At 42.2% G+C, this 72,089-nt stretch overlaps 1 protein-coding gene, 1 long non-coding RNA gene and 3 other non-coding genes across 7 annotated transcripts; 1 reads left to right on the plus strand and 4 right to left on the minus strand.

Moving 5' to 3' along the window:
* Positions 1 to 306: 306 nt before the first annotated feature.
* Znf322 (zinc finger protein 322) lies at positions 307 to 32,216 on the minus strand. 3 transcript variants are annotated; one of them, XM_013363649.4, is made up of 5 exons: positions 31,936 to 32,216; positions 31,012 to 31,181; positions 30,828 to 30,913; positions 20,626 to 20,699; positions 307 to 4,620 (listed from the first exon to the last, which is right to left on the minus strand). In XM_013363649.4, the coding sequence occupies exon 5, from the start codon at positions 4,436 to 4,438 to the stop codon at positions 3,239 to 3,241; it is 1,200 nt and encodes a 399-aa protein (XP_013219103.2). In that variant the 5' UTR covers positions 4,439 to 4,620; positions 20,626 to 20,699; positions 30,828 to 30,913; positions 31,012 to 31,181; positions 31,936 to 32,216; the 3' UTR covers positions 307 to 3,238. The 3 variants fall into 3 exon arrangements, with proteins under 3 accessions (XP_013219103.2, XP_005337128.2, XP_021590086.2); XM_005337071.5 differs by lacking the exon at positions 31,936 to 32,216 and adding an exon at positions 31,543 to 31,929; XM_021734411.3 differs by lacking the exons at positions 30,828 to 30,913; positions 31,012 to 31,181; positions 31,936 to 32,216 and adding an exon at positions 31,543 to 31,929.
* A 17-nt stretch (positions 32,217 to 32,233) lies between these two features.
* LOC120889229 (uncharacterized) lies at positions 32,234 to 36,470 on the plus strand. The gene is made up of 2 exons (XR_005733133.2): positions 32,234 to 33,339; positions 34,688 to 36,470. It is a non-coding gene; the product is annotated as an uncharacterized LOC120889229 (long non-coding RNA).
* An 8,858-nt stretch (positions 36,471 to 45,328) lies between these two features.
* On the minus strand, positions 45,329 to 45,401 carry Trnaa-agc (transfer RNA alanine (anticodon AGC)). Its single transcript has one exon. It is a non-coding gene; the product is annotated as a tRNA-Ala (tRNA).
* A 3,054-nt stretch (positions 45,402 to 48,455) lies between these two features.
* Trnaa-agc (transfer RNA alanine (anticodon AGC)) lies at positions 48,456 to 48,528 on the minus strand. Its single transcript has one exon. It is a non-coding gene; the product is annotated as a tRNA-Ala (tRNA).
* Positions 48,529 to 59,560: 11,032 nt separating this feature from the next.
* On the minus strand, positions 59,561 to 59,633 carry Trnaa-agc (transfer RNA alanine (anticodon AGC)). The gene has a single exon. It is a non-coding gene; the product is annotated as a tRNA-Ala (tRNA).
* Positions 59,634 to 72,089: the final 12,456 nt, after the last annotated feature.

Raw genomic sequence — 72,089 nt, forward strand, 5'->3', positions numbered from 1 at the left:
TTGTTGCTACTCTATTTTAGCAGAACCCCAAATATGGTCAGTTCAAGTTATTGCTCCTCCCTGTGCTGTTTTCATGACACAGTGGGGGAGCTGCTAGAAGGATCCAATGCACAAAAGCAGAGCACACAGGATAGCTCTTCCAGGGTCCACTCCTCTGTCTCAGGCTCAAACACTCCTGAAATCCCTGAGGCTGCCCAGTGGCTATCACCACCACCAGGCCCAAGTACCACTGAATATCTGCCTTACTCCAATGCAAGTGTAGGGTAAATGCTAATTTCTTATAGTATAGTGAAGACAAAAATGGAGTTTCTCACAACAAATGTTTATTTAAGAATTAAGGGGAAACAAAAACAGTAAGCATAGGAATACATTGACTGAACACAATTTATCTCATTTGGTCTGAAATCTTGAAAAAGTCACTCTAACTACTTACCTGAGGTAGATTTAGGTTGGCACTGCTTCAAGGGAACCTCCATCCATCCCAAAAGTGACCTTCTGGTTTTGGTTACAGGCTCCCAAGTGGTCCTCTCCAACCTCAGGTTTTGCTCTATGAATAACACCAATGCCTTTCCCCCGTGGCTAAACCCTCAGACCTGTTCCACACCCCAAATTCTCCACTGGAAGGATGGCCCATGGTTCATTTAAGGACTAGAGAAATTACCAGTAAGATTAGTTGAGAGAAGGGGCAAGGTACTGCCCTGCTAATGCCACCAACTCTGTCCCTTCTCCCAGGTCTAATAATTAATAAGCAGTCATAAGGACGCATTTTTTTCACTGCCATGCCATACACCCCATACTACCAAGTATTACAATTGTCATACTAGTGACAGGCATGACTCTCATCAAAGAGAAAGAAAAAAATACATCTTGTATGTTTATCACACTGGGCAACTTTTCATGACATAAGAGCTACTGGTAAACATTGTTGAAACATGTAAAAACAAATAAAACTTACAGGATGTTTTCTAAAAGACAAAAATCCTAGAATCAGATTCTTTGTTACCATTAGGAGTTAGAGCCACCGACCCTACAACTATGGTGATCATTGGCCCGCCATCAGGAGCAAGGCTTACAGTTGCATACAAGGCAGTCGCGGGCCTACTCCACGAATCCTATGCCAATACCCTCTGGAGTTCAGGGGTCCGCTAAGAAAACCAAAAACAAAGGACTCTAACCACCTACCTGCCTGCAGAGTCCCAAATACTGTAGGAATTTGAAAGTATCTGTCTTAAATGTTTTCTTTAATCTGATGGAAGGAAAAAAGCTGAGAAGTGACCATTTTTAGATCCTCAGATAATAGTATTTCTACAGAATGTTAAAGATAACTATTACCCTGTTAAATGGGAAACGGTATTTATTCTTAAACTTCCCATGGATCCAACAACTACTTATTCCCTTATAGCATTTAGAATCCTGCATTCCAAGCTTATATATGTGTGTGTGTGTGTGTGTGTGTGTGTGTGTGTGTGTGTGTGTGTGTGTGTGTGTGTGTATATACACACACACACCTTATATTGTGATGACTGCAATCCTTTCCCTGGGATTAAAATGTATTTTTCTCTTCCCTTGGAAGAACTGAAATAAATGAAAAGATGTATCATTATGAGGCCTGATTTGCTATAAACAGCAGGACAGTGGAGAGAAAAGAAAACCAGCTGTGGAGTCAGGATACTCCAAGTGAAAACAGTCTTGGTCCTCCACTGACAAATATCACTAGGAGTCTTTTACTCTGTGCTCGCTCAGATGTCACCTTCCTTTCAGCCTTCCCCTGGCCATTCAGCCAGGAACCGAATGACAGGATCTATGCTCTATCAGTGAAAGGAACAATAAGTCAGGCCAAAAAATATGGACACTGACCACATCACAACCATTATTTTGGAATCTACATTTTAAGTTGCAAAGAAATGAATTTCTAAATTTGAAAATTTAAATACTAATGATAACCCAGAAGACATTTTAGGGAAAAGAGAAATTCGGAAGGTGTGCCTCAATATACACCACAGCTGAGTACGCTGCTTTTTTATGAGGTTGATCCTGCAAAGGGGAAACTATTGGGAGTCTTTTAATTTAGGATAACTACTTCCTAGCTTCTTGGAGCTTCTCACAGCCAGTTAAGGGTTCCTATGTCACTATCAAAACACTAGTCCCATTCTAGCCAACGATGAAAAAAAAAGGAGTAAAAAAAAAAAAAAAAATCAATATTTTCCTTTCCCCCAAGAGTAACACATGCCACATCTTCTATTACAAGGTTACAGTCCTTTCCTTTATTGAATTTCTGAATTTTAAAAAGTGAAAATAAAGCGATCATTAAGTGGTTCAGATAAAAGAAAAAGCATCTTTTCCTGAGTTACCCAACAGGTCTACTCTGACCCGCCCCAGCTTTCCCCAGAACAAGCTTCTGGGTATTTAAAAAAATGATTTCCTTACTGACTCCACTTAAAGTTCTACCCCATGGGTCAACTAAATTTAAGACCAGTTCTTACATGTACTATATATACACAGATTCTCACCCACAATTCACAATCAGACCTCTCAATGAGGCAAGCTTCTCTGCAAAATGGGTTCTTTGGGCCCAATAAAATAGGAGCTCCTAGCAAGGCTTTTCCAGACTCAAGGTATTTATGTGAGCGCCCTGATATACCACAAGAGCTGATCACTGACAAGCTTTTTCTCATTCAGACACTTATCTTTCCTCAGATTTTTTTCTCTTTTTTTTGCCATACTCAAGACAACTATACAATTTTTCACCAGTATGCCTTCTCTGATGGGTAAGAAAGTCAGAGTTCTGTTAGAAGCCTTTCCACACTTGCTGGGGCTTCTCCCCAGGTGGATTTTCTGGTGTCCAACGAGATGTACATACTGTCTGAAGCTCTGCTGACACTGAAGGCATTTATTAAGAAGCTGTTCTCTGGTGTGAATTCCCTTGCAATGAGGAGGGCTGGGTACTGCAAGAAAGCTTGTATATGCAGTGCATGTTTCCTACCTGTGCAAATCCTGTAGGTGATCAAGCTCAGACTAAGGGTTTTCCTAAACTCAGGGCACCTGTGGAGTTTCTCACTGGAGTGGCTGTTAGGGCAGCTCTACGGGGTGAAGTATTCCTCATGCTTCCTACAACTGCAGGCTCTCTGGTCCCCACTGAAGTTTGCGCTCTGGGCCAAGTCTGAGATTCACCTAGATTCATCCTAATGAGCTCTGATCTGTAATTAAATTTTTCATGGTATCATAACTTCTTCCCTGGTCAGGACATTTGTGAGGCTTCTGATGCATGAGCGGGGCTGAGCTCAAGAGCTTTGTCACCCACATTACAGATATATGGTTTTTCACCAATATGATGTTGGAGAAGGGCTGAGCTCTGGTGAAAGCTTTTATCACACACACTGTACTTATAATGTAGCTCCTCCGTCTGAGTTCTCATTTTCTGTTGGGCAACAAAGTCCATACCTAACAGGAAGCCACTCTCACATGTAGACCACTGATGTGGTTTCTCTTCCACATGAATTCTCTGATGCACAATAAGGTCTGAGCTACAGCTGAAGCCTTTCTCATACTCAAGACATTTAAAAGTATGAGTGTGAGTTGCCTGGTGTCTAATGAGGTTGGCACTGCGAGTAAAACTCCTCATGCATTCCAAGCATTTATAGGGCTTCTCACCTGTGTGGACTCTCTGGTGCACAATAAGGTCTGATTTCTGGCCAAAGCATTTCTCACAGGCACCACACTTATAGGGCTTCTCCCCAGTGTGAACTCTTTTATGTACAATGAAGGCTGAACGGTGTCGGTAACTCTTCTCACACTTGTTACACTTGTAGGGCCTTTCACCAGTATGTGTTCTCTGGTGGCTAATAAGGTCTGATTTCCCACTGAAGGCTTTTTCACACTCCAGACACTTAAATGGCTTCTCACCTGTGTGGGTTCTTCGGTGCCTTATTAGGTTGGTACTTCGACTAAAGCACTTATCACACTCACTACAAAGATACGGTTTCTCGCCTGTATGACTTCGCTGGTGAACAAGCAGATCAGAGCTCTGACCAAAATTCTTGCCACAGATGTCACATGTATAGAATTTTTTACCTGCATGTGTTCTCTGGTGTCCTGAAAGTGCCAAGTGGTGCCAAAAGCTCTTCTCACATTTGCTGCATTTATAAGGTTTCTCATAATTGTGGATCCTCTGGTGGGAAATAAGATCTGAGCTCTGGATGAAGGTTTTCTCACACATATCACATCTGTAAGGTTTCTCCCCAGTATGGGTTCTCTCACACATAATAAGAGCTAAGTTTTCACAGAAGTCTCGTTCACGTTCAAGGCACTCGTATATTTGATTATCTACTGGAGTAATCTGATGCACATGAATAAAAATCTTTTTACCCTTTTGAGGGTATACATGATATACTTTCCTTTTCTGAGTTCTCTGATCCCATCTTTCTTCTGAAGTGTACATTTTCTATGGCTCTCTCCTAGGGAGTCTTCCACTGGTCTTCTTGACCCATCATTGTCTTCTTAGTCATTCTGTTTTTAAGAACTTGGAAGGTTCATCTATGTTAAGCCTTTCAGTCATGAGCAATTTGCCTTTCCAAGTTTCCAGAATCATATACATGAATTTCTTACTTGGTATTTCTAAACCTGTAAGACAAGGTAGAAATAACATTTAAATTCCTACATTAAGAATCCTTAAAATTAAAATCACTACAGAAGTGATCGAAATCCTGCATCAGAATCTCTAAGTCTTTTATGTTTTGCATGGACTGAGTATCCTTTATCCAAAATGCTTGGAAACAGAGTGTTTTAGATTTTGGATATTTTCAGAATTTGGAATATCTACATGCATATAATGAGAAGTCTTGAGGGTGGCACCAAAGTCTTAACACAAAACTCATTTGTTTGGTATATATTTTATACATGTAGTCTTGAAGGCAATTTTATACAATATTTTAAATAATTTTGTACATGGAACACAAAGTTTCACTGTGTGGAATTTTCATGGCATCATACTGGCACCCAACAAGTTTCAGATTCTGGAGCATTTCAGATTTAGGAGCTTCTGATTAGGAATGCTCAATCTGTACTTGGTTTTCCTCTCTGCTAATGTAAAAATGAGACATACATATGAGAAACCACCAATAAAAGCTCTTTATATGAACCTGGGTGATCTCAAAACCAGGGTTTTTCTTTTCATTGCTTCAGAGGAAAGATTAAGATGACTCTAATAACATTAATAGGCATGTTCAGTAGAGGAAGAAAGCAAAGCAGAGGGGAGAATCTTCTGTGTCCTTCCTATTTACTCCCTCATGACCTCTGATGTCTGACCCCCGCTGTACACACTGGCAAGGCCGTCCTTCATCTAAGCAGTGTAAGCTGAAGATTTTGGTTTTACTAAGAAAGCGGAAGCAAAATGAAAACAGTGAGACACATACACACACATAAACACAGAGGCAGACAACTTTGCAGGCTCCCAACACTTCAGCCAGCCTGTCACCTGTCAAGCACCCCACCATCCCTTAGCCACACAATCCACGGTCAACCTTGCCCCTGGTGCTGGACTCCCCGCGCTTTTCCACAAGGATGTTGCTCTACCCTCCTTCTGCATTCTCATTTTCTTTCTCTCTACTGGATCATTCTAATTAGCAAACTGGCAGTTATCTCTCTTCTGAACAACAAAAGCACAACCAACAAGACAACTTCTTTCAACCCCCTCACCCTCAAGCTATTGTCCCATTTCTCTGTTACTCTTTACATAAAACTCCTCAAAAGAAATCAATCTGTTGTCTCCATTTCTTGTCTTCCAAGGCTTCTGGAACATACCCTAACCAGACATCTTCACCACTCCCCTAGAACTGCCCATTAGAAACCTACAAGCCCCAGAGAAGTCTGCCTCCAGGTCACCACTGTGACTGGGTTCTCTGCTCTTCAGATACTCTGAGTCGGATCCTCTCTAGTTTCAGGGTCTGCGTACTTGCCGTCCCTCCCTGGGTGAAGGGCTCTCCCTCCGGGTCTCATCAATGTTTTCTCTCTAACCTCCTTCCCATCTTTGCACAACTGTCACATTCTCAGGCGGCCATTTCTGACCATTCTATTTTAAATTATAACACATCTCCACTGCAGCTGACCCATACGAACAACACCCCTTCTCTCCTGTTTTGCTCTTCTCCACAGAAGGTTAAGTAAGCTTCTAAGGGACAGGAATTTGTTTTGATGTCTGTTTTGTGCACTGCAGTTTTCCTGGCACCTATGACAGTGCCTGGCACATACAGATAGATATTCCAGCTTGGAATGGAAGCTCTTATTTGGCATCCATGGAGGGTCTTAGATAACCCATAAAACCTTTAACTGATGTGTAACAAAATGCTGTTCAGAATCTGTCCATTATTCTGGGGAGAGAGTCCTCAGTTCATCAGAAAGGGCCCTTAACTACAAAACTGATATTGGACTGGAGCTTAAACATTCATAGAAGATAGTCAGTCATAGGACCTAGAATCCTCGCACATTGTGTTACCTCTTGGTAATGTGATGATGGGTGGCTTTGTCCTTCACCAATTTGCTTACCTACTGTATTGTAATCTTCACTCAGCAACCTGTATGTTTTCCTCATGCAAAGCACAGAGACTACTCTTGCAATAAGAAAAGTTATTTATAGATATAAAAAGACATATCCAGCCTTCAAATGCCAATTCAGAATGTTCTAAAATTTAGTTATAGAGGATAGAAGTAAGAACCGAACGGGTTGAGAGTAGTGCAATTTCTTCATTTAAGACATACAGATTCATAAGAAATACAGAACTGTGACCAAAGAGGGACAGAGAGAAAAGTGTCTAGAAGGCTAACAAGAATCAGGAAGTCCAACAGCTGAGAAAGAAAGTAGGTAAGCTGAACAATATAGCCATGCTAGTGCTAAACACAGTGGCTACATCTCACATTTCAAGTATTTAACATGTCTCTATACACTGCTGCACCGTACCATATATACCTTTTTTGGTCCAAATTATATCATTCAGGGATCTTCATGGTATTATAGAAGAACCCCTTAAACTACAAAACCATTTGTAGTACTCCACTCTCTCCTCATTTGGTAATGGATATCCTAGGAAATCCATGTATACAACTTGACCCATCACATGAACCCATGAGCTTATAAAATATCATTAAAATTAGCATGTTTCTGCCCCTATCAGACAATGAATACTTTTCTGTGCATTTATTATCAAGATGATGAGTCAGTTTGCCGTGTTTCATGCGCATGGGTCTGAGTCTCAGGGATTACCTATAATGGCAGGTATCTATGAAAAACACTGCATTGTTCATCTATGCACCAAGGACCTTAGTTTATGGTTAGTAGGAAAATTGCTAACAACAGTATACAAAGTATTAAGCCCCAGAGCATACTTTGTCCCTGCCACAGTAAATCCTCAAAGTCAAAAGTATCAGAACATTATTCATTATTCCTATTATTAAATTAAGTTTACAGAGCTAAATGCCTAGAATCTATTCATGCCTTACACAGCCTGTTTTGGTTTGAATATATGGTGTTCCCCAAAAGCTCACGATTGGGTGGTAACTGCTGGCATGTAGGGTGTAGCTGGAGGAGGGAGGGAGGGAGGTTGGTCACTGTGGGTGCACCTGGTGTCTCATATTTTGTCCATGCACAGAGCTCTTTGCTTCCTTGGGAAGCCATGTCCCAAGGTGCTTTCCTTGGCCATGCTCTTCTCCTAGGATCTGCCTCACCCTGGACTCAGAGCTATAGAGTTGGCTGTCTACACACTGAGACCTCTGAAACTGTGAGAAAAATAAACTTTTCCTCCTCTAATTATTCTTGCAGGTCTTTGGGTCACAGCAACAAAAAAGCTGACTGAAACAAGTCAAAGGAAGCCATTAAAGGACCTACACTGATACTAAGGTCAACTCCAACCATCACCTGTCTCATTTCAGTTCATAGAAAATCCATCCTTTATTTTCTCAAGTCAAAATCTTGAAGTCGGGCTGGGGATGTGGCTCAAGCGGTAGCGCGCCCGACTGGCATGCGTGTGGCCCGGGTTCGATCCTCAGCACCACATACAAACAAAGATGTTGTGTCCGCTGAGAACTAAATAAATATTAAAAAAAAAAAATCTCTCTCTTTCTCTCTCTCTCCTCTCTCTTTAAAAAAAAAAAAAAAAGAAAAAAAATCTTGAAGTCATCTTGCATTCTTTTCCTTCACACCCTATAATCAAGTCATCAACAAATCTGGTGGCTCCATTTCAAAACACATGAATCTAGGAATTCAGTCACTCCTCATCACTTTTGCTACTATTATCCTGGCCCCAACCACTCTCATTTCTCACACGGACTATCACAGTAACCTCCTAACTGGTTCTCATTTATTATGGCTGAACTGTGTGTTGCCTCTCAAATTCACATATTGAAGATTTAACCCCTACTATTTTAGAAAGTAACTATGTTTAAAGACAGGGTCTTCAGAGGGGTCTTAAAATGAGGACATCGGGTGGCCCTAGTCCAATGTGACTAGTGTCCTTGTAAGAAGAGTTTAGGATACACAGCTACCAAGGATACACACCCAGAGAGTGCAGACAACACGAGGACACAGTGAGACATGGCCCTCAGTGGGTCAAGGAGAGAGATGGAGGAGCCTCAAGAGGAAGAAGGTGGTGTTAGAGGAAGGATGCACTTGCCAGCAGTTCCTCAGAGCCAGACTTACTCAGGGAGGCGAGTAACTAAGGCCACATGGAGAAACTTTAACCACAGAGCTCAGAAAGTCAGAGCAATATAAAAAAAATGTGAACTATGTGCCCCCTGCCTGCAGAGGTACTGTGCCACTGAGGGGAGGGGAAAGAACAAGGCAGAAAAAAAAAAAAAAAAGGATGGGGAAACCTGTGGATCACAGAGGGAGGCTCATCTTTATGGACACAGCTGGTGGGGGAAGTGGCTCAGTGAAAAGCTACACAAAACAGCACGGCCCACAGTTTAGAGGGAATCAAGATCACTGGCCTGGAAACGACCTCAGGCGTGGCCTGGGAGCTATCTATAAATGCTGTACCACTGTAAGCAGGGTCAGAAGTTTGGTAACAGGGATTCGCCTTTTGGGTCCCCTTCTTCCTGGTGTGGGAGGTGGGGGTGTCTTTTCTGCTATCCTTTAATAAAGTTTTCCACTTTCCTCTTAAAAAGAAGACTGGGAACAAAGGAAGTTGCCATGACCTCCAAAGCGTGCCTGAGCCAGAGTGACTGAAACAGGCACAAAGAAAACCGCCTCACACAGGCTCCCCACACCAGATCAGACAGTGTCTTGGTTGCTGGTGCACTGTAGGAGCTACTGGGAAGACACTGACAGTGGCCACACAGGAGCTCTGCACTCCAGGGCCAATTCCTAGTAATTCACTTCCACAGTGGTGAACTGGAAACCTGTGAGATTCTACCAGAGGCCCTAGAGATCCAGAGGCCCAGCAGAGATAGCACATCCCCAGTAACAGGGGGCCTGGATCACATCTCCAATACAGATTTCCAAAGGTCAGCCAAGACTAAAACCCCAACTACTGGGACTTCCAATCAGAACTCAGCACCATCCCTGCTACAGCAGCCCATGGTCGCCAGCACTCCCCAGGCTACCCACCCCTGCTGGACACAGGGAGCCACTACATTGTCTGGCAGTTAGGTGAGGAACACACAGACATTAGACGTGACCCCAGCCCTTGACCCAAAGGTTGCTGAGACAAAAATGAGAACACAACGAACAGAAGTCCATCTCTGTTGACAGTTCTAACCACCAGAGCAGAAAACAAGCCTTTTATTTCTAATTACATGTTTTCTTTTTCCTTATTTATTTTTCCTCCATATTCCATTTATTGTATTTATTTAAAAAATTTTTAACCTTCTAAAATTTTTTCAAACATCATACGATTTTTTACTTTTTTCCACTATGCAAGACTGTGTGCATGTCATGTTGTGTTCTGTGTGGATATGTTCAGAAAATATATATCTGTATAATTTAACTTTCAAATTAGTTGTTTTCTTCTGCACCTATTTGCCGATCGGTTCATACCTTGGTTCTTGTCCCTCTTACTGCCCCTTCTTCACTAACAGACACATTTTCCTGTTCCTTCCACTTCTTGTTTCTTCAGTTGATTTTTCATTCCTTCTTCCTTAGAGTATACATCTGCAAACTATTTCCTTCCTCTCCTTTGTTCACTTTTGAAATATTTCAAATTTTCTTTTGCCTTCCTACCCTATTTTGTAATCCCACTAAATAATAGAATTATATAGTTTATATAATTCCTATCCTATTCACATTGCTGGATTATTAATTCAGTGGACAATGTAGTAGACACCTGCTGTGGAACGCCTGATATAGTTCTGAGTTTTATTGTTGGTAACACTGACCCCACCATTCCAATATAGGGGGTAATTAGTGTTACAGATGTCAAAGTAGACACCAGACATTTATCTCAAGGTTATGCATTTGGTGCTGATGTTAGTGCTATTCCTGGCTCCCTCTTTCTTGTGGGGCAATTCAAGTTCACACAGAAGAGAGTCAAGCAAAGTGATTCTCACCCCACACATAATCTAGCCCCACCTGGGCCTCAACATTACTTCAACTCATAGACGTGGAGAGAGAAAAAAGGCAAACCAACAACCAGGCCCCAAGGAAGAATCACCAGGCATCAATTCATGTACCCAAAACAAAGAGAAGTCCCAGAACAAAAGAGATAACTACACACAAAGGACATGTGTGTAAAAGAAAAAGAGAACACATTCTGAATTGATGTGCAAGTCCAGGACCTCTGACACACCAGGAAACAGGCAAACTAATCTCTCCCAATTTCCCAACAAAAGATCCCACAGACATGGAAGTGGATGAAATTCTAGGAGGATTATAAGAATCTGATTTTTAAAATGTGCAATGAGTTAAAAGAAGATCTAAGGAATAAACTGAGAGCAAATATAAGGGATGAAAGACCATTTCCATAGAGAAATAGAAATATTAAAAGGAAACCAATCAGAACTCCTGGAAATTAAAGACCCACTAAATCATTAAAAATTCACTTGTACATGAACTTGAGGACTCAGTATGCAAAAAAGGGAGAAAGGAAAGAATATGATCAAAATATACAAGAATTCTGGGACGTAATCAAGATGCCAAACCTGAGAGTCATTGAGATAGAAGAGATCTTAGAGACAGAGGCTATGGACATTAAGAACATTTTCAATGAGATAATAACAGAAAATTGTCCCTATATAAAAAATGAGATAGACATCTAAACACAAGAGGCATATGGAACCCCAAACATACCAGATCAAAATGCAAGCTCTCCAAGACACATCAATAAACAAAACTCCTAATGTAGAAAACAAGGAAAGAATATTAAAGCTGCAATACTGAAACATTCAGAAGCAAACAAATAAGGCTCACTTCTTTTTTTTAGTTTTAGGTGGACACAGTATCTTTATATTATTTTTATGTGGTGCTGAGGACTGAACCCAGTGCCTCATACATGCTAGGTGAGCACTCCACCCTGAGCCACAATCCCAGCCCCAATAAGGCTCACTTCTGACTTCTCAACTCAGACCCTGAAGTCAGAGAGGGCTGAGGGCCTTGAATAAGACATTCCAAGCTCTGGGGGGAAAAATTACTAACTATGATTGATACACCCAGCAAAGCTATCTTTCAAAATCGATGGGAAAATAAAAACTTTCCACGACCAGAATAAACTAAAAGAATTACCACCAATCCAGCACTATAAAGAATACTCAAAAGATATACTGCACACTGAGGAACCCACAAACAAATCCTGAAACTCCCAAACAGATGAAGATCAACAGAAGAATAACAACCTGAATGAGAATCTGCTGAGGGCCATTGCCAAGTAGGATTGACGCATGGAAATCCTTGCCCCATGTTAAATGGACTTGCCTTGGAAATTTGCTGTGACCTTGCATGTGTGTTTGAGAAAGGTGACCCTGCTCAATGACCAGAGTGGATCCAGGATTAGGGTGTATCCTGCAGGTTTGAGGAAGTATCCCCGTCCTTGGGTTTAGGGTGTGCACGGTTTAAGACAATAGGAGTTTAGGGAAGTTGGAGGTTGAAGATTATTGCTGCTGGGAGTAGGGCGTGCCTGCTGCCTGAGTTCCTGCTGGAGAGAAAGTATTTAGGACATGAATTGTGCGGGAGATTGGGATTTCCCCAGAACATGTTTGTGTAGAGGCTGGAGTGAGTTCAGGAATAAAGAATTGCTGTTTGAACCTACAAAGCTGCGTGGTGGCTCGTGATCTTGTGCCAAGCCGAGACATTGGCATTTGGCAAGAATCAAGACAGAATTAAATACAGCAAACAAAACAAAATGGCAGGAAACCGTCAACACACATCTATAAACAACACTGAATGTAAATGGTCTCAATACCCCAATTCAAAGAGTTAGGGTAGATTAATGGATCAAAACAACACTCAACTATGTGCGGTTTAAAAGACTCATTTCATAGGCAAAGACACTTCTCACAGGCTGCAGGTAAGGAACAGAAAAACATTCCACACAAAGTCCTGAAACAAGCGTAGTTATACTCTATAGCTGACAAAGATTTCAAGCAAAGATCAAACAGAAGAAACAAAGAAGGCCATGACATCCTGGTAAAGGGAACAATCCAACATGAAGATATAACAACAGAAAATACATATATGTCCCAAATGTCAGTGTTAGCATAATTGCAGCCACCTTCCTTTCCCCCACTCCCACTTTTTGAATACTGTTCTTATTCCCAAGTAATAGAAACTAGCCCAAGACACACACAACCTACTGGTCCGGAGACTAGCTGGTCTCTTCCTGTTCTCTCATTGAGCCATAGGAGACAACTTACCAGGCCCTGAGATGGGAACATACTGGTTTCCCTGTTCTCTCCTTGAGAAGATAAAGGGACCTGCCAGTTTTCTTCTCCCCCCTGCTGAGAGATAGGAAAACTGCCTGTCTTTGTTCCCAAGAAACAAACTTGCCTTCCACAAGCTCAGGGGATGCTCACTTTGTCAGTCAAGGCTAAACCCACCACCCCTAGCCGGTGGCCATGATTCTAGCATATAAAGGTAACATTCAAGGGGGAGTTGCTGTTGCTGTCCCTCTCTTTTGGCACAGCAACCTCGTCAGGCTCCTGAAAATAAACCCACTTCTTATCCCGGGTGTGTGTGATTAGTCCTGAGCCACTTTTCTTTCAAGTGTGCCTAATTACATTAAAAAAAACCTCGACATTAAATTTCAGACAGAACCCAATACAATAATACTGGTGACTTCAACATACCCTATCATCAATAGGTCACCCAAACAAAATCGATAAAGATGTTTCCAACCTAAATAATTCTAAGTCAAATGGACGTAATAGACATTTACAGACCACTTCACCCCCAAACAGCTAAATTTATCTTCTTAGTAGCTCATGAAAACTTTTCCAATAATCATATAGACCATATTCTAGGTTATAATATAAGTCTTAACAAAAAACAAAACAAAAAAAAATCAATGTAATCCTGTATATCCTATCAGACCATAATGGAATTAAACTAGAAGCAATAGCAAGAAAAATTACAGAAATCACATAAACACATGGAGATTGAATAATATTCTTAAAAAAAAAAATCACATGTGAGGTAAGTGTTCAACCTCTGAGCTAAAACCCCAGTCTCTGAATAATATTTTTTAAATGAAGAATGAATTATAGGAAAAAAAAATCAAGAAATTCCTAAAAACAGATGAGAACAGATACAACATATCAAAACCTGTGGGACATTATGAAAACAATTCTAAGAGAAAAATATATAGTATTGAGTGCCCACATTTAAAAAGAGATTCCAAATAAATAAATAATAAGTAAACTATGCTCCACCTGAGACCTTAGAAAAGAACAAACTAATTCCAAAATCAGTAGAAGATAATGTTTTAAGATCAGAGTCAAAATTAATGAAATTGAAATACCACAACAAAAAATACACAAGATCAATACCACTAACAGCAGGTTCTTCAAAAAGATAAAGATAAAAGACTGATAAACTCTTAGCCACACTAAATGAAAGAGAAAAAAGACTCAAATCAACAAAATTAGAAATGAAAAAGGAGATATCACCACAGAAACTCCAGAAATTCAGATTACAGAAATTATTTTGAAAATGTATGCTCCAATAAACTGTAAAATCTAGAAGATACTGACAAATTTCTAGACACATACTACCTGCCCAAATTGAACCTACAAGATAGAGAAAACCCTAAATAGACCAATATCAAGTAATGAAATTGAGAAAGTAATTAAAAGCCTACCAACAAAGAGAAATCTGGGACTAGATGAATTTTCAGCTGAGTTAATTCAGACCTTTAATGAAAAACACACACCAGTCTTTCTCAAATTCCATGAAATTGGAAGGGAGGGAATACTCCCAAATATAACCAAGTATAACCCTGATACCAAAACCAGACAAAGACACATCAAGAAAAGAAAACCACAGACCGATATCCCTGATGAACATAGATGAAAACATTCTTAATAAAATATTAGCAAACTACATTTAAAAAAATCAAGATAATACACCATGATTAAGTGGGTTCATCCCAGGGATGCAAGACTGGTTCAACATACACCTATCAATACACTTAAATAGAACTAAAGATAAGAGTCATATCACATCAATAATGCAAACAAGGCCTTTGTTGTTCACTCTCACCACTCTGCTGAATACAGTACTTGAAATACTAGTCAAAGCAATCATGCAAGAGAAGAAAATTAAGGGATACACATGTGAAAAGAAAAGTCAAATCCTAATAAACTCTACCAGAGGGCTTCTGGTAATAAATGAATTCAGCAAAGTTGCAGGATACAAGATCAACATTCAAAAATTAGTAGCATTCATATATTCCAACAGTGATTCTGCTGAGAAAGAAATCAAGAAAACTATCTCATTCACAATAACCTCAAAAGAAATCAAATACTGGAGAATCAATCTAATCAAGGAGGTGAAAGATCTCTACAGTGAAAAATTATAGAGCACTGAAGAAAAAAACTAAAGATGACCTTAGAAAACAGAAAGACTTCCCATGTTCTTTAGTAGACAGAATATTGTCAAAATGGCCAAATTACAAAAGTTATATACACATTCAATGTAATTGCCATCAAAATACCAATGACATTCTTCAGAGAATCAGGAAAAAAAAATCCTTAAATTCATTTAGAAGAATCAGAGACCCAGAATAGCCAAAGCAATACTGAATAAGACAGAGAAGTCATCACAATACCTAATCTCAATTTATACTACAGACCTATAGTAACAAAAATAGCATGGTATTGGTATCAAAACAGACATGAAGAAATAGGAACAGAACAGAGGACACACAGACAAACTCTCAAACTTACAGTCATCTGATAATTGACAAAGGTGCCAAATATACATGTTGAAAAAAGAGACTTTTTAACAAATTGTGTTGGGAAAGCTAGACATACATATATAGAAGAATAAAGCTAAATCTCTACCTCAATGACTGGGCAAATGAACTAAACAGAGATTTCTCAAGAAAAGGAAAGCAAATGTTCAAAAATATAAGAAAAAATATCCAACATCTCTAGCAACCATAGAAATGCAAACCAAAGCTACACTAAGATTTCATCTCACTCCTCAGAATGGCAATTATCAAGAATACAAATAATAAATACTAGCAATGACGTGGTGAAAAGGCACACACATACATTGTTGGCGGGTTACAAATTAACACAACCACTCTGGAAAGTAGTTTGGAGATTCCTCAAAAAACTACAAATGGAACCACCATACTATCTAGTTATCCCACTCCTCAGTGTTTGTCTCAAAGAACTAAAATCAGCATACCAAAATGATCCAGTCACATTAATGTTCAGAGCAGCACAATTCACAATAGCCAAGTTATGGAACCAGCCCAGATGTAATGTTCAGAGCAGCACAATTCACAATAGCCAAGTTATGGAACCAGCCCAGATGTCCATCAATAGATGAGTAGATTAAGAAAATGTGTCTTATGTACACAATGGAGTTTTAGTCAGCCATAAATAAGAATAAAATAATGGCATTTTCCTGGTGAATGGGTGGAAATTATTATTTCATGATAAATGAAATAAGCCAGTCTCAGAAAATCAAGGGTTTAATGCTTTTCTTATTAGATGCATATACAAACACACCACAGGCAATTTTACTTTTATGGATATGTAGACAGAACCAACCAAAATTAAATAAATGAGTGAAAGGAATGTCAGTAGAGGAGGAAAATTGGCGAGGGGGAAGAGAGAAAGAAGGAGAATTGGGGATGGTGAAGAGAAAAGGGGGGTGGAACGGAAACTGTGATAAAACTCCATGACGTATGATTTTGTCAAAATGAATCCAACTACTATGTACAAGCATAATCTTCCAATTGAAAGAAGGAAAGAAAAGACTAAAAACAAACCCTTACAAGAAACTTCATCTTGGATTTCTAGTCTTCAAAACAACACATTTTGTTGTTTAAGGCACTAGTCCCCAGCATCTTGTCATTGCAGTCCCAGCAATCCAACACATCCTTGAGCCCCTGCCCTCCCAATACTTTAATTCTCAACCCTGCAGCCAGTGTAACCTCACTGTCTTCAATGGTGTCCTCTCCCACTGGGATCTCACAATGGCCCAGGAGGTTGAGTTGCCTTCCCAGTCCCTGTGACTGTCTCTCTTAGCTCCTTTCTTACTCTTCTCTTTGTGTGTTCTAATTCAGCCATGATTGTCGGAAGCCATGATGGGCTGTGTGTGGTCTACATTGGCACCGCAGCCTAGTGAATAGGAAAATCTGGTGCCTGGGAACTTCCAGTGGACATTTCCTCTGGCTGACTGCTGAGACACATGGTGAGCCCTATTCAAGCTCTGCCCCAAGTCCCACACAGCACCAGAGATGGGGTGGCCTGCTGCAGCCACACAGCCTCTCAGAAAGGGGTGTGACCTGCCCAGATGCCAATCAACCTGTTGACTACAAGACACCAAGAAGCAAGATTCCACCCCTGAAACCTCACCCCTGACTTTGATGGACTCCATTAATAAACCACAGGAATCATTTTCTAATTGTCCAGCTCCAGTTCCTATGTGGGCTGGATCTTTCAGGCACTCCAAGCTCCCTTTGGTGGTTGCACGCCTGTAATCCCAGCAGCTCAGGAGGCTAAGACAGGAGGATCATGAATTCACAGCCAGCCTCAGCAACAGCGATGTACTAAACAACTCAGAAAGACCCTGTCTCTAAATAAAAATACAAAATAGGGCTGGGGATGTGGCTCAATGTCCCTGAGTTCAATCCCCAGTACCTCCCATTCCCCCCCAAAACTATTCTTTTTGACTCTTTGTCTTTGGTTTCTAATTATTCTAGACTTTAATGTCTTAGGTGGCTTACATGCTCCTGAACAGGAAGAAGAACCCCCTAATGAGGCACTGGCCGCCTCCCCATAATGACTACTTCCCAGTTGTTCCTCATCCAGACACACTCCACTTGGAGCTGTTGCCCTTCTATTCTGTCTACAGCCTTCCTCCTCCAGCTACTTGCATGGCTCCTCTCAGTTCCTTCAATGACCATGTCTTCACCTATACTCCAGCATTACCTATGTCCCTATACCATTTTACTTTTCTCCATGGTCCTTATTGCCTCTTAACATACTATATAAAGTGGCTCCTGAATTGTGCCCAGCCAGACTGCGGCATTTGGTGGCCCACACGCACCTGTATCCAGTAGCCTATTAAATTCATGTCCTTGAATATTTAGTTTTAGCATGGGGCGAGAACCTAAATTTAAAGAAAGCATAGCCCAATCTACACCTGTGGAGCCTAATCCCCTGGAACCTCTTTCTACAATATGACTGGAAAATTTATCATGTAGGCTGGGTATTATTAGTAACTGTGCTATTCTATCTCCTGGTGAAATTACTGATATACCCTTTGGAGAACTGGCTATAATTTTTATTTCACCTTTATAATCGGGATCAATTACCCCAGGACTTATCATGATAAGTCCTTTTAGAGTAGAAGAACTGCGTCCCAATAATAAGCCTACTGTTCCTTTGGGAAGAGGTCCTTTTACTCCTGTGGGAATGATCTGAACTCCCATCTCTGGCGTTAGTACTGTTCTGGCGGAGGTGCAGATGTCCAATCCTGTGCTTCCTCTGGTTTGTCTAGTGAGAGTTTTAATGGACAATGTGTCCTAGGCACTACCCTGATGGGGTTGCTGGGTTCCTCCAGTGCTCCGTATATTTGTGGTCTTGGGCCCCAGAGCATTGGGCTCCCCTGTCCATTTTTTGGCAATGGAGCCCGATGCCTTTCTCCACGATATCGTGGGTAAACACCTGGTCCTTGTTCCTTTTTGAAAATGGAGTACCCTCTATGGTGGTTTGAGAATGGCATTCATTAGCCCAATGTCTCCCTCTATGGCATCGTAGGCAAATACCCGGTATTCTACTCTTTTGATACCTAGTTTTGTTAAACCCTTCTCCTATGGGGCAATTCCTGTTTGTCCTGTTTACAATTGTAGCATGTTTTTGGCCTGGCATCTAAAACCTGTTGTACTGCAGCTGCCACGATTTGCCCTTGTTCATTAATGTCTCTACATAATTTAATATATGTGTTTAAATCTTCATGTTTCCATGGTCTAACGACTTCTCTGCACCAACGATTTGCTTGCTCATAAGCCAGTTGTTTTATTAATGGCATTGCTTATTCTGTATTCCCAAAAACTCTGGTAGCTGTTTGAATAAGCCTATCTACAAATTCAGCGTAAGGTTCATTAGCTCCTTGTATTACCTTAGATAATTGACTTTGTAAACCTCCATGTCCTTGTAAAGTCTTCCATGCCTTAACTGCATCTGCAGCAATTTGTGAGTATACGCCAGGATCATATGCAATTTGTTGCTGCTGATCCTCATAAGGTCCCTTTCCTAACAACATATCTAGATTTCTCTGAGGATAACCAGCTGCTGCATTTCGCCTAGCCGTCTCATTGCAAAATTCCTCATTGGCAACCTTCTATAACAGGTATTGTCCTTCATTTAGCACAGCTTTACACATATTAGCCCAATCTGCTGGTATCATGTCCAAGTTGGTAATGGATTCGACCAAGCTTACAGTGAAGGGTGCTTGAGGACCATAGGTTGTTATAGCCTCTTTTAGCTGCTTCACTGTTTTGAAATTTAAAGCATGGTGAATTTGCTGCCCTCCTGCCTACTCAAATACAGGGCATGTTAATATTTGAGATCCTGTCTCAGGATCTCATCTATCAACTGCGGGGGTTAGGGTCCTCCCAGCATATGGAGGTGGTGTTGTTGGTTGGACACTTACATCCTCTGGTGATAGAAAGGTGTGAGTAGCAGTCTCCTGTTGTAACTTTTCCCCCTGATGGCTTTTTCTGCTCTAAACTTTCTTCCTCTGTCTGACTAGCTCGAGAGACCTTCTCTTTTACTTGAATTTTTCCTTTTTTTTTTTTTTTAAAGAGAGAGTGAGAGAGAGAGAGAGAGAGAGAGAGAGAGAGAGAGAGAGAGAGAGAGAGAGAGAATTTTTAATATTTATTTTTTAGTTCTCGGCGGACACAACATCTTTGTTTGTATGTGGTGCTGAGGATCGAACCCGGGCCGCACGCATGCCAGGCGAGCGCGCTGCCTCTTGAGCCACATCCTCAGCCCCATGAATTTTTCTACTATAATACAACTCAACAAGATAACGCCAAACAAAACTGAAACAGAGTGAAACAAAATTGGAACAACAAAAAATCATTATATCAGCCTTTCTATCCTCCTGAAATGTCCATCCGTCCTTTCTCCCTATCTGTTCCTCAGATATGAGTGGTTTTTCTTCCATCTTACACATCCCCAGGGACAGGCAACTTAAAATAAAACAAAAGTGAAGCAAAACAAAAGAAGAATCTTAAAATGGCTACCCATCCTCTTGCCCTGCCCTCAGGGGCGAGCAGTTTACCTTATCACTTACCCTCAGTCATTCCTGTATGGGCCACCAAATGCCACAGTCTGGCTGGGCACAATTCAGGAGTCACTTGTCAAAGGAAACGAACTTTATTTTTAGAACACACACCAAACCACACAGCTCTTCAGGAAAACCCTCAGAGCCAAACTGCCACCACTGGCTTCCCACAAGCCTCTCTACCTCCCCAACTCCTCCTGCTCTTGAGGCCAATTGGCCGGGTTGTGTGGGTGGAGCCAAAAAAGCCCCCCAGTGAGCAGCTCCAGTGGTCTGAAAGGGCGGGGAAACAGCCCAATGAGCATCACCACAGAGGAGCCAATCAGTTGGCAGCTAGAAGTTTGCTGGGGCCACTGTGAGCCAATCATCAGCTGACAGCTGGAAATTTTCTGGGTTCTGGAAGTTTGCTGGGGCCCCTTCGGCTGTGGCTCTCAACAATATAATTCCCTTATTAGTTTACTGTCTGTTAAAATTTGGAAAGGGCGCTTATTTTGTTTGGTGCTCTTTCTCCAGTATAAAGTGCTAGGCATAAAGTTAGTGCTTAACAATGTGCTGTGCATGAATGATTCTCATTGAAATTTGACTCACTCCTTACCTGATAAGGAGAAAGGACCAAAATGTTACAGGCATAGGCCTGGGAGAGAGAAGGTACATTTCAAAAGACTGAAGAAACTTTAGCTTACCTAGAATCTAGAGGAAGAAAAGCTGCATTTACTTCCTGGTCCTGAGAATTTGATTTCTCAAGGCAGATAGCATTCTGTAAAACACAAGGACATGAAAAGAACAAAAAGCTGTAAGTGGGAGGATTCATCATTAGCTCATTTATTCTCAAAGGATCTAACAATGGGGGGGAGGAGATAAATTTTTTGTATGTAATCCCTCAAACTCAACTGTGTAGAGAATAACCATACTCCTAAACCATCCCATATAACTCTTAAAAAAAAAAAGAAGGACAAAAATAAAACTAGAGAAAAGAAAAGCAAAACTAATTATAAATAAAAATCCTGCTTATTTTGAAAATCTTAAAAGAAACAGATAAACCATTAGGTAAGTTAAGAAAAAAAGAGGGAAAGCACATTTACAAAACAAAAAGGATAAGCAAGAATAACCACTGAAACAGAAACAGGCAGACAGTGTTCCAGATCTCTGCCTAAATAAACATGATTACTTATGAAATATACTGCTTTCTCAAGAAACATAATTTATCAAAAATCAACCCTACTAGATATAGAAAGCTTTAAAATACCGACTTGCACAGACTAATCGTAACAGATTATTTCACAAGGGAAATTTAACAAATCTAAAAACACCAAATAAGCCCACTGATTCAAAAATGTTTTTGGAAGACTGAAAATGAATAAAAAAATCATAACATTTTGTATGTGAAATAAAAATAACACTGACAACTAAATCCAATGAAGAGAGCACAAAAATATTTATAGCCCAACATCACTATTAATGAGAAATACTAACAAAGATCAACGTCACATTAATAAAATAATACCCCATGAACAAGTAGGATTTATTTAAGGAATGCAAGATTGGGTCAGTATCAGGAAATCCTTCAACATTTGGCAGCCTATTAACATAATACTTCATATTAATAGATCTATGGAGAAAAACCATACAATTATCTCCACAGATGCTGCACAATTATTCACAACAGAAACAACATTCATTCTTGCTGAAAACACCCTGAGTAGGAATTAATGAACACTGGTTTCTAACATGAAAAAATATAAATTGATTAATCTAAGCCCAGTAGCTTAAGTGAAAAAAATCTGGCATCATCTCCATTAACATCCAGAGCCAAGCCAAGGGCTGGGTGCAGTGACACATGCCTGTAATCTCAGCTCCCTGGGGGGGGAGGCTGAGGCCAAAGGTTCAATAAGTCCAAGATCAGTTTTAGCAAAGAAAAGAAAAGGGGATAAAGGGAAAAAAAGGACTGAGGATATATCACAGCGATAGAGCACTTGCCTGGATTGCAAGGCCCCAAACTGTTCAATACCCAGCACCACTTAAGAAAAACAAACAAACAAACAAACAAACAAAAAAAAACCCACAAAAACAAAAACATGGTATTGGCACCAAAACAGAAATATAGATCAGTAGTAGAGAATAGAGGACACAGAGACAAACCCACATAAATACAGTTATCTTATACTAGACAAAGGTGTCAAAAACATTCACTGGAGAAAAGCTGGCCTATTCAATAAATGGTGCTGGGAAAATTGGAAATCCACATGCAACAAAATGAAATTAAACCCTTCTCTCTCACCATGCACAAAATTCAACTCAAAGTGGATCAAGGACCTAGGAAATAGACCAGAGACACTGTGCCTAAAAGAAGAAAAAGTAGGCCTAAATCTTCATAATGTCAGCTTAGGAGGACCTGACTTTCTTTCTTTTAATATTTATTTTTTAGTTTTAGATAGGCACAATATCTTTATTTTATATTTATGTGGTACGGAGGATTGAATCCAGTGTCTCATGCAAGCACTCTACCACTGAGCCACTACCCCAGCCCCAGGATCTGACTTTCTTAATAAGACTCCTAAAGCACAAGAAGTAAAATCAAGAATGAAATAAATGAGATGGATTCAAATTAAAAAGCTGCTTCTCAGCAAAAGAAACAATAACGTGAAGAGAAAGCCTACAGAATGGGAGACAATCTTTACCACATGTACCTCAGATACAGCATTAATCTCCAGGATACACAAAGAACTCAAAAACTTAACACCAAAAAAATCAAATAACCCAATCAATAAATGGGCTAAGGAACTGAACAGACACTTTACAAAAGAAGAAATGCAATCAATAAACAAATATATGAAAAAAATGTTCAAAATCTTTAGCAATTAGAGAAATGCAAATCAAAACTATCTCACCCCAGTCAGAATGGCAATTATCAAGAATACAAACAACAATAAATGTGGCAAGGTACACTCACATGTTGTTGGTTGGACTGCAAATTGGTGCAACCACCATGGAAAGGAGTGTGGAGATTCCTTAGAAAACTTGGAATGGAACCATCATTTGACCCAGCTATCCCACTCCTCAGTTTATACCCAAAGGACTTAAAATCAGCATACTACAGTGACGCAGCCACATCAATGTTTATAGCAGCTCAAGTCACAATAGCTAAACTATGGAACCAACCTAAGTGCCCTTCAACAGATGAATGGATAAAGAAAGTGTGGAACATATACACAATGAAATATTACTCAAAGAAGATTGAAATTATGGCATTTGCTGGTAAATGGATGGAACTGGAGAATATCATGATAATTAAAAAAGCCAATCCCCTCAAAAACAAAGGCTGAATGTTTTCTCTGATATGTGGATGCTAATTCACAATAAGGGGAGGGTGAGCTAGGTAAGAACAGAGTTACTTTAGATTAGATAAAGGGGAGTGAGAGGAGGGGGTACAGGGGTGGGAAGGCTAGTAGAATGAAACAGATATTATTACATATGACTATACGACAAGTGTCATTCTACAACATGTATAATCAGAAGAATGAGAAATATGCTCCATTTATGTATGATATATCAAAGTGCTTAAATGTATTGTACTGTCATGTATAACTAATTAGAACAAATTTTTAAAAAACTAAAAAAAAAAAAAAAGACTTAATATAAAGCTACAGTAATCAAGACAGGGTACCAGTGACAGACAAATAGATCAACGGAACAGAACAGAGAAGCTAAAGAGATACACATTTACTATAATTAGCCAATCTTTAATAAAGGAGAAAAGGAAATATAATAGAGAAAAGACAACTTTTCAAAAATGGCATTGGAATGACTGGACATGCAAAATATTAACCTGGACACAAAATTTACATCTTTTATAGAAATTAACTTAAAATGGATCATACAATGAATAGATGGATACATAAAATGTCTTACCTACAAATAGTGAAATATTATTCAGCTTTACAGAAAAAGAAATGCTTTGATTTGAAACCACACAGATGAATCTGGAGGAAAATGTTAACTGAGTTAAGGCAGACACAGAAGGAAAGATTCCACCCAATGTTGCTACTACAGAGTGTAAAAAAGCTAAAACTAAATTCATTTTACTTCAGAAAGCAAAGTGGGTGTTTACTAGTGGCTCAGTAGAAGAAGTTGGGTTGATGTTAGTTGAAGATACAGAATTTCACTTAGGAATTAAGTTTAAGAGATCTATTACTATGTCCTGGTGACTATAGTTATTAATAGTCAATAAAGTGATATTTAAAAATTTCTGAGTGGATGCTTGCCACAAGAAAATATGTGCATAATACATTAATTAAACACCGACTTAGCCATTCCCTGATGTATGTGTGTATGTATATACATCTCAAACATCATCTTGTACATTAATAAACACACACAAATTTTAACTGTTAAATAAATTAGTTTTTAAAAATTGACTTAAATCTAAAGGTAAAACACAGAATTATAAAATTTCTAAGATAACATAAAAGAATCACTAGATAACTATGGATAAGGATAATACCAAAGGCACAATCCATGGAAGCAAACTGATAAGATGAATTTCATTAAAATGAAAACCCCTCCATTCTGCAAAAGACACTGTCAAGAAAATGAGAAGACAAACCACACTTGAAGGAAACACCTGAAGACGACAAATCTGATAAGAACCAATTTTATACACACATACACATACACACACACACACACACACACACACACACACACACATTTGTATAATTCAATAAGAAGCCAGGTGCTGCACTGGTACAGAGCCTGTAATCCTAGCTACTGGGAAGGCTGACACAGCAGGATCACAAGTTCAAGGTCAGCCTGGTCAACTAGTGAGACCCAGTCTCAAAATAAAATGGGCTAGGGATATAGCTCCGTGGTAGAGTGCTTGCCTAATAGGCATAAGGCCCTGAGTTCAGCACCCAGTACCGCAAGAAAACAAACCAAAAAAAAAAAAAAACCCCAAAACAAAAAAAACCCTACAAGAAAAAAATAGAGAAGACATAAAAGACATTTTTTTAAAGAAGACACACAAGTCACCACTTGTAAGCATATGAACAGATGCTCAACACCCTATATTATCAGGGAGCTACAAATTAAAGCAGCAACGAGGTACTACTACACATCCATTAGCATGGCTGAAAATCAAATGCTGGTGAGACTGTGGGAGGAACATACACTAGCCCAATAATCACAAACCCCGATTTTTACCTGAGTGAGCTGAAAAGCACTGTCCACACAAAAAGCTGCATACAAATGTTTATAGCAGTTTTATTCATAATTGTTAAAACATGAACGTAACCAAGATATTTTTCAGTAAGTGAATGAATAAATAAAGAGTGGTACATCTAAATAACAGATTATTATAGTACTAAAAAGAAGAGGTTAAACCACAGAAAGACATGGAGGAATATTCCTAAATTAAAGAAGTTATCTAAAAAAACTACATGCTATGTGATTCCAACTATACGACATTCTAGAAAGGTGAAAGTAAGGAATCAGTAAAAAAGTTCAATGGTTACCTGGTGAGAAGGGAGGGATAAATAGGTAGAGCACAGCCATTTAGAACAAAGGGAAGACAAAGACCTATATACATCTGTCAAAATCCCAAAGCATACAACATGAAAGCGAACCTTAACGTAAACTATGCAGTCTGTGTGATGACAACATGGCAACACAGGTTCACTCCAGGCAGGGTTCACCAATGCACCACTCCAGGATGGGGCTTCAGCAGAGGGAGACCCTGTGCTACATGCATTTTGGAGGGGACTCTCCATATTCATTGATTAGTATAACCAAACATAACAAAGTACTATGCAGATATAAGAAAGAATTGAGTGAAATCTTTATGAACAAAGTAGAGTGACTTCTACCATATTTTAAAAAGAAAAGTGCAAAAAAATGCCATCTTTTATGTAAGAAAGAAGAAATTTAAAACTATATGAATGTCTATATGGCCAAAAAGAAATTAAGAAAAGATAAACAATTAAAAACCAAATGTGTTTGTATTTCAAATGAATAACAACCATCAAGAAAAGGGTAGAACAAGGCTTAAACACAGTAAAGCAGTGCTGGGATTATATAAATTCAAACTAAAGATAAATAGCCACAAGCAACTACAGAGAGCCCAGCGCAACACAAACGTCTGTAATCCTTCAGCCCGGGAGGCTGAGACAGGAGGATTTCGTGTTCAAAGCTAGCCTGATTTCAAAGCCAGTTTCCGCAACTCAGAGAGACTCTGTCTCTAAATAAAATATAAAAAAGGGCTGGGGGGAGGGACAGAAGGGGAGGGGAGATGGTAGGAAAGAAGGTGGAATGAGGCCAACATCATTACTCTAGGTACATATATGATTATACGAATGGTGCAACTCTACTTTGTGTACAACCAGAGAAGTGAAAAATGGTGTTTCATTTGTGTACTATGAATCAAAATGCATTCTGCTGTGATGTATAACTAATTAGAATAAATAGATTCATTAAAAAATTACCAAACTAATTGGTATTTTTGTTTTCTTTCCTCATGGTGGTAGGATATACTAGTTAAACATTCATCCTGGGATTAAACAAATAAGTAAATGTGGATGTGCTACAGGGTAAAAATGCCACCCAGATTCCCCACTGTCAGGGAAATTACAGATACAGAAAACGTTAGGATGAATTCTACTGTTTAACTGGAATCAGAGATAGGTATCAGAACGAGTTCAGAACTTCAAGTACACAGAGAGAAGACAGGAAGGTACTGTATGTGTGAAATGGCTGTGGTTTTTTTCCTAGTAATGTCTGCTAAAAAGTCACAGAAATAAAATCCTAGTGGCAATGAATACACCAAGACCAAGATTTTGGTTTCTCCATGGAAAGGAAACAGAGGATTCCTTGGAAAATGGCTGATTATAGGGTTGGAAGCTATAAGATGAGGTTGGAATAGCCTGTTGGGCCAGAAAGTAAGGAAGTACTCAAAAAGCAATGATGTACCACAACAACCCAGGAACTGAGATGAAGGAGCTGCCACCATGCAAATCTAAAAGACACAGTAGAACAAAACAAGTCATGACAGCAGTGAAGTAACACAAGAATCCAGGCATCTGTACTCACAGAGGAATAAATAAGTGGAAAGATGGTCTCTTACATAGAAAAGCCAGCAATTACATGTAAAAGAAATGGTGGAATTTTTTAAAAATCACCATGTCTAATCAAAAGAAGAGTACTGTCTCAGACAATAGTCTAGTTAGTGAAAAGTGACTACATGATCAAGTGACTATGATGATCAAGATATAACACTCTTGACATTTCCTAGTCACAAAGACCATAAAGAATAACTTCACAGTATAGAAACTGGAAAGATTTCACCTTATCCAAAATATCAAGGTCAACCTCATCAGTAACGAGATAAAGCAACTCCAGGTGCCTTCTAACATTGTGCAGAGAAGAACACAGAACCTTTGTGGCACCATGCCCCAAACAGGAACCTGAATCTACCCAAGGAAGCCGGAGACACTCCCAGACTAAGGGATACTCTATCAGCAAATGCCATGGTTATCAAAGTCTGAGAATATGTCATACAATAAAAGAGACATCATAATTAAACAAAACGAATAATGCCAGATTGGATCTTGGACCACAGACACCCCTCCTTTGCTAAGAAGGACATTATTGGAACAACTGGCTAAATTTGAATACTGTCTGGAGATTAGATAATAGTACTATATGAATGTTTATTTCTTGATTTTAATATTATATTGTTAATTGAAGGAAATATTTTTGGTATTTTGTCTTTTGAAATGCGATAAGCAATTGAGTATTTAGGTAGGTTTCCTCAATTAGGGTTCCAGGAGAGAATGAAGTACTACAGAAAATATATTTGAATAACTATTTGCTCAATTCTCCCAAGAATGGCAGGTAGCTAGTAGCACTGTGCATGTACACATAGGAGAGAAGTTAGGACTTCAGGACCTACTTCTTTCACAGTGTAAGAGACATTAGGTCCTCAGATCACTTTCAAATTCTTAAAAAAAAAAAAAAAAAAAGTACATATCTGTGTGTATATACAGACATATAAAATCATAAAGCAAAATGTGATACAATGTTAACATTTAGAGAACACACGTGAAGGTTATACAGGCATTCTTTGTATTATTTTGCAATTTAAAAAAAAATCTGAAATTAGGGGGTCAGGGTTGTGGCTCAGTGGTAGAACGATCACGTGTGGGGCTCACATGTGGGGTCCTGGGTTCCATCCTTAGTACCACATAAAAATAAATAAATTAAACAAAGGTATTATGTCCAACTACAACTATAAAAAAAAACCTGAAATTATTTCAATATTAAAAGGTTAATCTCTGAAATCACATTTTGGTTCAAATTCCCACTGTGCTCCTTTGTGGATGGAAGAACCTGGGTAAGTTACTTAAATTTCCCAACTTCTTTGATAAAATAGGTAATACACATGCTTCAAGGCGTTGCAATGAGAACCAAGATAAGGGGCAATTAATCACTGAGTAACATCCCCAGTCCTCTTTTTTTTTTTTAATTTTGAGGTAGGGTCTCACTAAGTTGCTGAGGTTGGCTTTGAACTTGCAATCCTTCTACCTTAGCCTCCCATATTGGTGGGATCATAGGCATGCGCTAACCACTAACATTTATTGAGCTCATCCTTTGTACCTGACTCTTGTATCAAGTCTGCCTCAAAACCCACTAAGATAATAAACTAAATAAAAAGACTCAGCCAGTTAATGATTAATAGAAAGACATGGCAATATTAGGGGAAAATATATGCAGAAATGTTAGAAGGGAAGAATTTCAATTCAGAATCATAACTAAATAGATATGCAGGCATGCAGACAAATAGGTGGTACAAAATGATGGGTTTATGGTATTTTGTCTTTTGAAATGTGGTAAAGTTCAAAAGGAGAGTTCAATATAAAGGATTCTGAGTTTGATCATAGGCTGGCAAATTAATCAGATTATTCCCTAAAGTAATAAATCTAAAGTATCATATTTGACATAAATAACCAAGAAAGTATGGGGCACCAAGAAGAAAAACTTGAAAAAATAAAGATATTAATTTCCCATTCATGTATTAAGTTTGAAATATAAGCACCTATACAATGTAGATGGGTTTTCAAACTCAAAGCAGACCATGACATTTTCCTAGTTTAAATGCTGTTTCCTATCACATTCAGAAAATGCAGACAAAGTCAGAAGCCAAAGTTTTTATTGCCCTACAAAATGTGTCATCTCTGCCTCCCTTCAGTCTCACAAGATACCTCAGAGATATCACTTTTTCCTTCTGCTTAATTGCTACAAGTTGTTTGTTCCTTTGATTCAAGTTTCTGCCTGAAAATTACTTCCTCAAAAAGCAGCACATCTTGACTACCTTTATCTAAAAATAGCTCAAGTTATTTGTCCTATTTTATTTTTCTTCATGCACTTTTCTCAATTCAACTTTGTAATACACATTTTATATTTGTTCATTTATTTGATTCTCTTATTAGAATGTAACATCTAGGGGCTGGGGATGTGGCTCAAGCAGTAGCGCGCTAGCCTGGCATGCGTGCGGCCCGGGTTCCATCCTCAGCACCACATACAAACAAAGATGTGTGTCCGCCGAGAACTAAAAAATAAATATTAATAAATAAATAAATAAATAAATGCACCAACGGATTTTTTTAAAAAAAGAATGTAACATCTATTAAGGGTAGGATCTAGTCTTTTTTTCACTGCAATTTCCTTACCATCTAAAATACATTTGCTAAATAAATAAAAAATATGAAGAAACAAATATCAGAACAGAAAAGGGCTATCATCCTTTCATCTCCAGTAGCAATACAACAGGCTATGCCAGTAGACCCAACTGGTCCATCAGGCAAACCCAAATACCCTCCTCCCTCTACAACGTTTCTCTTTCTCCATCCTAGGAAGAGACTGGTATTCTCATGTGCAGGGTCAAAGTGTACAAAATCATCAGACAGGCAACAAAAGCCTCCCAAGCAGACAGGCTGAATTACAAAGCTTAAGAGTTCAAGGTTATCTTTATAGTGAAAGTATGTATGAGACAATTAAAGTCATTAATTAAAGCATTACCTAAAAAATAAATAATGCTTACATTATAGGCCCTTGGTTAGGAATAAGCTCATTTATTTTGCATTGATTACAGGGGATTACCTCACTTATTCTTCCCAAGAACCCTATAAAAGAGATATTAATACCAATGTTTGTATCTTCAATAGAAAATCTGATGCTCGGGGCAGTTAGCTAATCACCCCAAAAAGCTAGTTAGGGGTTAAGTATATATCTTCTGACACCAGAGCCTGCCTAAGCACTGGGCATATTACGTTCTTTGTGTGGCATATTAGTCAAGAAGCAATAATGTAAGTTTATCATGAAAATGCTGGCAAGACAGAAAGAATTAGAACACATTCTTGAATTGATAGGGCACACTGCTCAGTCTTACAGCTTTACTGTGTTAAGGGCTAGGAACATTCTTTCTCCACTGGTTTTCTCCCATTCTTTTCTGTTCTACCCTCAAATCCAGAGTTATATATGAACGCAGGGCTTAGGGCAGGTGAGGCCCACATCTAAGCTCAACAACTCAGGAGGCTGAAGTAGGAGAATCATAAGTTTGAGCCAATCTGGGCAGGACCTGTCTCAAAATAAAAGGCCAGTACTACAAAAACAAAACAAAACAAAACAAACCCCAGGCCGGTGGCTCAGGCTTATAATCCTGGTAGCTTAATTTGGGAGTCTGATCACAAAATCAAACAGCCTCAGCAACTTAGCAAGACCCTGTCTCAAAATATAAAACAAAAAAAGGGCTGTGGTTAAGCACCCCTGGTTCAACCCGCCCCCACCAAAATAAGAAGAAGAAGAAAATATACATAAAGTCTGGTATGCCACTTACCATAAGAAAGATTCAAGACTGTATTCCTTTTGGCTCTAAAAGGTCTCTAGACCAGAACTATTCACAATACTCAAGTCCTCCCTCTCCTAAAAGAAAAAATAATGTTCAAGATAACTTCGTGAGACTTATAATTTTTCTAGTGCTATTTAAATATTGGTCCCAAACTAGGCGCCATGGCACACACCTTTGATTCCAGCTACCGGGCAAGCTAAGGCAGAAGGATCACAAGTTCAGGGCAGCCAGGTCAACTTAGCCAGACCTCGTCTCAAAATTAAATAATAAGAGGACTTGAGGTGTAGCTCCGTGGTGGAGTACTTGCCTAGCACGTGCAGGCCCTTGGTTTCATCTTAAGCGCTGGAAAAAAGAACAACAACAACAACAACAACAACAAATTAATAAATACTGGTCGCATTTACTCTCCAGTCTGGTGAGCATCCTTGCAGCGTACCTTACACCTCTTTCCACCACTGCCTACATGGTTTTCCTGTAAGCAAACCTGCTAGAAAGTTCCTTCCTGACCTGCTCCATACAAAATGTCAAGACTCGCTCGGCATTCGACTTCCTAACAAAGCCCGAGGCCTTGCTTTTCCGCTTTGAATCCCTCTCCTTCTGCCAACTGCTCTGGTCGTCATTCTGTCAACCTCCAGGTCAAGGACCCCTTCTTCTGATCCTACAGACGGCGACGCGCCGTGACCAGTGTAGGTAACACAGCTACCTGTGATGCCGGTGTCCACCAGGCAACGGTCAGGACGAACCACCCGGACTCGGCCCAGCGCGGGGCGCCGCCGCACAGGAGGCAGGGGCCGTCCACGTCCGCAAAAGCCGCGTACGCCGGCAGCAGCGTCTCCCGCCCTCACCCGCGTCGACCGTGCCGACGGGCTGCGCTTTCAACCAGCTGAGGCCTTCCACGGTCCCCGGTGAGTGCGGGCGCAGGACCCGCTAGGCGCAGAAGCTGTCCGCTCCCGATCGGCCCCGCACGCCGCCGGCCGGGTCCGGCCTTCCCCGCACTGCGCCACCCCACACGCCGCGGGCCCGGCTCGCCTTGCCTCACCAGCGCCGCCCCGCACAGACCCGCACGCCGCCCGGCCCACCCGGGTCCGTAGCTCACCCGCCCGCGCCGCCCCTCGGCCTCAGAGGACACTTCCGGTGCGTCTCAGAGGCTCGCATCCGGTTCGCGGCGACCGCAGCCTCGGCATCGGGGAGCGACTACCCGGCTTCAGGAAGGAAGGCGAGCGGGCCTGGAAAGCCGACAACAGCCAGAGCCACTCCCGCCGCCCCGCTCGGCTGGGGCCGGAAGTCCGCGGGGTCTCGGGGCCGACCCGGCCGGCTGAGCGCGGAGCCCTCCGGGCCCAGCTGGGAAGCAGCCGCCTCAGCCCCGTCCTCAGTCACGTGACGCCCGCTCCAAGAAGGGCCGCCGGGCCTCTCGGCCAATGGAGGCGGGCGTCGGGGGCGGGACCTACGTGGGGCCCGGCGCGCGTGCGCGGCTTGCGGCTGCGATGGGTGAGCTTCCTGAGGGGGCGGCGCGGAGCGTGAGGGTGTTTAGGCCTGGACCCGAGCCCGCTGGATGCTGCAGCCGTGGAGACGCAAGCCAAGGTGTGGACGGGACCAGATTCCGAGGCGCGCAGGCGCTCTCGATCCCTGACGGCGGCCAAGGTTACACTCGGCGCTCCTGCGGGAGCGGTGCGGAGGGCTGCGGAGGTCCGGGCCCTTCTGGCGGGGCTTCTCGGCCGGCCGGAGCAGAGCCGAGACCTCCTGCGGCTTTCCGTAGTGCGTGCTCCTGGCCCGGTGTCCCGTGGTGGAAGCTGTGCACAGCCCTGAGACCTCGGAGGGCAAGGCTGAGTGCCAGGACTGTGGGAGACTGGGTTGAAGCTGGTCCTGGGGTCGGGGGCGAGACAGCAACCCCTGCACGCGCAGGATCCATCTCGTCCTGGCTCCCGCAGTCTTCTGCAGAGGACCGCAGCTTCCTTGCTTCCTTCCTGCCTCCTTCCCTTTCCCTCCCTCCCTTATCATTTTGGTCACGCAGTCACGTATAAACATACAGTAATAATGTCTGTTGCATTCTGTTGTCCTTCCTATCCCCCACATCCCCTGCCCTGACCTCCCTTCACTTCCCTCTACCTAATCTAAGGTAACCCTAGTCTTCTCTAGTGTCTCCCCACCACCACCACACGAGTTAGCATCTGCGTATTAGAGGAAACATTCGCCTTTGGCTTTGGGGATATTTGCAGCGTTCTTATTTTCATTTGTTTTAAATGGAAACTTACAAGTAAGGCGAAAATATTCCACCTAGGGTCATCTCAATATTTTAGTGATGTTGTTTAGTAAGTTTTTTTTTTTGTTTTTTTTAGAGTGTATGTTGTGGTACCAAGTACTATTTTCATACATTATCATTCGGTCATAATAAATTGAAAGAAATGTGTATTACATTCTTAGAAGGAAGATGGTGCCCAGAGAGATTAACTTCCCAAGTTCACATATTTGGTTACTGGTGAAGCTGAAATTGAAACTGATGGTAGGTCCTGTGCTTGGGATCATTATTACTTATGGTTAATTCAATAGTGGAATGTATTGTAGAGAAGACCTGGAATAAAATTAAACGGGATTCTGAGCCTGCATTGCACATAAGGTGGTCTGAATAATTGTTGAACTCTTCAACCTTTTCTTTAAAGAGACGTTGGCTGAAGCAGCACTCATTTTATTTGTTTTATTCATTTACCACTTATTAAGCACCTGATACTATGTTGGATATTAGGAGTTTAAAAGCAAGTAAGACTCAGTTCCATTTCTTTAAGACTCGCAACCTAGTATAGAGACCTTAGGTGTCAAAAACAATATGAGGCAAAAATGGAAATTTATACTCCGTGTAGATATGAAATGTCAAAATACATACTACTGTCACCTTAACTGAAACGAACAGATAAAAATTAGAAAAAAATAGTGTGAGGTAGAAGTTGCATAGGGCAGTCTGGGAACATAGGTCAGAAAAGACTGGAAGAGAAGGTACGGTAAATGAATATAAACTAGGAGTTAACTGAATGTGAGACTGCATAGGAGACAGGAAATAAGTCCCAGAAATATTAGAATAAGATCCCAATTGGTGGGCTTTATAGGAAATGAAAACCTTTCCTGGAATTTCAAGTATGGAACTAGCTCAGCTATCCCTGAGGTTAAACATCTTTAAGAAGTGTTTTTGTTGTTGTTGTTTGTTTTCTGTAAGTGTGGAGCTAGGAATAGAGAATAAGGACAAATAGCCATGGAACTCAGTGGTAACAGGACACATCTTAACTGGGTTGCTGTAGGAACTGATCCTTAATCATCTCAGTGTGGCCTGTAGAGGAGACTAATTTTCTTAGTGGTATCCCTAAATTAAACAGAAATATCCAGATTTAAATTTTCATTATTGGAGGAGAGGGACCCAAGAGAATCATTTCGGAATAAGTACAAGAAAGACACTAACTACATGACAGTCTGTGTTTGGGAGCTAAGATGTTGGAAATGGCTGGGTCCAAGGACATGTTTTTCTTTATACGTCCCCTATAGAAGCACTGCCTGGTGATTGTGGAAGCAACCAGTTTTGGCTCACAAGTTGGAATTCCAGAAGTGCTTTCAGAAAATCTTATTTAATAATATGAGCCTTCAGTAAAATCTTTGGGCAAAGGGTTGGAAAAAGCTGTTTGACAAGTTGGGGCATTGCAGTGAAGACTTTCTATACCTGAAGGAATGTTGCAGAAAGAACAGAAAAAGTGTACAAGCAGGAGATGGGAAGAAGTGTTGCTAATGGACAAATGACTAACCTCACTGTGGCCCAGAAACAGGAAACATATTTCCTTTTTTTTTTTTTTTCCTTTCTCACTTTTCAGGTGGATGACCTCAAATTCTATCATTTATGTTGCAATTGGTGCTGTTGAGCCTGGGGTGAAAAAAGGAGTGAGAACCATGAGGTGTCTGAAACTAGGTAGAAAAAAGCCTGGGTTGTGAAAGTTGAAACATTTATAATAATTCTATTCAGACAATTGAAAATAATGTTGCCTTTTTACTTTTAAAGATAATTTAGTAAGTTTTTCTGCCAGGGTATCATCAGTGTTTTATTTTGAGGGAAGGTAAAAATGTATGCAATTCCTGAGTGAAGAAACTCAGGAATTATTATTTAAAATGCCCAAAGCCATGGGTTTTCTAACCCCAAAATATCCACATGATGTGTATTATGAATTCTCAGTTTTTATGAGAAAAGGATGTGAAATCAAAACACACACTTATGGGTGCACTAGATGGATTCTATTATGATTTTAATTCTGTACTTTTAAGGACAACATTAACAGAATTTCTTGCCTTTTATAATACCACCAACATAAAAGAAATACATTTGTATTTCGTTTGTATGAAAATTCAAAGGCAATAATTCGGTTTTAAAAATCTATAATCTAGAAGCAAGGGATTTCTTTGTTGAAGAAAACTGGACTGATCAAACCATTTAATTTTATTAGGATTTTTAAGCTTTGAAACTGACATGAATATGAAATAAACAGTGCCAATATTCATGGTATAGTGAAAAATAGTTAATATTTGGTTTTATTTATCCTATTAGCAGTTTTTAAATGCATACTACTAGTTTTTTAATTTTTACTGAATTTTTCCCAAAATTGTTTAATTCTTCAATGGTCATTTAAGATGAAAATAGGGATTAAAAGTAGTTGTTTTTGCATGAAAAGTGTGTGATTTACAAGTTTAAATTACCCCCCCTTTTTTTAAACAGATGGAATTAAGTTTGTCTTCCATAAATCTCAATTTTCAGCTTCTTGACTATGTTAACTGTAATTGTCAGTGTTGCACTGATCAATCAGCATGTGGAAACACATTGTTCTACTCTGTCAATTAAACATTTCTTTGAAAGTGAACTACATTGATGAGAAATTTATTAAAAATTTAGGGGCTGGGATTGTGGCTCAGTGGTAGAGTGCTTGCCTAGCACCGGCGGGACCCGGGTTCGATCCTTAGCACCACATAAAAATAAAGGCATTGTATTGAGTCCATCTACACCTAAGAAATAAATATTTTAAAAAAAATTTATTCTGTTTCTTTAGATTTTACAGTTGCATATGTAAAACTGGTTTAATAAACGTGTGTCCAAAAAATAAAGACAATGATGACATTTTACATTTTGATTTTTTAAAAAAGAATAAGCAGCAAGCAAATGAGGAAAACAAAGATAGGTCATTATTAAGGGAGGAGAGTTTCATTTAAGAAGGTATTGTCAGCAGTGTCAACTATTGCAGAGATATTAGATGAGATTAAACATGAAAGACTTGGATAATGTTTACATGATATGAACTATGTCCCAAACACTGTTATAAATACTCTATTAAATCTTAAATTATCAAGCAGTTTATGAGATCTAATAAAATAGCCCCATTTTACAGTAAAGGAAAATGAGGTTCAGGGAGGTTTAGTGATTTAAGCAAGAACCATACAGCTGATAAGAGGCCTAGTGGGGAGAAATGTGAGTATGTTACAAGCAACTCTTGACTATGAATGAGAACAGAGAGCCCTTAACTGCCATAGGACTCAGGACCCACACAGGGACAGGGCCTAGGGCTTGGGGGGCGGGGCCTGGCGAGAAATGTGAGTGTATTACAAACGGGAAAACATCAGTAGAGAATGAAAACTCAGGAAAGGGGCATTTGATAAAGAGAAGCCCACGGGGCAGAGTCTGGAGTCTGCAGTAAGGGAACGGAATCAGCTTTAAATGGAAAGATAATCTATTGCTTTGGTCATTGTAACCCTATTTGTGGAATTTGGAGGGAGGAGCCCCAAATGGCCACACGTACCATATTCATCAAGCTCCCAGTCTGTTCTCATTTACCAGAACCTGGTTCAGATCAGAGGAGTGACATTTTCACAAAAAATAGCCTGATTTGATGCAAAGTTAATAACATTTCAAAAATGAATCACCATTAAAGGTTCAACTAGAATTTTGCTTTTCACCTGATTTTCTGGGGTATCAGATTTTCCCACCCAGGTATAAAAAGAATGAGCAAGTTGGTGTAAAGTTAATTTAGAGAGCTCATCTTTAAACTGTGCTATTTGCATCCACCATATAATCTAGCTGAGCACTGGAAACAAAAATTAAAAACTTGATTCTTACCTTTTAAAATCATAATTGAAAATGAAGTAAATATGCTTAGTTTAGAGGTAGCAAGTTGATGGGTAAAAATACTAGTCTTGTAATCTTGGAAGTCAACATCCACCAGTAGTGACTTTCTTTTTTATTCAACAAAATCTTAAGCTCAGGTTCCTTTTCTATTCATTATCCACTGTCAACCAGGTTGAACTCTGATTTTCCATCCTTGGGCCTGGTTTAATTCACTAGACTATATACCAGACAAGTAAGCACTTTGGAGAAATTGAGTTATTCTGCTGGGCAGTGGTGCAGGGCAGTGGGCATCAGAGAAGACTACAGAAAAAGGACAGAATGGAGAAAGCAAAACTTCCTTTTGGAAATCTGGACGGAAGCAAGTGGAGATTTGGCCATATCTGAAGGCTCTATTCAAAAGTCCAGGAGGCTAGAAGTCCAAGGTCAAAGTGTGGACAGGTTTGGTTTCTCTTAAGGTCTATCTCCTTAGCCTGCCAATGGTCACCTTCTTGGGTCTACACAATGGCCCCACTCCTTCCTCACAGAACATCTCTCTCTCCCAAGGAGAACTCAAGGAACTAAGTCAAGCTTCTGTCTTGGCTTTCAAACTCATGGCCAGCCTCTTGCTGGACATGTCTGCCTATACTGGGTATAAGATTTCTTTGACGGGTGACATTTAGCAGCATCTGGACGTCTGTTTTGAAAGTGATCTCTGGGATTCCCTTGGTGCAAAGGGTAAATGACCCTGTGACAGCAATAGAGAATAATTACTCTGTGATACGGGCCAGATCTCTTGTCAGGTAGAATACAGAATATAGGCCTCTGTGTAGGCTTATTCGGAAAAATCCTTGTTGTTTTAACCACTCTGCCAGGTTGTTATGGCAGCCCTAGTAAAGTTATATGAGCTGAAGAGTTCTCTACATTATCAAAATGAAATATTTAGGAGAATGTATTTTGCTATAAGAACCAGGAACTGAAACTTTGCTTATCCTGTCACTTCCTAAGGTGAAGGGATGGCTCCATTCCCTCTGGACCCTCAAACTTCATATAGACCTGAGATAGGCCATATCTTCAATAAATTACGAGTAGAATGGATGATGGAATGAGAAGGAAGAGAGACATTCAAGAGAGGTTGTAGAAGTATTCTGTAACACTTCTCAGGCTTTCTGGTGTTAGGACCCTTGTACTTGTAAAAGTTATTTTGATTATCAAAACAAGAAATACGGCTGGGCATGGAAGCACATACCTGTAATCCCAGCAGCTAGGGAGGCTGAGGTGGGAAGATCACAAGTTCAAAGCTGGCCTCAGCAAAATCGAGGCACTAAGCAACTCAGTGAAACCCTGTCTGAATAAAATACAAAATAGGACTGGGGGTGGCTGGGGTGTGGCTCAAGGGGTAGCGGGCATGCACAAGGCACTGGGTTCGATCCTCAGCACCACATAAAAATAAATAAAGATATTGTGTCCACCTAAAACAAAAAAATAAATATTAAAAAAAACAGGATTATGTTCTTTTATATATATACATATACATATATATGGCTGGGGATGTGGCTTAGTGGTTAAGTGCCCCTGAGTTCAATTCTGGGTACCAAAAAAAAAAAAAACAACCAGAAGAAATACAAATGGCCAACAAATATATGAAAAAATATTCAACACCTAGCAATTAGGGAAATGTAAATCAAAACTACTACATTGAAATTTCATCTCACTTCAGTCAGGATGACAGTTATCAAGAACACAACAGGATGTGGGGGATCAGATACTCTCATACATTATTGGTGGGACTATAGACTAGTACATCCACTCCAGAAAGCAGTATGGAGATTCCTCAAAAAACTAGGAATGGAATCACCATATGATCCAGTTATACCTCTCCTCAGAATGGATCCAAAAGCTCTACAATCAGCATATTGTAGGGAGGCATCCATATAAATGTTTTTAGCAGCACAATTTACAATAGCCCAGCTTCAGAACCAACCTAGGTGCCCTTCAACAAATGAATGAATAAGTAAAATGTGGTATATATGCACAATGGAGTGTTACTCAGCTATAAAGAATGAAATAATGGCATTTGCTAGTAAATGAATGGAACTGGAGAATATTATGCTAAGTGAAATAAGTCAGATCCCAAAAGTCAATTTTGGAAGCTAGTCCAAAATAAAGGCGTGAGGAGGGGATCCACAAAAGGTGTGGAGGGGGTGAAATTCCATTAAAATAGGAGAAAGATTGGTAGACTAGATGAAGGGGATTCAGGGGGAGGGGGAAGGGATTAGGAAGAATAGTGGAATGAATTTGACCTAAATTTCCTATGTGCATATATGAATATACCATAGTGAAGTTTGCCATTATGTATATTCACAAGGCATTACTTAAGAAAAAAATTATAATAGCAGAAAATAGAGAAAGAGAACCGGGGTGGAGGAGGGGAGGAAAGTCATTCTGATTGTGTATTCAACAACCCCAGAACCTTGATCAGGGAACTATAAGTAATATTTTTTTGACACATTAAAAATATTGTGAGCCCAAAGGTCTTTGTAAATGATCTCTATCAATACTTACTATGTTAAAAATAAAAACTGAAACTTTTAAAATGTTTGTTAGTTTTGTTTGAAATAATAATGATCAACCTATATTGTATTTTTTTTTCTTAGAGAGAGAGAATTTTTTAATATTTATATACTTATTTTGTTTTCTGGCGGACACAACATCTTTGTTGGTATGTGGTGCTGAGAATCGAACCTGGGCCGCATGCATGCCAGATGAGCGCGCTACCGCTTGAGCCACATCCCCAGCTCCCAACCTATATTGTATTTTTGAAGCAAACATAACAAGAACAACTTTTAACTCTTTATTGACTAGTTTATTGGAAGACAGCTATATTTTTCTGTTTCCACATTTAAATTTTTGAGATATGTTTTTATAAATAGGAAAAAAGTGGCATTGCACAGTTCTGTGGTCAAAGAAAAATCACATTTTAATTATATACAATTCATATTGTATGATTTAAACACATTTTAAATCATATTTTCCAGGTACTTATGGACATTCTTTGAATTTTTGATTTGACAGGTGGTAATTTCTTTAGGGTTGGGTTAATGACATAGAGTCTAAAGTGATATCACTAACTTTGATGTGTGATTTTCTGACATCTTGGTAATATTGATTCACTGAGGTATTTAGCTCTTCCAAGTGTCAAAACATTTCAGTATATAATATCAAACAAGTATAAAAGAACGTTCATTAATACAGTCTCATCAGGAAAAGTGATTGGATGTTAAAAGCTTAAAGTTATCTAAATGAAGAATTTCACTTGAATGCTATTTTTTTATTCTACATCATGTACAACCAGAAGGATGAGAAATTATACTCCAACTATGTATGATGTATCAAAGTGCATTCTACTGTCATGTGTAACTGATTAGAATAAATAAAGGAAAGAAAAAATACTGCCAGTTATTTTCCCTGAAGTGACAGTCTCTTTTCCCCTCCCCCTAGACAATGCCAATAACCAAAGTTTGCATCTGTTATAGTTTTGACTGTTACTTGTTCTTTCAAATATAGATGATGTGCAATGAAACAGCTCGGAGGATTCACAGCTCAGAAGCCACCAAGTCAAGCGTCTTATTTAGGTACCTAGAAGAGGTGCTTTATCTGCACTTACCATTTATACACACAGAATACTGGAAAGATGAGTGCTTCAAGGTGGAGACTTAATAAAACGAACATGTTCTCCAGTCTCCAGCAGCTGTCCCGGTTGTGGACCTGGTGACCACTGGCATCACAGAGTGTGGCTGCCGTGACCCACACGAAGCGCAGGACTGTCACCCATCAGCCTTTTTCATAGTAAATGGTCTTGACGTTATGAAAATAGCGTTGGCCTCCTCGTTTCCTTTTACGATTTTGAAGGTCCTGAGGCTTTTGCTCAGGCCTGGCTTTGCAGTTGAGATAAGGGCAGACATTCCAGCGCTGCACTGTCCCTCTGCTGCGTAGACTTGTTTTCTACAGGGTCCATGGGGTCAGACCCTCCTTTGGCTAACTGGTGCTTTGCGGTGAAGCCACTCTGCACCTCGGATCTTCCCCAACTCCGAAGTCCACGCTCTGGCTTCTACAGAACGCAACTGGCCGCCCTTGTTTGTCAGGTCAATCCTCATAGAGACTCAAGGAGCAGAGATCTTGTCATGAGAGCTCTCTGGTAGCTCGAAGCCAGCGCATCCCTGAGACCCAGACCCTCAGCCCGGCACAGACCTGCATCTCCTGCTCCCTCCCCGGGCCTCCTGCGTAGCTCGTGTAGTCTGTGGGACTCCTCCAGAAGGGGCCAGCCATGTCAGTGTCAGCGTGGAAACTGGGGGAAAGCAGAAAGAACGGATTTACACAGATGTTCCCTCTTCTGTGTGTGATAAAATAAAAAACTGGAAGATGAACAACAAAAAGTCTGTGATTTCTGCATCTGCATCCCGGTGTATGACTCCGAGGTGGCCACCCAGGTTCCAGCGGTTCGCCCGTGAAAGGGAAGAGGTGCTGGCACCTATACGTTTGGGGCCTGGACATTTCGTGCTTGGCTGCACTTGGGGCTGCACCCCAGCAGGCGCAGGCGCGACCAATATCAGTTGTAGGTGGAGAAGGCGGCTGGTGTAACGTTTTCAAGGATAACTATCTGCACGTGAAAAGCTGACTTTGAGATTCAAATTCAGAACCTTTAGATTTGGAAACTGAAGCGCCACCCACTGCAATAAGACAGCAATGACTGCTGTCTCCTGGTCAGATTCTAGGAATCATTTATTTTCGTTCCAAGAATGGACTGTTTTCTGGATTTCCAGCTTTTTTTTAATGTAGGGTTACTAGTTCTCCAAAATATTCCCAAACAAGTTGCATGGATTCATTTTTAATCCTGTACTCAAAAGAGCCTCATGGTTATGGAAGGCTTGGGGCACCTACTGAGAAATGGTGCATGATGTCTGTCTGGAATGTCCCGTTTTTAAATATTGATCCTGGTCTTTAGTCATATAAATTAATAAATTGACTAAAAAAATTAATCATTCGCTTTGAGCCAACTCTTATCCCTGCTCTCAGCATCTGGTGGATAAAAGTGAAAAGTGCCACCAGGATTGGAAAATAATTTGAAAATCTCTTTTATCAAGGTTTTAGGACTGTAACATACTCAGTTCCTGGATTGGACATACAAATTGTCCTTATAGATGAAGACTGCTGTGGGGAGTCCAGAGACTTTGGTTGAGGTTGGGAATAAAGAATACAATGAATTCACTTTTTCTTTTTGGTTTTCTTTTGAAAAAAAAAATAGCATACTGTGTAGGATAATTACTTTATTTAAAATTTTAGTGTATTTTTGGATAGATAACAAATTCACAGTTTGATATTTCCAAGTTTTTTCAAAAGGTGACCCAAGTGTTCCCAGGCAGTTGATACCCAAACCAAAATGCGAGCAGTGTTCTGAAATGCTTGTGTGTGTTTCTAAAGCTACTTAAAGTATGTACAAGGAATTATCTTAAGTACCTAAATGTAATTTTTGCAATTGACAGCTTTTTATACAGTGTAAATACTTGTTTTTATCAATGGGTTTTGAATTTATGTTTCACCATACTTCACATCATTTATGGGTTTCCAGTCTCTTGATGTAAGGAGTGCTGCAATTAGTAATTTCATATGTACATTTCCTGGCACATGTTTAAGGGTTTCTATAAGATGAAATCCTAGAAGTGGAGTGGCTGGGTCAAAGGATATGTGTAACTTCAATAGATTTGCCAAACTGCTCTCTGTAGGTGTGGTACAAAGTTTGGAATGCACTGACAGTGAAATAAACTGGTTCTCTGTGGTCATGAAGAAAATATACCACATATGCTAGAGTGGCTTTTTGCCTATAGTAAAGACAATTCTCAGAGGAAGTGTCAGTTGTTCAAATGACCCAATGTTTTTATGCTCACATTTTGGGACAGGAATGACAGCTCTTTGAAAATGGCTGGAAGAAAGCCGAGTCCCAGAAACATGCGGTTCTTTGGGGTTACAGACACCAAGAAGGACAGAAATGGGCAGCCTGTACCCATGGGTCTTCCCAACACCTACTTCCACTGGGGCCTGGAGGAGGCGAGTGCCTTTCTTTCTTCCTCCCAGGACTTAGACCACTTTTTCCTTTGGTAGCCTTATCTGGCCTTATCAGGTGTCTGCCGAAGTCTGCTACAGGCAGGAACTTGGAATGATTCTTTACACCCTGGCTAGGGCAGCTCAACTGGGGCAGACCCAACAGTCAGGTCCTTCCAGGAGAGAGGCCCAGAGCTGGGCACATAGCAACTCCTGCCTGGGAGATCCCAGAGCTGTGTGGTCAGGGAGTAGGGATCAGGGGTACACTGTGTGTAAGGAAAGGAACCCAGAATAATGATGGAAGGAAATGTTCCTAAGCCCTTAAGCCTCAAAATGAAAAATAAAGGTAAAATTAAATAATGCAACCAAGGAATAAGCAGCACTGTCCTTTGTGTTCTTAGTGGCATGTGTGAGCACACTTGTGGCTTTAGCAAATGTTGACTGAGTCTGAGTCAGGCGGCTGGACACCTGGCTTTTTCATATTTTTCTCCCAGAAGCCAAATCTTTGGCAGTAATTACTTGAGGTTGCACCTTGTTATAATCAGCAAATATAAAACGGTGTTTGTATCTCTTCACCCCATTCCTTTTGATCATTTTCAAGGCAACTATTGCAATTTCATTTTATGGGATGAGGAGCTAAACTGCTAACTTAGAAAAGAGGATTTAGGCAAGTTCAAGGTCCCAGAGAAATGAATCCATAGAGAGTGAACAGCTGGTGAATCACATTTTGGAAGCTGAGGGACTCTGAGCATTCTCTTGTAAGCACAATGTTGCCACTGAATGATGTTATACTGGATTTGTAACATGACCAAATTTGCATTTTAAGAGACAATAGTGGTGAGGTTGGAGTTGTGGCTCAGTGGTAGAGCGCTTGCCTAGCATATGTGAGGCACTGAGTTTGATCCTCAGCACCATATAAAAATAAATAAAATAAAGGTATTGTGTCCATCTACAATTAAGGGGCGAGGGGAAGACAACAGTGGTGCCTGTACAAGAGATGGTTAGAGATGAGTCAAGTTTAAGAGTCAAGGGAAGAGTTAGAGCATTATCGCAAGCCTGGCAAAGATGCTGAACAAATTTACAGAGCAAAGTAAACTCACTCATTCTTGCAACACATTTAATACAGGCTGGCTTTAGCTGTATCACCTGCCATGCTGGATAATTCAGCCATGGTCAAGATAGACAGTAGCCTCACATTTCTGTGTAAGGAGACAACACTAAAAATAAAACAGCTAATAATTCCAGATGTAATGGAAGTGAAACATTTGATATGATTTAAAGAAATCATCTTGAGAGAAATCTAAAAAATGTGAAAAGTCAGGTACGTTGAAGACTCCTGAGCCTTCTAAGAAGAGGCAATAGTTATGCAAAGGCCCTGGAACAAAATTATCTTGGGTTATTGAAGGGGGGAAATATAAAGAAGCTAATGTTCCTAATTTAGATATGAGTAGAAACATTAGGCTTTGTTGTGGAAAAAAACTACAGATGTTTTCTGAGTTGGAAAATTTCATGGATACTGTTTGGTGCCTTTCTCCCAAGTGGATATTCTTCAACTACAGAGGTTTGAGAAGATAAATTATTAGGTTATTATCATGTTCTGTTAGTCCTGAAATACTCATGCAGTGTGCAAGTAAACATTATCAGTGAGGGATTTAGGGATGAAGGTTGGAACTCAGGAGAGGAGGTCCTCTAGAATTCAGATAGTAGCTGTAGTCAAAACCAGGAGAAAAGAACTACACAAGGTGGTTCTACTCGACCTGGTAGCATGTGGCTATAAAGTGCTTGGAATGCAGCTCAGATGAAATGAAGTGAGCCCTAAGTGTAAAATACACATTGTATTTTGAAAGTAGTAAGAGAAAAAGAATGCAACATTATTACTTTAATAGATTTTATTTTTAAAGCAGTTTTATGTTTAAAGAAAAATTAAGCAGAAAGTATAGAGTTCCCACAAGCCACATCACCCTTACTGTTTCCCAGTGCAATATTTGTTACATTTTAAATAATAAGTGGACTCATGTTAATGTATTAAATAACATTAAGGTTCTCTCTGTGCTGTACACTCTATGGGTTTTGACAAATGTTAGGTATCATACAGAGTAGTAATTCATGCCAATTCTTTCATCCTATGGAAACTCCATCATCTATTGGATATATGCGTGCGTGCGCAGGCGCTCAGTACTGGGGGTCAAACCTAGAGGCTGAAGAATGCTGGACGCTCTACCTCGAGCGCGTTCCCTGCTACCCCGGGAGGTAAAGGCGTGCGGAGGAAAAGGCCTGGAGGATGCAGGCGTCGATCCTGCCACCTCTCGCATGCTAAGCGAGCGCTCTACCGCTTGAGCTAATCCCCCGCTGCCGCGCGGCCGGAGCGCGCGGCACAAGCGGGCCACCTTCCCAGTTCCCGGTGCGGGGATTCGTGTGGGTCCCCAAACAGGGTGAGACTGCGCACAGAGTCACTGCCTGGGGCGAAGCCCCGCTAGCCCCGAGGTAAAGTAAGAGGGATCCCCAAGGCAGATCGGGGATACAGTGCACCTTCCTGACCTCCGTTCCAAGGGTGCAGGCGCTGCCTGGGGCTGCTCCGGGGTGAGGCTGTCACTTGGAGTTTCTGTGGGTTTTGACAAATGTTAAAGTTCGGTGTCATTCGGAGAAGTAGTGCATGCCAGTTCCCTCACCGGCGGTCGTGGGCAGGGGTGCAGCGGCCGCTTTCCTCAGACCCGCCTCAGCCACCCGCGCCACCTCGCGGGCGGGACGCAGATCCCTCTCTGCCTTCTACTGAAGCCTGAGTTTCACAGACCCGCACCGGAGCGCGGAAGACCGGCGGCTGGAGAGGGTTTGTTGTTGTTGTTTGTTTTTGAACCCCGCCTTTCTTTTCCTGGTACATTACATTATAGTTGGACATAATTATGGAGTTTGATGTCACATATTCGTACAGGCGCTCAATGTAACGATGGGATCCGCACTTCCCCACTCCCTCGTTCCCTCCCACCCTTGGTCCCGTCCCTCTACTGATCTCCCTTCATTTTTCATGAGATCCACACTCACCTTTTCCTTTTTTCCTTTCCAGCTTCTGCATATGAAAAAAAAAGACTCTTTTTAAAAATTTTAATTATAAATTTGTTCTAATTCGTTATATATGACAGTAGAACATACTATTCTTGACCTTCTGAGTTTGCCTTATTTTGCTTAACATCATATACACAAGTTCTTTTCATTTTTTTCTGACATAATTTTTTCTTTATGGCTGGATAAAACTCCATTACACAATATATACCACATTTTCTTTATCCAGTCATATGTGATGGACACCTAGGCTGTTTCCAAAGTTTGGTATTGTGAATTTTGCTGCTATAAACAGGGGTATGCATGTATCACTATAGTGAGATGACTTTGATTCTCCAGGAAAAATACTGAGGAGTGGTATAGCTGATCATGCTTAGTCTTTTGAGGAACCTCCATTCTGATTTCCATAGTGGTTGTACTAACTTATGATCCTACCAACAGTGTCAAAGTGTTCCTTTTTTCCACATCCTCTCCAGCATTTATTATTATTTGTATTCTTGATGACTGCCATTCTGACTGATTGAGGTGAAATCTCAGTGTAGTTTTGATTTGCATTCCCGATTGCTAACATGTTGAACATTTTTCCATGTATTTGTTGGCCATTGGTATTTCTTCTTTTGAGAAGTATCTATTTAATTCATTTGCCCATTTAGTAATTGCATAATTGATTTTTGGTTTGAAGTTAAAAAACAGTTCTTAGTATATTCTACACATGAATCCTCTGTCAGAAGAGTAGCTAGAAGAGATACTTCCCCTTCTATAGATTCTCACTTCACATTCCTAATTGTTTCCTTTGCTGTGCAGAAACTTTTTTATTTTACTCATCCCCTTAACGAACTCTTGACATTATTTCCTGAGTTTCAGGGGTCCTGTTGAGAAAGGGGTTGCTTGTTTCTGTGCTGTGCTTGTTCTGGAATGTTGACCCCACATTTTCTTTTAGGACTTGCATAGTTTCTGATCTAATTCCCAGGTCTGTGGTCTATTTTGAGTTGATTTTTGTGCAGCATGAAAGATAAGGATCCAGTTTTTCTTCTACAGAGAGATAACTAGTTTGTGGCTGGGAGAAATTTAAAAGTTATTGGGTCTAAGTGAGAGTGCAGGCCTTGCCTCAGTTGGACTAAAGAATGACTGTAAGGAAAGTTAGAGAATGAGAACACTGCTGTCAGTCTCATCCTAGCTCTGGGTAGGTGTGGGGACATTGAGTCTGAAATAGCAGTTTCCTTTACCTGAAAGAAAGGTTACCCTCTCTCCCCCTGCCCAAGCTCAATAGGCAAAAACCCTTCCATATTTCTCTCTAATTGTGGACATGGAATCAACCCATTTGACCAAAGAGTCGTGTCTATCACAGCCTTTAGCTCTGACCCAAGTATCTCATTTAAACACGTTGAACTCCTTGCCCCTATCTCTTTGTTGATCCAAGCCTCTGGGTGGCTGTCGGTGGTGGAGAACTCCTACATTTTCTAGAGCACACATTCTTGAGGCTAAACTCACTTTCCTGCTCTAGGACTCTGGGAATGATGGAGAAACTTGGAGGAGTCTAGGAAGAGAACACTTGAGAATTTTAATCTCAGTCTGTAGATTTGTTCCTGAAGCATTTCTCAGCAGCAGGCATGGATGAGGCCCATGAACTGTAGGGAGAACGACTACTGTGGTCCAGCCCCATTCTTACTTTCAGAGTGGTTTATGGGTGCAGATATTAGCCACTGGCCTTCGTGAAACTGCAGATGGTTTGGGGACCATCAGGAGGGCCTTCCTTCATGGTCCCAGCTTATGAGGCATGCATATCCTAAGAATGGGAAATGGGGCACATGTAATTGATAAAACTATTTCTCTATTGCAGTCAACATAGGCAGAGCTAAAAGGAATCAAAAGAATAGAAGTGATGAAAAGGAGAAAAGAATGGAAGAAAGGCAGTCTTGACAGTAGGGTCAAGGAGGGCAAAGCCCCTGCAGCCAGTCTGCAAAGATCAACCGCCCTCTTGAGCATTCTGAGCTGAACACGGTTTGTCAAAGTGAATAAAATCAAAATCATCCAGACCCGTGTGCCCCCTCACACAACTCCCAGGCTGTTTCCTCACACTTTGTACCCAAAGGCTTAACATTTGGTTTTCTCACAAAAAAAAACTGTTTTCAACTTGTAGCTGATGCTTTCAAACATGACAAACCTGTGAGTGTAAGGCATGTACTAATCCTTCCCTATTTTGTTTTTGTATGTAACATATGATTTTCTTCTCTAATTTCGCAAAAAGAGTACGGTTCAGGGCGGCACCGAGCCAGAAGCAAATCTGGTGAAGGTGTTTACCGGGCACCAAGGACAGAGGGAGTGTGGAGTGAGGGGACAAAAGCTGGAGGATGCGGGCGTCGATCCCGCTGCCTCTCGCATGCTAAGCGAGCGCTCTACCGCCTGAGCTAATCCCCCTCGCGCCGGCTGTTCCTACAGCCAGGACACAATCTCCTTCCCTGCCCCTCTCCTTCCCGGCTGCTGAGACCGTCCGAAAGCTTTCCCAGCAGGCGAGCGCGGACGCGGCCCCTCAGACAGCAGCAGAGCTGGGAGGTAATGACTGAAAGCGGCAAAGGGAGACCCAGGACAGACGTCGGGAGCTTAGTTCTCACGCGGTTTCTCTCTCCCGCTGAGATGAAGGCGAATGGGGCCCCTAGTTAGCTCAGTGACTCCAAATGCTCTCTTGATGGCACCAAGAGCACTTTTCCCCAAGCCATACCCCATATATGGAAATAAGGTCAAATGTCTTTTGTATCTATTATATTTTTTCTCCCTCTAGGGGAACCGATATCATCTCTTACCCACCTCCTCCTTGAATCTGGAATGTGGTGCTTGTCCATTGAACATCAGATCCTTGAATTCAGAGGTATTTCCATTCTGTCGGTTTCCCAGGGCTGGCATAGTAAAGATCCCAAGCCCAAGGGCTAAAAAGACACTTACGGTCCTGGTTCTGGAGGTTGGGAGTCGCAGACCAAGGTTTCTGCAGGGCTGGGCTCTTTCTGGCAGCTCTAAGGGAGAATCCCGCCTCAGGTTTTCTGGTTCCTGGTGTTTTCCAAGGGTCTTGGGTTCCATTGCTTAGGTATGTCACCCCTGCCACTCTGTCTCCTCCCTGGGTCCTCACATCCCCTTCCTCTTTGCTTTATTTGTCTCTGTATCAGAGTTTCCCCCTTTTTTTTATGAGGACACCAGCCATATTACTTTGAGCCCACTCTAAGAGGGGCTTCATATTAAGTCTTTATGATGATGCTATTTCTGAGGTGCTGGGTTGGGAGTTAAACATGTCCTTTGGAAGGACACAGTTCAACCCCCAAAGTCATCATCTCAGAGTGTTTCCTCTGGGCTCTTGCTGTTCAACTCCCCACCCACCTTTGCCACACACCTACCTGCCTGTAGAATGTCTGTCAATGTCACTGAGTTTGGTCTGTTCTTGAATTTCATGCAGTTTGCACTATTTTGCGTCTGTTTTTGTCACTCAGTGTGTGACACATTTATTCATATTGTTGCATATACCAGTGTATGTTCTTCTTAAAACTGCTTACCTTTCCCTGTAGAGTTTGACAGAAAATCAGTGTTCCTCTACCTGCTGATAGACACTTAGTTACCTCGGAAAAAAGCTGCCATGAAAATCCATGTAGAGGGCTTTTGTGGGCAAATGCTTTTGTTTCAATTGAGTGAAAAGGTCATTGTTGGATGGAATAAAAGGATATTCTAAACTTGATAATAAACTCTTGGGTATTTTCCCCAAACTGGTTGATTCAATTTACATTACCACCATCAAAGTGTGACAGGTCCAATCTCTTCCCATGCTTTGAGCTCTTGATGTTATCAGTCATTTTAACTGTAACCATTCTAGTTCACATGCAGTATTGTTTGTGTTTGAATTTAATTTGCATTTCCCTACTGATTCATGTTATTGAATATCTAATGTGCTTACTGGCCACACATCTTATTTTGTGTGCATCTCAAATGTATATGTCATGTATTCATTTATTCATTTATTCCTCTCCACTCCAGTATAGAAGTAGTGAGAAAAAAGCATGTTTTCTTCCTCCCACAATCTTAAAGAGCATACTAGATCCCCCAAAATGAATGAATGGTGGCCTGATACTGTGATGCATTAGGAATGATTGATTTTCTGATACTGAACTAATCTTTCATAGTTAGGACAACCTCCTCTATCCACAGTGTATCAATCCTTCATAGGTGCTGTTGGATTCCCCGTCTTCCGCATGGTGTCTTTGTGGTGATTTCTTTATTAGGGACTGAGACCTCTTATAACCTATTACCTCCCTTAATTCCAAGGCATGGAACTAATAGATCAGTTTCAGATAGTTGAATTTAGCAGTTATTTCAGAGGAAATCAGGTTGCTGAATTTAATACTATTTAGACATAATCAGACTGAGAAACTCATTCTGTGATAATTAATCACATGACCATGGAGTGGAAATGTCTGTAAATGCCCATAGGCATGGATCAGAATCAACATTTTGTAGGACCTTCCCACCTGCAAAAGAAAAGACCAGAGAAACAAATTGATCCTACTAAGTTGAGTTCATTAAACTTGAGTAAAAAAAAAAAAAGCCCACCTCTACGATCTCTGTAGTCCTCCTAAAAAAGGGACAGGCTCTAAAAGTTTTGGGGGTGGAGTTATTCATGGAATAGTTTTAGGTTGGAGTTTGTAAAGACCCTTCTCAGCAGGACCTGGTGAGATTACCCGCGGGGGTGAATTCCTGGCTCAGTACCTGGACAGTAAGTCATCGAATGGGTACATCTGTTCAGAGATGTAAGATCGGATTTGGGTTTGACCAGGCTGGTGTTAAAACAGTTTGAATTTATGTCGTTGTAACGCACGGTTGGTGCGCTCTCTGTGTCGAGTCCTAGGGCTTTTGCAAATTCACCCCTCAATTTGTCCTCTTTCTTCCCAACGGGATCAAGCTACGTTTGGCTAGGGAACTTCAGCTCTGAGAGGTCCATTAGCGAATCGGGAACAACAGTCTAGTTTTACAAATACGAATGTTAAAGAGCAAAAGGATAAACTAAAGAGGTGGATCGCACGTCCTGCGCTTGCTCGGTCAGTCCTAGAACCAGCAGGGACGCCCCCTTTCTACCGTGGTGCTGGGAAGCGCGCAGGGCTCGGCTGACTCGTGTTCATTGCGTTAAGTTTGAGGTTCGCTTCTTGATCTTGGGCACTTGCACAATCCTGGGGTCGTACCCACTTCTTTGCCCCGAATAGCAGAATAAGAAGATCTCAGGGCGATTGTTAGTTACGCAGAGGGGAAAAGCGAGGGACTCGGAGAGAGCTCCTTCACCGCCCCTCCCCGCCCAGCACCTCGGCGGGCGCCGGGTTGCGTCGAGAACAGGGCTCTGGCCTCTCCGCCGACCTTAAACGTCGCCAGCGCCCCCGTCCTTCTCCCGGAGGCCGAAGTCAGGGTTCTTTCGGGTCGCTGACAATGCCAGGTCTGGCCGCACCCAAACCCGCGGTGGCGGGTGCGGGGACCGGGCCTTGCAGCAGCCGCAGGGTCTTTGCGTTAGGGCTGGAGGTTCTTCTTTTCTGGACTTAAAACTACTTCAAAATTCTCACATTCTCGCCTTCTAGGGGGCTCACCTCGTGGAGAGGGATGATCGCTGGAGTGAGTCACCCACGTCGGCATCGGGGGCTGGCTGGGAAGGATCCCTCTGACGGCGTTCTCCCGCGGAAGGCGTCACCCGGAGACCGAGAGGCCGAGAAGGAGCGGAGCAAAGTGCAGGTTCCGCGGAGCTTCCGAAACAGCGAGGCGCCCGCCTGGTCCCAGGCAAGTCCGGCTCCGGCGCTGAGCTGGCGCGGAGTTCCAGGTCGCGTGGCTGTCACTGAGGAGTGGCTCACAGGTCGGCAGCAGCGAGCTTGTCCAGGGCCACGAGAGTAGGGTCTTTCGGCGCTTTGTGAGGGCAACCAGCTCAAGATTTCCCGGGGTTTTCTTTCCTGTCGCCGCCCCCCTTTCGGGTGCGGGTTTTAAAACCACACGGACGGCCTGGGGAAGTTGGCTCCGCCATCATGTCGCTGTCGCTTTCCGTCGCTGCCCAGGGCTTTGTCCACAGTTCAACTCCGAGGCCTCCAGCTTCCCGTCCGAAGGGCACTTCCCGCCGGCGTCCGAGCGGAGCCGCGGGAGCCCCGTGAGGGAAGGAGAGAGAGGGGGAAACTTCAGACGTGGGGCGGGAAGGCCAGCCGGTGGGAGAGGCGCTGGCGAGGGGCGAGTGGTGCCCACAGCCCGGGGAACCGCAGCGTGTCGGCGAAGCGGCCGGCGGAGGGCCTGGCCGTCGGGGGTGAGCGCGGCAGTGGGCTGGACTGGGCGACGATCGCAAAGGAATCTCGGTCTTACTACCGAGCCCCTGGGACTGCGGCGTCGCGGGCTGCGGGGCGGGTTACTCCCGGCCAACGCAATTGGTAAGGGAATCCCGAGGAACCGCCGTCTCTCTGCACCACGGGCCATCAGCCTGGAGTAAGCTCCGCACGTGGTGAAGAGACTTTTTTCTGTGGATCAGAATGTGTCAACCCGGGTAGGAGCAGTAGGAGGAGCGCCCGGGAACCCTCTCGCAACCCAAGACCATGAGCAAGGACTTTAAAGTTGAGTGTTTGTGTGTGTGTGTGTGTGTGTGTGTGTGTGTGTGTGTGTGTGGTGTCAACAGACTCAGCTCATTTCTGAAGAAATGAAAAGTAAGCCCGAGGATTGTGATTGAGCGTTCTTCTCTAGTCCTTTTCAGTTAGAAAATGAGAGTGGTTTCTCTGTTTTGGTGAAAGAACGGAGTGCGTTTGGGGGGAATAAGATTCTTGCTATGGGGCAAAGGTGTCGAAGACGCAGAGGGACCTGCGCTAGAAGCCACCACAGAGAGGCCCCGGAGCGCGACTTCTGTCTACCTTGAGAGCAGGTGGAGAGGAAGGGGAGGTGATTTTGTTTTGCATCAGTTTCTCTGAGGTGTTCATGGAAACCCTTCCTCAGGAACCACTGAAGCAGATGATGGACTTGAACTCCCGCCTTAGGATGAATCCAGGGATCATGACTTTTTCCAACACGAATTTGAGAAGACTTCCGTGGGTTGTTGAGATACTGACCTTTAAATACCTAAGGAGAGACCTCTTTAGCTCATTTGCTTAGAGCCGGGTGCGAGTGACGGCCAGGCTTCCATCAGAACAGGCCACCTGAGATTTTATTTTATTTTTTTTATTTTTTTAAAGAGAGAGTGAGAGAGGAGGAGAGAGAGAGAGAGAGAGAGAGAGAGAGAGAGAGAGAGAGAGAGAGAGAGAGAGAGAGAGAGAATTTTTAATATTTATTTTTTAGTTCTCGGCGGACACAACATCTTTGTTGGTATGTGGTGCTGAGGATCGAACCCGGGCCACACGCATGCAAGGCGAGCGCGCTACCGCTTAAGCCACATCCCCAGCCCCACCTGAGATTTTATATTCCTTTAAGAGCAACAAGTGCTGAGATAACAGTGCAAACAACAGAAAGGAGGAGCAAGCTCATGCTGCCCCCGTGTCAGCATACACTGTGTGGTTTGGTGTCCTGGGTGGAGTCTATGCTGAAGGAGCTGAGAGTCCGGAAGGAAATCCCATGAGCCACAGGGATAAACACACAGGAGTAAAACCTGGGCTTTTCATCCTTCCGCATTTTGTGAGGTGTCTAACTCTTACCCAGCCACACTAGCTCTTGAGGGGGCTTCCTAAACTGTGTATCAGCTTGTTTCTTCAGAGCTGTCCTTCGATGGGCAGGCTACCTACTGCCTCTCAGAGCAACCCAGGCCTGCCTCTGGCCCATTCTGCATTTCTTTGTCCTCTTTTCACTTTCCATACTTGACTCTAGACATGCAGGTCTTCGGGGATCACCCATGCAGAACACTGGTCCCCACACCTATTGCTTGCTTGTCCAGTTGCTTTGATGGATCCAAAGCCACCTTCTGGGAGACAGCATCCCTCTCCCAGCCTCCCTGGTTTCTGACTTGTTTCCCTCCCAGCACTCCCAGACATCCAGGCACACCTCTGCTTTGTGTCCTTTACAGGGAATTCCCATTTCTTGGCAGTCTTCCTCAATAAGCTCTTTGGGGACAGGGTGCTTATTGCTTAGTGCTATATATGTTTAAAAGTCTGCACAAGTGGATGAAGGCTGAGAAATACATTGTATGCAGGCATAAAGGAAAGAGAGCGTTTCATGCTCCAAGTGGACTTCTCAGGGCTGTGAGATCCATGCTGCCTGCATCCACATGGCATATTTAGGTCAGATGGGCAGTAGACTACAATGTATGGTGATCTCTGAATGCAATCCTGAGACTTAGAGTGGCTCTGTGTGCATGCCCCATTCATTAAAAGTCAGGGGAAGGTTTGTAAGTGTTCTGTGTTTGGGATTGGGGTCTCTGATGACTTCATGGCTGTGGCATGCTTGTGGCTGGGAAAGTGTCTGTACAAAAGTACAGGATGCCTAGCTGCTAGGAAAGTTTCTGTGCAGATACAGGATGCCTAGCTGCTGTAGCAACGCTCTCCACAAGGAGGCTCTGTGCTGGAATCTTGTTAGCTGGACCTTGATCTCAGGTGCACAGCTCCTGGGACTAAAGGAACTTGCTTGCTCCTGGACCTGCCCACCTAACAGTAACTTCAAACAATGGATTTAATCTTGAGAGCTACACAAAGCACCTAACATTACATATTATACTGTAGACTGTAACTGCAGAATAAACAACCGTAGTGATACAATAAACAATAATGTACCAATAATTCCAGTGACCTAATGTAACCTATTGATATAAAACTGGCAGGTTGGGCAAGGGCACATTCTGCCTCTGCACCTTGCTTCTGTCACCTTTTGATTTTTTTACAAAGGTTGAACTTCACTGAGACTGATATGGAAGAGAGCTCTCTTAAGTGATGGGAATTTCTGCCTCGATGGTCTATAGTAGAATGGTGCATCTAAAATCCATAATTTCTACAGCATCAAAATGACTGGTTTTGAAATCTTTCTAAATTCAAATTATGAGAAAGACTTGGAATTAATATTTACAAAATTACTATTTATTAAATTGTTTGGTTTTTGCAGACACATACAGAATATAGACAGTTACCGGCCTTTTAACAATAAGTGAGATTCATAGTTGCACTCAACAAATATTACCCAGGGAAGGAAAGCTATAGGACTGATGAATTCACTGATTCTATCCTCAACATACAGCCTTCAAACTCCAGCTGCTTTCTCTACAGTCTCACAATCTCAAGGCAAAGTCCATAGAAATATCTCTGTTTCCCTTTGTGTGGCTTAATGTAATTGAAGAAAATCTTCCTTGAATTTTCTGAGATTTGCCCTGTCCTCTGGTTGGTCACATTTGTGTGCCCATGCCTAAATTAACCTTTGGCAAGTAAATTAGGATGACTAGGTTTATTTCTGACTCTGAGGTTATGTTGTTGTGGTTTAGATAACAAACAAACCATGTTAGATAACAATAACATAAAAGCTCATCTGTGACAATGCAAGGTTTAGAGGTGTAATGATTGGGTTATGGGGGCTGTAACGCAATCAGTGCATTGATCCCCTGATAGGGGTTAACTGAGTGGTGACTGTAGGCAGCTGGAGTATAATTAATGGAGGTGGGTTATTGGGGGTGTGCCTTTGTATCTATTTTGTGAGCTGAGCTTAGTGTCTCTCTCTGCTTCCTCCTGTGATGTCCTGAGTTACTGTGTTCCACCACTCTCTTCTACAGTGATGCTCTGCCCCATCTCAGGCTCCTGAGGAATGGAGTCAGCCCTCTGTGGAATGAGAACTCTGAAACTGTGGGCCTCAAAGTAAACTTTTTCTTCTCTAATTGTTCTTGTCAGGTTCTTTTGGTCACAGCAGTGAATAAGCTGACTAGCACAAAGTTAAAAAAGAAAAACAACAGCAAACATGACCAAAATTTGACTTCCCAGTAGACTTGGTCCTGTTTTCTTAAAGTTTTATAGTTCTAGCTCTTACCCTTGGGCATTTGGTCAACTTTGAATTAATTTTTGAATATAGTATGAGGAGGGGGATCAGCTTCATTCTTTTGTGTGTGGATTTCTAATCACCTCTGTGCCATTTGTTGAAAACACCACTATTTCCTAATTGAATTGCCTTGGCACTCATTTCAAATCACTTGGCTGTAAGTCTCAGGATTATTTCTGGATTCTCAATATTATCTATTCTGATGCTAGTACTATACATTCTTGATGACTGTTGCTTTACTATAAGTGTTAAGTCTGGAAATATTAGTTCACCAATTGTGTTTTGCCTCTTGAGGATGGTTTTGGCTACTCTGAGTTCTTGCAGTTATTCATAAATGCTGAGATCAGCTTGGCAATTTCTTTAAAAAAGAAAGCCATCTGAGGTTTTGATATGACTTGCATTAATGAATAGATAAATTTGGAGAATACTGAACTTGGGCATATCTTTTCAAATTTTTAGGTCTTGTTCAATTTCTTTTAATGATTATAAGTAGTTGTAAGAACAAAACTTCTATGTGATTTTTTTCCTTAATGTTTCCAAAGTATGGCATTCTCTTGAATAAAGAATTAAAAAAAACTGTTTTAACTTTACTTCTGCATGGCTCATTGCTAGTGTATAGTAATACAATTGATATTTTATATTGATTTTGTATCTCATCATCTTTTTGTGTGTGTTTCTGGGGATTGAACCCAGAATCTCGTGCATGTAAGGCAAACACTCTACCAACTGAGCTATATTCTCAGTCCTTTGTATCTTGTAATCTTGATGGACTCCTTTGTTACATCAAATCTTTTAAAGTAGATTCCTAAGTATTTTCTATATACACAGTCATATCATCAGCAAAAGAGATATACTGCTTCTTGTATTCCAACTTGAATGTTTTTAATGTCAGCTTATCACCCAGTTGTCCTGGATAGAACCTTCAATAAAATTTTGAGTAGAAGCACTCTTACTTGTGTGAATTGGTTCTAAAATAATGGGAAAGGCTGTCGCCATCCTGACGGGGACATATTTTCTTTCTTCTTTCCTAAGGTTGATATGGAAGTGCTCTGGTGCATTGGGATGGTGGATGTGAAAACAACACAGGTACAGTGTGTTCCTCTCCAGTGTAGACCACAGAGTCTCTGCTTTCCATCCTGACTTTCTGGGCACTCTTCCCTGGCCTGAGGCCCTGGCACACAGAGATGATGACATTCTTTGTTGGGGGTCCCTGGTTTTCCCAAAAAGCACTCTAGCCAACTGAGGGCTCTTAACTCACCCAGAGACAATATAAAACTTCAGAGGAAGGCTGTTCCTTCCAGGAAGAGAATTCTGGATTCTAAGCTCAGTCTACAGATTTTCTTCCCCTAAATAAAAGTGACCTAGGATACAAGCTCAGATGAGAAGCCAGCTTTCCCAGGGAGAAGGACACCAGAGCAGTGGTCATGCTGGCTGAGTGCTCCCTATCACTCTGACTCTGCCCCAGGCTCCATTAGTCTAACCAAAGCTCTCACACCCCCTGTGGCCCTGGTAGACAAAACTTACTCTTAATGACCGTGTCAGGAAACTCAATACCACTGGAGAAGGAGGAGATGGTCTCTTCAGGTGACTGACAGCTTCCCTGATTCTCCTGACCCCTTGCTGGTTAATGACTCCCCCACAGCAGACAGGTCATCCAGGTTGCTATGCACTTAATTCATTTCTCATCTGTTTCTTCCCAACTTAGGATGTAGATCTAGGAGGGCACATGTGTTTGTATTTTATTTACTCTTGAGTCTTTGCACCCAGAATAGCAGCAAATATGTCCTCCTAACTGTGGTAGGGTGACCTTCAAAGCATTTAGTTGGAGGGGAATTTGCCTGCAGGTGGAGAAGTGAACCAACCAAACACTTGTGGGTTTTGGGTGTAAAGTAAGTGTCTTCACTACTCATTTTATCAAACCACTGGGAACTGACTTCTGCTTCACCTGAAATCCTTGGTCATGGGCTTTTTTTGGGGGGGGTGAGGTGCTGCTTTTACTCCCCATTTTATAGTCTTTTTTAATGGTGGGGAGTGGGTGTGGGAAGCACCCACTCTTTCTGAGGTTGGAACTCAGAACGTTCAGATGATGAGATGCTGCAGGCTACACCAAGAAGGCAGGCCAGCGGGGCAGTTCACAAAATATTCCATTCTCCTATCACCACTGCTTTACCAATTTCCAGGCTTTAAAGAAAGTCATGTCCTGTCAGCCAATGCTGCAGCTGAAGGAGTCTCCACCTTCACAGAGTTCCTGCCTCCCTACTTGTCACCAGCCACCGGGGGCCACAGCCAAGGGCATGTGACCTTTGCCATTCTTGTCCTGCTTGTGTCACAAGTCACCTGTCCCTCGGGGTCTAATTCAATCTCAGACCTCCCAAAATTCCCTCGGCTTTTTTTTCTTTTCTTTTCCTTTTTGTACCAGGGATTGAACCCAGGGGACCTTAACCACTGAGCCTCAGTCTCAGTTCCAGCCCTTTTTATTTCTGTTCTTTTGAGACAGAGTTTGGCTAAGTTGTTTAGGGCCTGACTAAATTGCTGAGGCTGATTTTGAACTGGCTCGCTCAGCCTCCCCAGGAGCTCAGCAACATTGCACCTGGCTTCTCTGGTTTTTAATGGTCGCATTTAGATCATTCACATTTAATGCTACTACTAACAAAATTCGTATGTAGACCTACTATGTAATAATTTATTAGTTTGTTCCTTTATTTTTATTCTTCTATGTTTCTCTCCCTGCCTTTTTTTTTTTAGGCTTATTTTAACGTTGTGAGGGGTCTAGGGCCTGCCATATGTGGGTAAAAGTCTAAGTATTTTTAAAATAAACATCTTACCATTTAGGTTGGATACAGAAACTTCATCACCGTTTAACCCCTTTACCTGTTATCTATGTAGTATGTCTAGATACAGTTAATCTCCTTCAGACAATATTACAACTTCTGCTTTTAATCACCAAAAACACTTTAACCCACAGCAGAATACAAAAACCCCATTGTATTTCCCCAGGTATTTCTTATTTCTGCTGCTGTTCCTTCATTGGTGTGTTCTAAGCGTCCAAATGACCACTGCGTCCACCTTTTTGATGTTTCCTTGTTGTTTTCAGAAGATAGAGAACTCAGTCATCTGGGGAACCCAGGTCCACATAGAAAACCTGCGGAATGCGGCCAGCGACCCTACCACCGCTCAGCAAAATCCCTTTTGTCCTCCCTGGAGGGTGGCTTAGGACAGGGAACTCAGTACCCCTAGCCAAGGTCCAGGGCAGGGCTCGGCACGTGTGGTCTTCTAGGAAAGGAGAAAGGACAGTGGGAAACCCCTGGCATTGACGGCAGAGAGCAGGCAGTGGGTAAGCGCTGCACCCAGGGTTCCCTGGTAACAGGTGGGTGGAGGGTCGCCTGTCGTAGTTAGAGCACGGTCTTGGGAACCCTGCTGGCATTATGCGAAGAATTGTCCAAAATTGACCAAAACTTTCTCCGGAGCCTAGTGGAGGATGCGGGCGTCGATCCCGCTGCCTCTCGCATGCTAAGCGAGCGCTCTACCATTTGAGCTAATCCCCCGGCTCCTGCGAGTCTGGCGACTCGGTTTATCTGGAGAAGACGCGGTGGTCCACGCCCTGTTATCCCTGTTATCGCCCCCGCGACTGTCAAGGCCGTTCCGCGAGCTCAGACTCCGCTGAGACCTACTGGAGAGGGCCGCAGCTGGAGCCGCCGGCCCTCTGGGTCCCCAGGGAAGGAGACCTGGTAGCTGCCACCCCTGAGGATCCCCGGAAAGGCGCGCCCGCCCCCCTGGCTGGCGCGGACCCGGGGCGTGGGGTCCGAGGGCGGCGCACGGCTCCAGGGCGGGCGTGGGCACTGCAGCTCCACGCGACCTCTCCTCTCGGGCTGGGTGCTGGACACGTGCGCTCACTATTTAACTGACCAGCGAGCCTGTCTGTGCGTTCAGGGTGCACCGCCGGCAGCTTGGCCCTGCGCCTGACCGAGGGATGACAGGTCCCGCTGATGAGACGGCACTGCTCCAGCTCCAGCTCCGTGGGTAATGGGACAAAGTCCGTCTGGGCAGTCTCGGGCCTCCGTGCTGTGCCCGCGGTTGGCTGAGGTTTGGGTCCTCTGACCACACCTCCCACTCCCTCCTCCACCCCACCCGCTCCCAGTTCTGGAACCTGTCCCGCCGGCAGGACACATCAAGGTGGGCAGCGAACCTAGATGGGGAGGAATGAAGGGACAAGAGACACGAAGGGTGACAGCAAGACAGGAGTTCTGATCAAGCTGCAAACTTTTATTGTTCACACAGGGGTATTTATGGGCTGGGGATGGGGAAGCTCTCTAATCAGCAATTGCTGGGTGGGTATTCATATGCTAGGGATGGGGAAGGTCTCTGCAATTGCTGGATGTGGGTGGTAAAACTGCCAGCTGCAAGATGTCTGATGATCCTGATAACCGCAGGATGTTCCAGGGAGATAGGTAGCTGCAGGATGCCTTCAGGGCAGAATGTCTCCCAGGGGGCTGTCAGGCTAATCTTTGAAGGAGAATTTCCTTCTAGTTCCCGACAGGAACCTCCATCCTACGCTCTGCTCCCGTGGCCTTTTGGATTCCACCTGTGAGTGAGATGGATGCCCTTCGACTCTCTGTGACGCGGAGGTCCATCTGTGTTGTTGGAAACGACAGGGATTCCTCATTTTAAAGGCTGGATGGACTCCATGCGTATCTCTACCACATTGTTCTGTGCACCCATCCGTCGATGGACACGTGGGTTGATGCTGTGCCTTGGCTGTTGGGAATAACGCGGCAGTGAACCCCAGGGCGCGTCTCCTGACCTGCCCGTGTCCCTCCTCCCAGGTACATGCCCAGCAGGGGGCGTGCTTGAGCACGTGGTGATTCTATTTTTAACTTTTAAAGAAATTGCTGGACTGTTTTCCATTTTGGTTGTACCAATTTACATTTCCACCAAAAGTGTACAAGAATCCACTTTTCTCCATAGTGGGCAACATGTATTTTTAAAACAAATCTTTTTTTTTATGACAACATTTCAATCAGGTGTGAGATGATATCTGGTGGTTGGAGTTTGCATTCTCTGATGACTAGTGATGTTGAACAGAGTTTCACATGCCTCTTGGCCACTTGTCTTCTTTTGAGAAATGTCTGTCCTGATACTTTGTCCATTTCAAAACCATGTTATTTGTTTACTTGTTGTTGAGTTATTTGAGTTTTTTATACATTTTGGATATTAACACCTTATCCGATGTATGCATCGTAAATATTTTCTCCTGTTCAGTGGTCATCTCTTCATTCTGTTGATTGTTTCCTTTGTTGTGCAGAAGCTTGGAGTTTGATGTAATCCTACTTATTTATTTTTGCTTTTGTTGCCTAAACTTTTGAAGTCCTGTTAAAAAACTCATTGCCCAGAGTAACGTCATGGAGTGTTTCTGCTGTGTTTTCTTCTAGAAGTTTAACAGTTTCCAGTCTTATATTTCTGTCTTCAATCCATTTGGGTTTTTCATGTGGCGTGATACAGGGGTCCAATTTTATTCTTCTGCTGGTGATATTCAGTTGTTCCAGCACCATTTACTAAAGACAATGTTCTTTCCCACTGTGTGTTACTTTGTCAAAATAAGTTGACTGTAAATGATAAGATCAACTGCTGGCCTTTCTATGCTGTTCAATTGGTCTGTGTGTCTGTATTTCAATGCCAACACCATAGAGTTTTGATTACTATAACTTTGTAGAATATTTTGATGTCAAGTACTGTGAGGTCTCCAGTTTTGTTCTTTTTTGCCGAGGCTTACTTTGGTTATTTGGGGGCCTTTTGTTTGCTTCCATATGAACTTTAAGATGTTTTTATTTCTATAAGACATGAAATTGGAATTTTGAGAGATTGCACTGGATATATAATTACTTTGAGTAATATTGGCATTCTAACACACCTGTCTTCAGTTTTTTCATTAATGTTTTTTATTTTCAGTGTGCAGCTTTTTTTCCCTTTCTTTCTTGGTTGAATTCATTTCTAAGTTTTTAACTTTTTTGCAGCTATTGTAAATGGGATTTAAAAATGTTTTTGCAAGTATTTTGGTTGTTAGTGGACACAGATGCTACTCATTTCTCTGTGTTGATTTTGTATCCTGAAACTTTACTAAATTCATTTATACTAACAGTATGTATATATTTTTTAAATTCTTCAGGGCTTTCTGTGTGCTCAGGTGATCTGTAAACAAGGTCAATTCAACCTCTTCCTTTCCAGTTTGGGTGGCTTTTATTTTCCCTCTTGTCTTCTTGCTTTTGCTGTTCTTTTGGTACCTGATACTATGCTGAGTAGAAATGGCCAGACTGGGCATGGGTTCACTTTTCCTGGGCGCTTAAGCATGCTGGTAGATGTGGGCAGGCCATTTAAAGCCTGTACTATATTGCAGTACATTTATTATGTTCCTAAGTTGCTGAGAGTTTTCAGGATGTTGAATTTTATCAAATGCTCTTCTGCATCTATTGAGATGATCATATAGTTTTCTCCTTAATTTTATTAATGTACGTATCCCATTTATTCATTTGTATATTTGAACTGTCCTTGAATCCTTGGGATAGATCCCATTTGGTCATGGGGAGTGGCCCTTTTACTGTGTTATTGACTTTGAGTTGCTAGTATCTTTTTTAATTATTTAATTTATTTTAATGAGGTATATATGACAGCAGAATGCATTTCGATCAATTGTACACAATTGTAGCACAACTTTTCATTTGAGTAGCATTTATCTTGTGGATTCTTGCATCCATGATCATCAGGGGTGTTGAGTTGTAATTCTTTTTTTCTTGAAATGCTCTTGTCTGGCTTTAGTATCAGGGTGATGCCGGCCCCATAAAAGGAGTTTGAAAGTGCTCCCTTCTCTTCAATTTTTTTTGAAGAATTTGAGCAGGATTTAGTTTTTAAAATATTTTGTAGGATTTAGCAGTGAAGCGATCACTGGGATTTCATGGGTAGGAGACTTTTTATTAATGATTCAATCTCCCTGTTATTAGATTCCTTGGACATCTGGGAATGGAACCACTGTTTGACTCAGGTATCCCTCTCCTTGGACTATACCCAAAGGACTTAAAAACTGCATACTACAGGGACACAGACACATCAATGTTTATAGCAGCACAATTCACAATAGCTAAACTGTGGAGCCAATCTAGATGCCCTTCAATAGATGAATGGATTTAAAAAATGTGGCATATATACACAATGAAATTTTACTCAGCAAGGAAAAAAAAGAACAAAATCATGGCATTTTCAGGTAAATGGATGGCACTGGAAAAGATAATACTAAGTGAAGTTAGCCAATCCCCAAAAAACAAATGTCGAATGTTTTCTCTGATATAAGGAGGCTGATTCATAGCGGGGTAGGGAGGGGGAGCATGGGAGGAATAGAGGAACTCTAGATAGGGCAGAGGGGTGGGAGGGAAACGAGGGGGCAGGGATTAGCAAGGATGGTGGAATGTGATGGAGATCATTATCCAAAGTACATGTATGAAGACACGAATCATATACAGAGATATGAAAAATTTGGTATATATGTGTAATAAGAATTGTAAAGCATTCTGCTGTCATTTTTTAAAAAATCAATTAAAAAAATAAAATGAGAAAAAAAATTTCACAAAGTTTACCTAATCAAAGTGATGTTTAGTTCATCGTGGAACAAAGGAAGGGATAGTTAATGGAGAAGGAAAAGATTCCAGAGGTTGTGTAGGAAGCCCCACAGTTTGTCAAGAAGTTGGTGTGGGGATCATGGGAGAAGGAGTCAGGGTTACGGTCCAGGGGTGTTGGGTTCCTTGTCTCTGCTCAGCAAAGAGTTGAAGAACAGGACATACAGATAGCAAGCAAGCAGCAGGTTTATTTTAAAAGTGACAATAACAGACTTTTCTGAAGAGAAGGGGTTCCTGAGCTGGGAATCTGGTGGGGGAATTTGGGCTTGTTCTTCTTATGGTCTCTGGAATTTCCTCTTTTCCTTATCTCCTCCCCTGTCCATATGCTCTTCACTATTACTGACTGGTGCCCCCTCTGTCCCTGTGTCTGTCTTAGTTTTTCTATTGTACCCCTTGCTCAGGAGCATGAGTACAGAAGTGTCTGTATGACTGGGTCCCCTGCTGTGTCCACAAGCACTTTTGTCAACCAGGAAGTTATAGATACGCATAAAGGTGGAACTCACTGCTGCATTCATACATGCACATAGCATAGTTTGGTCAATTTCCTTCCACCTCCCACCTTTTTTCCCACCCTACTCCCTCACCTCAGTCCCCTCCCTCTGTCCCACTGATCTCTGTTCTATTTTCATGGGATTCCACTGTCCAAAGCAATACACAGATCAAACACAATTCCTACCAAAATTCCAATGATATTTTTCACAGAAATTAAGTAGCTCTAAAATTCACATGGAACTGTTATTGGAGGAGTCCTTCAGCAATGGCACTGGACTCAAGGTTCCAACAGACCAGGTTCAGCCACCTGACCCAATATTGCCAATTAAAGAGGCCAGTAGTGGTGAAGAGAAGAACTTTAATCATGCCAGGCCAGGAAGAACAGGCAACAAGCCTGCAGTCACCAAAGATCTATCTTCAAGGGACTGACAGAGCTTAGAGGTTTTATCAAAAAGGAGAGCAAAGGCAGGGTGGGGGACGCTGTGGAGGGGTGGTGGTGACGACTGGTTCTCCCCAGGTGGCTCAGAGGAGTCTGCATAGCTTGAGGGGGCGTCTGGTTATCCAGAGATTATTGCTTCTGCTGGGGGGTGGCAGCCTCATTTCCTGTTGTGGTGTAATTGCTCCCATTTGGGGGTGATCTTATCATGGGGTGATCTGTGAGGTTCTGCAGGTGACTGCAGATTTGGGGAAATGACTGCAGACTTCAAAGTGTCAATTCAGGCGACTGGCAGTTAAATGTCCCACAAATCTTGAAAATGTTTTGGTTACTCTTTTCTTGGTGTTCCCAGTCTTGCAGGAAAATGAGATAAGTAGGTAAATTTGTGTTGATGAACCTGGTATTACACTTCTCAGGTGATTACCATGCCTATATGAAAAATTAGCAAGACTCTGACCCAAGGTTCAAGGTAATAAAGGAGACAGATAAAAAATGAAAGCACAGATGTCAAGTTTTATCCTGCTTTTAGTTACTCATTGGGCATCTGCAGGCCTAAATCAAGAGTAGGTGCTTTTAGCAAAGTCAGCCTTTGCAAGTCCCTGTTATAGAATCACAAAAGACCCCAGTAGCCAAAGCAATTTTGAGAAAGAACAAAGTTGGAGGTATCACACTACCTAACTTCAAAATACACTACTAAGTCTCGGGGAATGAAACCGACGAACTTATATTGCTATATTGTCTGCATGTACAAATATGTAACAATAAATTCCACTATAATGTATAACTATAATGTACCAATCAGTATTATAAAAGCATAGTAACCCAAACAGGATGATACTGGTACACGATTGAACCTTGGGTCAGAGTCTTGCTAACTTTTCATATAGGCATGGTAATCACCTGAGAAGTGTAATACCAGGTTTATCAACACAAATTTACCTACTTATCTCATTTTCCTGCAAGAGAATAAGCCCAGAAATAGACCTAAGCACATAGGGTGGTCTATTGATTTTTCACAAGGATGCCAAGAATACACAATGGGTAAGGAAACTTCCTTCAATAAAGGATCTTGGGAAAGTTCGGTATTTATGTGGAAAATAATTAAATTAAACCCATACTTCATACTATATGTGAAAACAACTCAAAATGGGTTACATATCAAAACATTGGCTCAAAACTATAAAACAACAAAACAAAACAAAAAACAACCCCAAAACTATAAAACTCCTAGAAGAAAGAAAACTCAGGGAAAGAGCTCCTTGAAATTGGCCTTGGGAATGATTTCTTTATTTTTTTGGATAGGACATTAAAAGCTCAGGCAACAAATGCAAATATAAATAGGATTACATCAAACTAAAAAACTTCTGCATAACACAGGAACTAATCAATAATGTGAAACGATATTGGAAAAATATTTGCAAACTATGTCTTCTAAAAGCTAATATCCAAAATATGACACACACACAATTCAGTGGGAAAAACAACAGAAATACGCACATACAACCTCCCCAAATTTAAAAGTGGACAAAGAACCTGAATAGACATTTTAAAGCAGACATACCCATGGCTTACAGGTATGTGAAAGGAACCCGCACTATTACTAACCATCATGGAAATGCAAACCGAAACCCTGTGGAGGTGTCATTTCATATTCGTTAGGACAATGAAAATCAACAAAATAAAAGATAAATATTGGTGGGGATGTGGAGAAAAAGTCGGTGGGAATGCAAGTAACTGCTGCCCTTATAGGAAACAGCACAGAGGTTCCTGAGGAATTGAAAATAGGCCCACCACAGGATCCAGTCCTCCCTCTTCAGGGTAAGTGCCCAAAGGAAACAAAATCAGGGCCCGAGTGTGCCTGTACTCCCAGGTCATGGAAACGTCGTTCTCAGTAGCTGAGGTATGCGAACAAGATGCCAGCTGAGAAATGAGTAAAGCGAATGTACCGAGCGGAACTACCCATCCTTACAACAGAGATCAAGAGAGGGGAAAGGAGGAACAAGTCCCACACGGATGAAGCTCAGTACGGTGACACTAAGGGAAAGGAGCCAGGCAGCACTTCGCGATCTCCCTCTGTGGATCCGAAGACCTTGAACGCAGAAGGGAGTAGGGAGTAGGCCTGTGGCCAGAGCGCGTGGCCAGAGGTCAGGGTCGAGCCCTGTGGCCCGGAGCGCGGTGGCCAGAGGTCAGGGTCGAGCCGCAGTTGTGAGGGACGCCTGGGTCCAGAGACTGCAGCTGACCCTGCGCTTTCACCGGGCCCACAGGAGACGACCGTGGGGGACGTGGACACAGCTTGTCTGTGTGATGTGTGGCAAAACCTGTGTGTCAGGGCTGTACGTCTTGTAGCTTAAATGTGTACCGTTTGGATTTTTTTTTTTTTTAATGCAAACAACAAACAGCAGCAACAACAAAACCCCCAGCAGGTCCCTAACTGTGGAGCTCACGCCCGCCGCGGGCCCAGCGGCTGACCCCGCGCGCACCCGTCCCACGGCCTCCCGGTCGGAAGGGCCCAGCAGGAGGCCTTCACTCAGACCCTCGGAGACCTCGCTGTCCCAGAACCGAGACTTCAGGGTTTCAGCGACACCCCACCCCCACTCCACCGGCGGTTTCGGTCGTTTTCAGGTCCCGGGAGGTGGGTGGCCCCGGGAACGCACCGAGCTCCTGGCGCTGCGTCCGCCCACCCTGGGTGGCCCGCGTGGCTGCCGAGAAAGCGTCACAGCTGCCCTGGTCACCGCCCCGGGTTTCCAGCCCGTTTGTCAGGCGGGAGCCCTGGCGAACGCGACAGAGAGGCCACTTGGCCGGGTTCGGGCTCCTGCCAGGGACCATCCCGCCCGCTCGGGACCACGCCGCCCGCTCGGTAGGCGCAGGGAGGAGGCACAGGGAGGAGGCGCCGGGGAGAGAGGCCGGGTAAGGAGAGGGCGAGGGCCGGCGAGGCTGGGGAGGGAGGCCAGGGCAGGGGGAGCTCCTGGGAGAGAAGCCTGGGCGGGAGAGGCTCGGAGGAAAGAGGCCAGGGACGGAACCTCGCAGGGGAGAGGCCGGGAGACGCGAGGTGCGGGCAGAGGGTGAGGGCAGCAGGGGAGCCGCCAGGGGCCAGCGAAGGGCTCCGCGCTGGGCCCGGACTTTCGCTGGCTGGCATGGTGTTAAGATCTGTAAACAAGTCAAAATAACACCTGGTATTTTGCCAGGGGAATGTTAGAGTTCCTAAACAAGTCTGGATGGTGCCTGGCAAAATGCCAGAGGGAGTGGTTTGAGAAGTAACAAAAGCGAGCCATTAAGTGTGGAGATTCCTTATTGGTTGACTGATGTATCTAGTTTATGCTAATTAAGATAAGCTGCGCAAAATGTATAAATAGCTCTGTTGTCCTACAATAAAGGGCTGCCTCTCCTGCTGCATCAACGTACACAAGTTATTCGTCACCCCCGTTATTCTGCTGCAGCCGGACTGCGGCAGCATGGTGACCACTGCGGGTTCTCTTGGGCACGAGGGGACAGCGGCAGTTTCCCCAGAGTCGGTGCCATCTTCACTCAGCAAGCTGCGCTCCCAGCCTCCAGGTCCCGGGGCTCCCGCGGGTCCCGCTGAGCCCAGGCACCTGGGGCACACGTGGGGAAGACGTGGCCCAGGGAACCAGCACACGCACCCGGGGTCCCTGGCCACTGGGACCTGGTGTGGACCGAGTCAGGTGCCAGTCCGGCTGCAGCAGAATAGCTGGGGGGGGGGGGATGACGAATAACTTGTGCGGTTGATACAGAAGGAGAGGGAGCCATTTATTGTAGGACAACAGAGCTATTTATACATTTTGCACAGCTTATCTAATTAGCATAAACTAGATACTTCAGTCAACCAATAAGGAATCTCCACATTTAAGGGCTCACTTTTGTTATTTCTCAATCCACTCCCTCTGGCATTTTGCCAGGCACCATCCAGACTTGTTTACGAACTCTAACATTCCCCTGGCAAAATACCAGGTGTTATTTTGACTTGTTTACAGACCTTAACAGTAAGGAGTGGCTGGAAGCTGGCTTTGGTGCTCCGGTTGTGCAATCAGTTAGCGCCCCGTACTTATACAGCAGTATGCTCGCCAGCCATGCGAGATTGTGAGTTCGAGCCTCACCTGGAGCAGCCCTGCTAGGGCCTATCGGTGAGTTCCCGCCCTCTCCAGCTTTTTGAGAATCTCCATATGCTTTCCAGGTTGATTTGCAGTCCCACCAATAATGTTTAAACGTACCTTTCCCCACCTCCTCATCAGCATTATATCATTTGTATTCTTAATCATGGACATTCAGATTGGAGTGAGATGAAATTCCAATGTAGTTATTATTTGCATTTCCGTGACTGCTGGAGATGTTGGACTTTTTTTTGGGGGGGGGGTTATATATTTTTTTGGCCATTTGTATTTCTCCTTTTGAGAATTGTCGCCAGTTCTTTTGCCAATTTATTAATTAGGTTTTTTTTTGGCATTAAGTTTTTTGAGTTCTTTATATATTCTGGATATTAATCCTTACCTGAGGAGCAGGTGACAGAGATCTTCTCTCACTCCATAGGTTCTTTCTTCACATTCTATTTAGGAAACTTCTTTTCCCGAAGAGAATATGTAGGTACTGATGCTTTCACTTAGCCTATGTCTTCAGCTGTTCCCACTCCCACATACTCTGAGAGGAGACTTTAAAGCTGCTTACGATGATCACTTCAGATCAAAGCCTCAGACTAGTCATCCTTAGGGAAAACAAAAACTTGTCGATAATGCTCTCCTCTGGTCCTCCAATCACATTATAAACTTGTAGTGATGATCTGGAATAGGTTGAAGACTATCAAAGATAGTAAATTTGCTATTATATCATGTGGGGGCAAAAGGGAAGGAGAGAAAAATTGGGCATAAGAAGAAAGAAAAAGAAAAGATAGAAAAAAATATACAAACCAAGGGAAACAGGAGAAAAAGATGGATGGTAGGGACTTGGCCTACCAGGTAAAAGGGAGAAGAAGAGCTGAGAGGAGCAAGGGTGAACCCCAATTAGGAAGCAAAGAGAATGATTCCCCTTATTGCTTTAGAACATTAGCAGAAGTACAGTCAGATGGGCTGAGGGCACAATATCAAATACTAAGGGAATGATCATTGATCAAAGTGAAGAGTGACAGGTTTATCACAATGGACAGTAGACCTACTTACGGGCAACCGTGCCAAAGGGAGAAAATTCTTACGGCGTCTACCTGGATTGGATTTCATCAGGATTTGGCACCTCTAGAAGACGTCCATCACCCTTCAGCTTTGGGTCCTCCTGGAGGTACTGGGGCACAGGACCACTTTCCTGGTGGCTCAGGGTTTCTCACCACAGTCCCCTCGGGGGCCTGGGCTGCATGCTGGGAGGGTGCTGGGCCGTGTCTGCTGGCTGTCTACTGGTGCAGGAGCCCAGGAGGCAGGGCTGCTCTGACTGCTGAGGGACACTGGGGGTGCCCTCACCACCCCCCCAGGATCTTCTTTAAGGTGACATAGAGCCTGGTGGCTGTCAGCAAGCATGGCAACTGTGACTGCAGGCTCTCTGTGGACGGTCTGTGGTGCCCAAGTGTCCCTGCTGACTGAGGTAGATCACCAGAGCTGTCCCTGAGACTGGGAAAGAAAGTCAGCTGGGCTCCTGCGTCTAAACTCCAACTGCCTGTGGCTGTGGGTCCAGTCCTGCTCTCCTTCACTGCTGGGACAGAGGTGTTTGGGTCACCTGTTTCTCAATCTCAGTGCCCATGGCCTTGAATCGTGGGTGTCTGCTGTCATCTTTGTATGAGCGCCCACAGAGGCTGTGTTGGCACTGGATCAGGGCCTTCCTAGACAGTGCTCCTGACCTCACGTCAATGCCCCTTCTAATAGGACCAGTTCTCCCCACCCCGAAATTATTAACAAATAATTCATTATGGTCATTTTTAAAAAAAATTCTAATATTTGAATGTTTATTTTAAAATTGTTTTTATTTTATTTTCACTTTTATTACGCAAATGAAAAAACAGTACAAAATGGACAGAGTTATAGGAGAACTTATTATCATCCAATTTTTTAAAAAAAAAATCAACATTGATTCTTTTCCTTAGGGCATTATAATTATGCATAATAGTGAATTTCATTGTTACATATTTGTTCATGCCACAATGTAACACTATAACTGGGTGAATTGTGAACCAAGGTACCCACCCCCTTTTCCTCTCCTCCTTCCTCCTGTTCTCCTTTCTCTATTCTACTGGAATCCCTTCTAGTTTCATAAGACTCCTTCCCCCAACTATTTTCTTCTTTTATATCTCTGGCTTTGAGATATGAGAGAAAATATATGACTGTTGACTTTCTGAGTTTGGTTTATTTTGCTTGACATAATTCTCTCAAGTTTCATCAAAAATCTTGCAAATGACATAATTTCATTTTTTCTTTGTGGTTGAATAAAACGTCATTGTGTATATATACCACATTTTCTTTATCCATCCATTTGTCGAGGGACACTTAGGCTGGTTGCAGAGTTTGGCTGCTGTGAATTGTGTTGCTATAAGCAAGGGTTTGTAAGTATCCCTATAGTATGTTGGCTGTAAATCTTTAGGATAAATATGGTGGAGTGTTATAGCTGGGTCATATGGTGAATCCATTTCTATTCTTTTGAGGAATGTCCACGTTGATTTCCATAGTGGTTGTATAATGTATAATCCCACCAACAGTGCAAAATATTCCCCCCATCTTTGATAGCATTTATTATTATTTGTATTCTTGAGGGATGCCATTCTGACTGGAGTGAAAATAATTTCCATGGTAGTTTTTATTTCAATTCTCCTGATTGTTAATGATGTCAAACATTTATTTTCATATATTAGTTGGACATTTGTATTTCTTCTTTTGAAAAGTTCATTTTTTCCACTTATTGATCACTTTATTTATGCCTAAGTATTTTTCGTTGAATTTTATTCTGGTGTTAAGTTTTTAAATTCTTCATATATTCTGAATATTAATCCTGTCAGAAGTGTAGCCACAAAATTTTCTCCCATACCGATGGTTCATTGGTTCTATCTTCTTAGCCCTTAAATTGTATCCTTTGCTGTACAGAAGCTTTTAAGTTTGATAACATTCTGTTTGTTAATTCTTGGCATTATTTTCTAAGCTTTAGGGCTAATCTAAGCGATAGTTTGAGTTCTTCTTTTCCTATCCATATCCCTTTAATTTCTTTCATCTGTCTAATTGCTCTGGCTGGAGCTTTAAGTACTGTGTTAAATAGAAGTGGTGAAAGGGGGCATCTCTGTCTTGTTCCAGATTTTAGAGAGAATGCTTCCAATTGTTCTCCCTTTAGAATGCTGTTGGCCTTAGGCTTAGCATAGGGAGCTTTCACAATGTCCAGACGTGTTCCTATGTTTATGCTTTTAGATACACAAACTCACCCTGAGCGCCAGGGGCTCT

The sequence above is a fragment of the Ictidomys tridecemlineatus genome, chromosome 8 (genome assembly GCF_052094955.1).
Source record: "Ictidomys tridecemlineatus isolate mIctTri1 chromosome 8, mIctTri1.hap1, whole genome shotgun sequence".
Taxonomy (NCBI): domain Eukaryota; kingdom Metazoa; phylum Chordata; class Mammalia; order Rodentia; family Sciuridae; genus Ictidomys; species Ictidomys tridecemlineatus.

Coding starts and splice junctions, on each gene's coding strand:
- Znf322 (XM_013363649.4), bottom strand. CDS start 4,438: ATGTACACTTCAGAAGAAAGATGGGATCAGAGAACTCAGAAAAGGAAA.